A 64943-nucleotide genomic window follows, 5' to 3' on the forward strand; every position below is an offset into this window, starting at 1 on the left:
TCATGAGATTGAACCTTCCTGTGTGGAGTTTGCATGTTTTCCCTGTGCTTGCGCAGGTTTCCTCCGGGCACTCCGGTTTCCTCCCACATTCCAAACACATGCATTTTAGGTTAATTGGCCGGTCCAAATTGTCCCTAGGTGTGACTGAGCAAGTGAGTTGTCTGTCTCTGTGTGGCCTGCGACTGGCTGGCAACCAGTTCAGGGTGTCCCCTGCCCACTGCCTGAAGATAGCTGCAATGGGCTCCAGCACCTCCGCGACCCTACTGAGGATAAGTAGTGCAGATAATGGATAGATGGATAAATTAGTGTGATCTATCTAGTAAGACTGGAAAACGGCAATGGAAATAATTTCAACCATTTTCAAGCACTTAACCCAAAACGCAAGCATTTTCTGACCTTGAGAACACTATTTAAATAGTCATTAGTTGCAGCCCTAGGACCTGTATAATACATCCGCCTGTTGAGAGTCGCGACAGATGGAAAGGGAGCGTGCAGCATAAAGGCTCTCCTCTTTGACTGCTCTGGCAGTTGTCTTCCCAAAATAGCTTGCGTTCCGCAGCCATATATGTGCAAGGCCTCCAGCAGGCGCCCGAGGAGGTATCATGTATCTAGGCCACACAATACAAACCGGCCGGCCTACCGACAAGGCCTCTCCGAGGGTCTGCACACAATATGCATCTCACCACGTTGAACCGCGAGTGCCTCCTGCATCTTTTCTCCTTTTTGGATAAAGACAGCCGCAAGAGTTTGTCCCTTACCTGCACGCGACTGCGAGACGTCTTCTTGGACCCACGTTTGTGGAACGTGCTCTGCTTTAGCTCGCTCTCGCAGTTGAGAAGGGACAATTTTGTGCTAGGGGCCGCATTGCGTCACCTGTCCGTTTGCTGGCACTCCAGCAGGGTGCTGCAGGTGTGCAACGTGGAGGACTGGTTGAAGACTTCCTTCCAGAAAGACATCTGCGGCAAACACGACAGGCTGGTTAGCGACTTCCTAGCTCGTGTTCGCTACATGTAAGTGTTTATGTGTGTCAGACGTTTTATTGATTTAACAGGAAAATGTATTCCGTGAATTCCAGACTACGGAGCGCACTTGCCGAAAAGCAGCGTGCTCAAATTTAGGAACAAACTACAAAAGTGATTGCAAAAACAAGCATATACTGTAGGATCTGGACTACAGCCGCTACACCCTCAGTCGTCTCCTAGCAGCTGGCTTAGAACTGGTGCGGACTGGGCAAATCCGACCATTTAATCAAAACAAAGCACAGCAAGGACCTGTGGCGGGTGATGACGCGACGTAATTTCTGCTTAGTGCTCTGAATGTCAAAGGGAAGAAATTCAGTAAAGCGGGGCTAAACAGCGGGAGTAATTGTGACTCTGTTTTGTAGCCAAGTGCCTCATCGTCTAATTAGTGACGTTCATGTGTCAAGACCAGAACGGAAACAGGACCCACTTGCACGACGTTTACCACACGTTTTATTAAAAGAGAGAGAAAGGGCTGTGCCCACGATCCGGTGTTCACTGGGCACAGGAAGCAAATCGCTCTTGTACTCGGATTGTGATCCGAACACGGAAGTGGATGTTCCGTAGCGAGGGATGGCGATGTCAGGGTCAAAACAGGTCGTAGCCGGAGACAAACGGGAGCAAAATCGGGACAAGCAGGAGTCAGGGGTCGAAAAAAGGCTTGCCTTGAAAAACAGAGGTTCGCAGACGGACTGACAACAGGGGACGGACAGGACTGGGTTCAAATAGTCACATGGAGCCAATCAGAATCTGCGGCGGGTGGCGCCAAATGAGCAGGCACAGCTGAGTCACATCAGTAATCATGACAGCATGAATGGATGAAGGAGATTCCCACTGTCCCTATGGAGTAATATTGCAACCTTGGCAGAATTAGAGAGGAAATGTTTAGTACAGAAAACTCATTGTCTAGCGATTAAGACACTTTTGTCTGCAGGAGTCAATATTCATTAACTGCATGAACATATATACACGATTGCCACAGAAATATTTTCAAAACAAAACTCAATGCACTGCACTGGCTAAAATACAGAAGCCAGATTTTTTAGTGTAGTAGTTACAATACATGGTCTCCTCTCTATAAAGTAGTCATGTTTATTTGTATATCTCTTAATCACAAGGAGTCTCAAAGACTATTGCAAAGTACAGACTATTATAACACCACCCCCTGATCTAAAACCTACATGAGGGCAAGGAAAAACTCAAAAACCTCAACATGAGGAAAATGAAGAAACCTTGAGAAGGGACCGCACGTGAGGTAATCCCCTTCCCCTTGTTACTTATCTATAACACAAGGGAGGGGAAAGTCCAAGATCACGCAACTGATCATGCCACACTACTTTCTACTTGTAATACTTTCGTGGTAATAACAATAATATAGTGATCGTTATATATAATAACATTATTTTTTTAGACGTTCGTATCAAACTGGTATCATTTTGCCTAATCAGTAAAAAAAAAAGAGATCTCCCCTTCAAAAACATAGGTGATCCTAACCCTAACCCGAACCCGAACCCTAACCCTGTTGTAAGATATGCATAATATCTATTAAAAGAGTGCTCTGGAACAATTTTTGTAATTCATCTATTTCTATTTTACTGCACATGGCGTGCCGCCAAAGGCTTTGACGTCTTCTTAAGTGACTCACTGGGAAATCTTGGCCTGTTTTGTCCAACAAAAAGCTATTATCCTTTTTATGAATGCCAGCGGGTGGATAGTATGGATACGTAAGTCGATTGTTCCTTTATTATCGAGAGGAAAATAATTTATCTCCTCTGCTCGTCATTATGCCTCATAATGAACAAATCACCTTTGAACAAATCATTTGAAAATGGAGGATTTTCGTGAACACCCTGGATGATGCAGGCACATGCCCTTGTTAGGAATCAGTTTTTGATAGAAAAACAGGCGGATGCAATGGAATGTTTCTTTTCCAGAAAGGTGTAATTAACACTCGCTGAATGGTGACAAAATAATTAGTGGCAGCTCATGCACAGGGCTCAGATATCAAAGAAAAGCTAACATGTGATTCAGTGAAGATGACGGTGCTATGTCATTACCTTTTCATTATCTATCTATCTTTAGTCAAGGTACCAAATTGTTAATGTTTTGATTGGGCCGGGCCGCGAAAACATTTTGAGATCTTAAACCGGTCAGTGTTACAGTCGACTCAGTCATTATGAAGCGCACGAGATTCTGAACTGAATTATTAAGGCATTGTGGGAAGTAATTTGTTCATTCAAAACTGTTTGAAGAGAACGGCATTGTGGGAAGTGATTTGGTCATACTGGCATTTATCAATCAATGCATTGCTATACTTACAATGCAGAGAAAAAGTGAAACATCATTCTCTCTACTCCAACATATCCGGTTCTGTGACTAAAAATCATGTGATAATGAGGTAAAACCTAACGATTTTTCATGTGTTATCTGGATCCCTAGTGGTCTTGTGGATAAGATCCAGCGCATTCCATGCTGCGACCTGAGTTTGAATCCTGCTATACCCAATGTTTTTAAAATGGGATGCAGTTGTATGCAACTGTATGTAATTGTGATCAGTGGAATAGAGAGCACTACCTTGTCGCAGTCTGGGTCCGATTCTTTTGTGAACAACTATCTACTACTAGTACTACTACTACTATACTATGGTTTAGTTAGGATTGGGTGCTCTTACCTTTGCCAATACACCACAGACACTTTAAACAGGATTATACTTGGACCATTTTTGCAGTCACTTTTAACTGTGTTTTATCTTTGTTTTTATCTTATTGCCTTAATTCAGCCATGTCCTTAGTCCGGCCCCGGGGCCAGTTACGGCCCGTGATTATATTTTTACTAACCCGCCGCCACTATCATAAAATTATTGATTCGTCGCCGGCCAGTAAGGTTGACCGGAGTACCAAATACATTTGTACCAAAAAACAAAAAAAATCGCCATTTCACCAGATGATGGCAGTAGCCCTTTGGCCACATTGACCTTGGCTTTCTGTGAGAACCAACGATCCCCTTTCTGACTGTAAATTTTAAAAAAAGGCAAGTTGACTGTGAGGACCACCGCTTCAGGACAAGTGGAAGTTGAAAAACATTGCCAAATTTTCCAAAAGACTGTGGTTGTTTTCATAGAACATAATATCAAGAAGCGCTGCCAGGCAAACGCACGGACTACAAAAAACTAACTGGAAACAAACACTGTAAAAGGTGAAGCAACTAGAAGCTGTTTTAACGCCATAGCAGTGCTTTTTACCGGGACCCTCCGGTTTAAATGAAAATGCTACAAATGCGAGCTACGAGGTCAAAACACTGATTACCAAGCACTGCAAACATTTCACGGAGGGAATTTATTAAAGAATGTTCAAAGAATACCAGGCTGAATAGTTGGCCCTTACACATTTTCAACTTACCGAATCTGGCCCTTTTTCTGAAAAGTTTGGACACCTGAACTCATCTTGAGTTCATCTTGTATTTTCATCTTTTAATATTCGTAATATTCTTTTAGGTACGTATACATGTATATAGTTTCTTAGTTTCTATTTTTAAGCTGGCAACTGTGTGGACAGCAAAGTAATGTGGTTCTTTACTGTGCATATGACAGTTAACACTTTGAATTCAACCAAACTTGGGAGGATGCATTCCACACAAAAAGGCACATCTTGTCATGTGAAGAAGCGCAACTCATTAGCTCTTTGCAGGGACGTCATGATGTGCTAAGGTTGCACTATTTGTGCCCTAGCTGTCATGAACCAGAACAGGATCAGGACCCAAATGCGTGACGTATCTCACACAAGCCTTTTGTTTCACGGGAAATGGGGAGTCATGCACGTTGGGCAGGCTTCTGGCGTGGAAAGACTGACGAGAACAATACCGATTGCCCGAGTTGATATCGGACAGATGGGGTCGATACCAGACAGGATAGGTAATGAAACAGGATATCGAAAATAAACAAGACAAACCAGACAGGAACGAAAACTGGAGAAAATAATAAACAGAACAAAAATAGACAGAAACAAAACTGGAAACCGAAATTATATAGGACAAAAAAAAAAACGGGAACAATACCGAACAGGAAATTCCAACAGGAACAGGACCGTGTTGAAACCCACGTCTTGCAGGGCAGAAGTTTGTTGACGGGCTGACAAAAAGGAACGTGATAGCACTGAGCTTAAATAGCAGGGAAGCCAATCTGTCAACGAGCCGCAGCTGGCACCACTTGGGCGGGCCACTTGGGCGCCATGGCAACCATGACACTAGCCCTTACTTTAGTTTTAATTCTACGCGCCTAATAGTCCAATGACCCTTGAATATGAACATTAAATCACAAAAGATTTTTTGGGGGTGCCTTTAAAACATTTTCATTGCCTCAAATCTGTTTGGCGTCATCAAAAACTAACACAAGGGGTTGTGGGGTGTCAAATATTCAACCATCATGACATTTCCAAGCAAAGAGTATTAGATCGCTATCAGGGTTGGGTAGGGTTACTTTAACTGGATTACTTTCAATTACTTTTGGATTACTCCAATACCAAATATGCTAATAAAAGACAAAAGAAACTAAATAGGCAGCACGGCGGCGCAGTGGTTAGCGCTTGTGCGGCACAGTTCATGTCATGGGAACCTGTCGTGGGTTCAAATCCAGCTCCAGACTTCCTGTGCGGAGTTTGTATGTTCTCCCCGTGCTTGCGTGGGTTTCCTCCGGGCACTCCGGTTTCCTCCCACGTTCCAAAAAAACATGCATTTCAGGTGAATTGGCCGGTCCAAATTGTCCCTAGGTGTGAATGAGCGAATGAGTTGTCTGTCCCTGTGTGCCCTGCGATTGGCTGGCAACCACTTCAGGGTGTCCCCTGCCCACTGCCCGGAGATGGCTGGGATGGGCTCCAGCCCCCCCGCGACCCTAATGAGGATAAGCGGTACGGCTGATGAGATGAGAGATGAGATGAGAAACTAAATATGAATAAAATGATGACTTACAACACGTGGTAAGCTTTCTCTCCTGGCTTTGATCTCTTTGATCTCCGGCAAAACTAACATAAAATGCGACAGAAACAAAATGAAAATAAATCCAAACAGCTTGAGTTGTCTGTCCCTGTGTGCCCTGCGATTGGCTAGCAACCAGTTCAGGGTGTCCCCTGCCCACTGCCCGGAGATGGCTGGGATGGGCTCCAGCCCCCCCGCGACCCTAATAAGGATAAGCGGTACAGCTAATGAGATTAGATGAGATGAGCTCGCCAACATCCTTTTTGCCGTTCCATGTATTCCGTTACTCCCCAAGCCTGCACAAAATTTAGTAATTTTATTCATATTTACTTTCTTTTGTCTTTTATTAGCATATTTGGTATTGGAGTAATCCAAAAGTAATTGAAAGTAATCAAGTTAAAGTTACCCTACCCAACCCTGATCGCTATGGATTGATACTAGCATGCGTTTACTTGGATTGGATCGATAGCAATTTTCCACGTAACGCCCACCCCTTGAGCACGTACCACCATGCACGCCACAGACAAGTGACGCAGCTGCAAGGCAAATGAAGGGTGGGGTTGGGTGGGCGCATGAATGACCCTGTGTTGATATGCTGTTCAGTGACATTGGAGACGAGCTGCAAAACCAGTCCGAACTCGAGCTGTCTACTTAGTCTGTCTGCTGTATTTTTACGCCTCCGAGTCTGATAAAACACTCCCCGAAATTGTTCGCATGACAAAAGAGGAAGGGAAGGTTCGAGATAGGGCCTCAGCCCCACCCATCGTCTGCAAGCAGGTGGAGCTTACAATTGACTCTTTGTTGTTGTCAGAGGGTTGAACATGTGCGTCTCTTAGTGCCCTCCCTCCACAGAGGCTTTTTATGGAACAAGATGAGCTTAATTGCCTTCAGGCACAACACATTTTGATTTATTGGCTGTCACAGCACAAAAATTGTGACAGGACTAAAGTTTTCAAACATAATTGGGTTATAGTTCAGGTTCTCTCAACAATCAATTGGTCAGTCAGTCCATCAATCAATTCAAGGTAAGATCTTGGGCCCGAATACGGCCCGAAATTCAATGTCAATCATTAAGTCAGGCCGGCCAGGCTTCTCTCTCGCCGTTTTTTTTCTCCCCCTTTGTGGAGGATCTGCACAGCATGCACTTACTTTTACTCAAATGATTAATTAGATAAAGACATTTTTTTACCAAACTATCAGTTTGACTCCAAATCACTAAATCCAAAGAAATTTTCATCCTTAGTGTTTGGGTAAAAGATGCGCGACTTCCTCTTTCCACCTCCCTCATGTCAGACGTCATTTCTGCTTTTCACCAATGGCTTACAAGCTTTACAAAATTTGTTTCTGCTTTTCAGCCAAATATTTAACTGTTTGCAGCTTGTAATCTGTAGAATTTGACATTTTTTCTGTGCCATTTTGTTCAATTTCACTTTCGTTTGCTGCACGTCTCAGAGATGCGCACTTCGGCTCCAAACCGTTTATTTAGGTGCTGCAATTGCAGTGCACACTAGATTTGAGGGACCCGGCCCAGAGTAAACCCCAAACTGTGTAGTTCAGTAGGATTGCAGTTTGGCGCTGAAGTGCGCACGGCTGAAATGAAGCTTTGTGTTTACTTTGGCGGAAAATTAAGTTTTGGGTTTATTTCGGGCTCAGTTATCAAATCAAGTGAAACTGTCGGGTTTGGACAGGTTTCGGGTTTATTAGCTATATATACATATCTATCTCATCTCATTAGCTGTACCGCTTATCCTCATTAGGGTTGCGGGGGGACTGGAGCCCATCCCAGCCATCTCCGGGCAGTGGGCAGCGGACACCCTGAACTGGTTGCCAGCCAATCGCAGGGCACACGGGGACAGACAACTCACTCGCTCATTCACACCTAGGGACAATTTGGACCGGCCAATTCACCTGAAATGCATGTTTTTGGAATGTGGGAGGAAACCGGAGTGCCCGGAGGAAACCCACGCAAGCACGGGGAGAACATACAAACTCCGCACAGGAGCTGGATTTGAACCCACGCAGGAGGTTCCCATGACCTGAACTGTGCCACACTAGCGCTAACCACTGCGTTGAGTTTTTCCTTGCCCTCATGTAAGTTTTATATCAGGAGATGGTGTCATGATAGTCTGTAGTTTGCAATAATCTGTGGTCTGCGCAGCCCTTTGAGACTCCTTGTGATTATCACAAATAAACATGACTCATACCTGTCAACCTGTACGGTTTTGCCGTACAAAGTACGTTTTTTATTCATTTTAATACGAGTACGACGTACAAGGATATCTGTACGGAAAAACGCAAATTTGTCAATCGCATGCATCTGCCGCCTGGGGATTTCCTATCATGCATCATTCCGGGAAAAAATATATGTGGTGTACGATTATTTTGTATTTTGTACGGGCACGGAGCCGTGGAGGTTGACAGGTATGATGACTTGACTTGACTTAACTAAAGCTTCTTTAAACTTCTGTAAAGACACGCTATTTTAATTTAATTTTGTATTTTATCTTGTTGCCTTAAATAGCACATCCCGACTTTTATTTTAAGTAAAACAATATCGGTCTGGGTTTCCTTAATGTTCTCTGGATGATTACTACTAGTTAGCAAATACAACTACAGAAGGAGCTATGCGAGCGGTGCCTGGCCTGTGTCGTCATCCATTCAACATATTTAATACTGCAAGGCGATGTTTGACGGGATTCAGCTAATGTTTATCTTGTGCTTTTCTCAGCATGGTGCTAAAACGATAGGACGAGCCACATTTAGCCCACAGAACATTAGTTTGACAAATGTGCTCTAGCGGGTACTTTTGAAGAGCCACCCATAAAGAAAAAAAAAACAAACCTTGTAAACAATTTCCTTTTGAAGCACTTGGGACTATGATTAAAAAAAGCACGAATGCTGAAATTAAAAAAGGACTTGCAACGAGTGGGAGGCTTATATAACTTTACAACTTGGTTGGGTTTCACATTAAGGAGAAAGTGCCGGGAATCTTCAGTGCTCTGCTTTCAAATTTTCTGCGCATTCCGGTCAGGCAAAAGCTGGCACGTTGCTGCACGTGGATGCGGCGCTATCCCACGCGCCGAGGTTACTGGGGCAGCAACCGCCACACTGGCAGTCGGCTGCAATATGTTTGGCTCACATGTGGCAAAGCGCTAAGATTATGTAAGTCTTTATGTAAGCCGCGGTCGGTGAACGTGAACGACACGGCTCGCTCGTCTCTGCCAGTGTCACGGATGAGATTTGCTTTCCCCGTCGCTTTTGAAGCGATGTTTTTTAACAGGTTGGCCGCGGCCCAAAGGTGGGTCGTGGTTTCGGTAGGTGGCAAGGGGGAGGCCTTGGCAAAATAATACTTGGACAGGGGGTCGGCAACCCTCTGCTCGGGAACCACATGCAACTCTTTAGCGCCTCCGAGTGGCCTCCCGAGTACTTTTCTAAAACTTTTCACAAATTGAAAGAGATTGGGGGGGAAATATATTTTCTAGGACAGGGGCGTCAAACTCAACTTAGCTTGGGGGCCACATGGTAGAAAGAAAAACTTTCACAGGGGCCAGACTTGAACATTAGAGAGAGAACGAGAACATTACAGAGAGAGAGAGAGAGAGAGAGAGAGCGAGAGACAGAAAGAAACTAAGAGAGAAACAGAAAATAAGAAAGACAGAGAAGGACAGAAAGAAAATAAGAAAGAGAGAAAGAGAAAGTGAGAAAATGAAAGAACATAAATAGAAGAGAAAAAGAAGAGTGCAAAAGAAAGAGAAAAATGCAGAATAAAAAAGAGACAGAGAAAGAAATAGAGAAACATGAGAGAGTGACAAAGAGAGAGAGAAAAAGATAAAGAGAGAGAGAGTGTAAGAGAGAAAAAAGAAAGACGAGAGATAGTGAGGGAGACTGATAAAGAGAAAGAGAGAAGAGAAAGAGATGGTGAAAGAGAGAAAAAAGAAAGAGAAAGAAGTAACTGAGAGGTAGAGAAAAGGAGTGACAGAAAGAGAGGAGAGAATGAAAAAGTTAAAGAGAGGAAAAAGAAATACAGATAAAGAGAGAGAGAGAGAAGAGAGAGAAAGAGAGAAAGAGAGAAAGACAGAGAAAGAGAGAAAGAGAGAGAAAGAGAGAGAAAGGAGAAAGGAGAAAGAGAGAGAAAGAGAGAGAAAGAGAGAGAAAGAGAGAGAAAGAAAGAGAGAGAAATAGAGAGAGAAAGAGAAAGAGAGAAAGAGAGAGAGAGAGAAAGAGAGAGAAAGAGAAAGAGAAAGAGAGAAAGAGAAAGAGAGAAAGAGAGAAAGAGAGAGAAAGAGAGAGAGAGAGAAAAAGAACCAGAGAGACAGTGAAACAGTGAAACAGAAAGAAAGAAAGTGAAAGGGAGAGATAGAGAAAGAGAAAGACAGTGAAACAGAAAAAAAGAGAAAAGGAGAGACAGCGAGTTAGAGAAAGAGAAACAAAAAGACAAAGGGGAGGAGAAAAAGTGAAAGAGAGAGAGGGAAAGAGAAAGAGAGAAAGTAATACAGCTCCAGTTGCTTTGTGAGTGGCGCCTGGCTTTGCCAACATCAAATGGACATATTTCAAACTGCAGCTGACTTTCCTCTTGTGCTTCCCTGGGTGATGTCACGCAGGCCGAGTTAAAAACACCAGCGGGCCTGAGCTGGCCCGCGGGCCGCAAGTTTGAGTTATTTTGTTCCAGGAGAACAAACACAACACTTCCATTTTCCAATGCTCTAAAAATCTCGCTATGTTTCTTGGTTTGTCTATTCCCGTTCGGCCCCACATTTGTGGCCTTAGCCGTTGCCCCTTTTCGTTGTTTTTTCCTCGGTTAGCATGGCTGCTCATTGAGTGTTTTTCGGTTGGCCAGCCTGAACCCCTCCCACACCCTCGTTAGCGGCTCTCTGTGTGTATTTTTTGCCGGTTATCCCCTTTTTGGCTTGTCACCATTACTACATCCACCTGCGACACATCGCTTCGGCATTCTCCAGTAAAACTACCAAAACTCAACTTAAAACACTTGTAACCTCTTTGACTAATCAACACATGCATGAACATGGCGACTTGTTTGATAGGGTGCTGGTGTTCCTCCGATGACATCACAGAAAATTTGAAATTATACAGATGATTTTATGCCAAAACCTGTACTATTTCCCCACATTTTGCATGTATAAAAAATCGGGATTACTTTTAAACTCACAACCACAAATTGCAAGTCATCAAGCATCCTGTTATCGTTCTGTCCGCTTCAAGAGCACGCCCTTTATTTATGAAACCTACTTTCGATGAAACATTTTGTCCCAAAGGGACGCGGCGTGAAGCAAAAGCAGGCTGCAACCTATCACTGCGCTTTATAACCGAAGAGATCATATTGCAAACCCTCCGATTTTCCTTTTCGGCACGTGTGTGTCGTCTTTGAGCTATAAGCCCTCTATTAGCTTGCTTTTTTTAGTTCAGGAGGCCTGAGGAGCAGTTCTTGGTAAATACATACTCATGCCAAGCAGCATTGTTTATCTAGGACTAGTGGTTGTCAAACAAGACTAATCCCACTTTATTTTAGTGTGTAACAACAGCTTATGACAGGTTATGTGGACTGAAGAAGGGATAAATCCAAAACTATGTTAAACTAAACAGCAATCTACCCAGTGATGTGTAGTCAGAATGTCACCATTGAAATATAACACTTAAAAAATATTGAATGGTTACATTTATTCCGTTTTAAAGGTTCAGCGTGCAATATCTGACCACGAGATATCGCTGTACTGCCTTTTGCGACTGAAACCAAGTTCTTAAAACAAAAGGCAAATTGCAAACTCCAGGGTATTAAAGTGACTAAAATGCATCATTTTTCTCTCATATCTCCCAGTAAAAAGTAAAAATGGAAAAACAGCAAAGAAAAATGAAGGAAAATAGAAAAGAAAAAAGGCCTCAAAAGAAAGAAATTAGAAAGAAAAATCAAATATTTAAAAAAAGCAAGAACACTAGGAGGAAAACAGCGAGAAAAAGAAAAAAGGAGGAAAGAAAGAAGTAAATAATAAAGAAAGTAAAGAATATCTTCTTTTTTCCCTTCAAAACGGGAAAAGAAACCACAAATCACGATCGCACAAAAAACACGTCTGAGTAACAATCTAGCACTATTCTCCACAGTAGGGTTGCCATGGCACTGCCGTATAGAAATATAGGGCGAACATTCTATGAGATGTACCCCTCGTTTGCGTTTTCTCTCGGTGCAGAAGTAAATATGAGCTTGACTTTGTAATCGCCATCTTGAATGGTCACATGATTCAAAAACATATGACCTAGAAAAATTTGAAAACAGTGCAACTGAAAACAGTATAAGTTAGCGGAAGAACGGCGCCATTAGCGATCTGTAAGTCGTCTTTGCATAATTCTACTACACACAGTTGGCAGCAGTTGTGTGTCGGGCTTAAAATTTGAGAAATGGATGTGAATTACCGTATTATCCGGATTATAAGGTGCATCTTAAAAGCCTAAATTGGGCAGAAATTTGAAAGTGGGCCTTACAACCCGTTATATTCCGCAAAATACAGTGGACAAGAATGGAAATGCTGGAAATTCATACAGTATTTATACATATGTGTTACTTAACGAGGTTTTTCAGTATACTAGCATATTTGTGCAATGATCGATCAAAACATTGGTGCAAAATATCAAAACAATGTATGCAACGGGAATCGAACCCGTGTCAGGGTGCTGAGAGCACTGATACTTAAATACCAGACCACCAGTGATACGGTTGACCTACGAAAAAGCATTAGATCTTATCTCATTAGTACACACTTTTTAGTCATGGTGCCAGAAACAAATGTTAGAGAATGGAGAACACAGGAAGCTGCTCTAAAAGATAGAAATGTGTTGGGGTCCGGTGCGCCCCTTTCCACCAGAGGCCGCCAAATGGGCTTGAAATTGGGACACGTGTGTCCACTTAACAAACACCTGTTCCTTATTACCCTAAGGCTTCATGAGGACATTTTAGACAATTTGATTTCCTCGTTTCTCACCAGCCATACTGTCAACACCTTTGCCAATTCAATCTTATTCGTGAGGTTTGTTTTCTGTTTTCTGGTTCAGACAGTTTTATTGTTGTTTGTTACTTTTTTGAGATTTGTGATTAAATACCATCATTTTTGAGCATTTGGCCAAGCTTTCCTGCGTTTGGGTCCACTGCAAATCACAACAAAATAAACGCAGAGTCTGATTCATCATCAGATACATCAAAGACTTGTTTCACTAATCATGTTTTGCGTTAGTCTTTCAGCACATCATTCTATTTTCTCGACTCTCGCTAACATTCGTTCCGGTCACCTTAAAAATAGTGTGATGACGAGATAAAATGTCTTTTCATATGTCATCTGTGTCACTGGTAGTCTGGTATTTAGGTTTTGGCACTCTTACCGCTGCGATTCGGGTTCGATTATTTGCTGCTCACATTATTTTTCGACTAACATATGACGTAAAATGCAACTGTTACACACACAACAAATACGGGAGTTTTTATTCCATGCACCTTTTAGTTTGGTGCGCCTTTGTATAAGAGAAATGTCTGACAAAGACATGGGGATGCAGGAAATATAGTAGTTCATTTTTATGGCTGTTTTAGCCCATACAAAGACAAAATCAATGCATAGATGCTAAGTACTTAGCTTGGCTTTTAACGGCATTTAGGTCCTTAGCTATGCTGTAGCAAAGCTTTGATGCTAGGTCCTTAACCTGGCCTGATGGCCTTTTGATTTTTGCATTCCGGAGATGGAATAAGAGCTTGCTCTGTCCACTCCACGCATCGGCCCGGTATTGCAGTACCTCCGGGATCGGTGCATTCGCAATGATCGCAACAAGGCTTTAGGGCTAGGACCTTAGCTTAGCCTTTTGGCTGAGAGTAAGTGTCCCGGCTCATAGGCTTTGTAGCGTATAATGAACTGACCGATAACGGATAATGGATAATGAATAACGAAGATAGATCAATAACCCTTAAAAACCCCAAAACCCCGTACAAAGACAAAATTGAGTGTAGTTTTTCAACTTGAGGATGCTGGTTCTAATCAGGTGCACTCTGTAGTCCAAAATCTACAATACCTAAAATGAAAAAACACTACAGGGTAACTGATGAATCATCTGACATGTGCTCTAGGTGCCCTAACCTGCTATCCCTAAAGCTATCCGGCTGCGGACACCTCACGGACGAAGACGTCATCGCCTTGCTCAAGAGCTGCAGGAAGCTGCGTCGCCTGAACCTAGAGAACTGCGTCCGCATCACGGACCGGGTTTTGCACGGGATGGCGGCTCACGGCGCCAGCCTGGGGGAGGTCAAGGTGGACTTCTGCAGGAACATCACGCAAGAAGGGCTCAGAGTCATCCGAGAGAAGAGGCCGGAATTGAAGCTGAGCGCCGAGAGAAGCGCTGGCATGATTCCGGACAGTAAACCCGAGAAGGCGCCGCAAAGGAGAAGCTTGCAGAAACTCTTGGAAATGTCTTGATTGCGTTGCTCGTTTCCCTGTGATTTTTACTATTTATTCAGAGTGTGATTTTTTTACAGGCATTTGTCTTTGTTTTCTACTTCAAAATTAAAAGATTGTATTGTATTTCTATCCTTTTTTTTATCCGACCATTCTGCAAAAATAAAATTAAGAGAAAAGACCTCGGCAACCTGCAAAAAAAAAAAACTTTAATTGTACCTCCTTGGCAGCATTTACTACTTTCCTATTATTCGGGTAGTGGTTCTCTACCTTGGGTACATGTACCTCTAGTGATTCGTAAAGGTACTCCTTGGGGTCTGTGAGATTTTTTAAATACATTATATAAGAACCATCCATATTCGATAATACATGCAAGATATTTGTTTACTCTAGTACCCACAAGAATTTGAAGGACAAAGTATCTTGCAATTTTCAATTGGATGCTAGTAATGATGGCTGACATTTGAGCTAATACTAGCTTGCATTAACACAGAGCGAGCGGCACGGTGGGCGAGTGGTTAGCACGTCCGTGGCACAGTTCTGAGGTCATGAGATCAAATCCAGCTACCAGGCTTCCTGTGCAGTTTGCATGTTCTCCCCGTGCCTGCGTGGGTTTCCTCAGGGCACTCCGGTTTACTCATGTCAAGTCAAGTCATGTGTATTTGTATAGCTCTTAATTACAAAGAGCTTAAGCTTAGATTTAAACATTTCCACTGAGGTTGTAAAAACTTTTAACAATATAGAAAATTCAAATACTTCCACGACAGCAACTTTTTTAGGACAAAAGTCAAGTGAATCAAACAAAGAATGCAGCCATGTAACAAAAATACAAATATTGCATTGTATACATTTGATAAAATGCTTCTGCATACAATAATCATCGAATAATGAATCAATTAATTTTATCTGTAAAACCAAAATCCCTAATATTAATGTTCTATGAAATACGTACTTTCAAAACAGAGTGTTTCTTTATGGTGTGCGCGCCTTAAAGTCTAGAAAACACATCCCATTTTAGTGCACAATGTTTTGAAAATGAAGTGTAAAACAGAACAAATAAAGTGTAACCACAGTTGGATACAATTTGAAAGTTATAATGTAGGTATAGTCCCACGACACAATGACTGTAGTGTCATCTATGTGTCAACGAGCTAAACCACCAAAGAGGGACCGTGACCACACTGGACATGTAACTGAAGCTTTAATTCCTTCTCCAAATGGTGAACACTGCAAAACTACATTGGAATGCATTGAGATCATGTGCCGATAAATTCACAAAAAGCCTTCTCTACTGTTGACGGTCCCTGGCCTGTTCTTGGGTCGTGCCAACTTTGCCACCAGTCTTTTCCTTAATGTTGTCGGCCTAGCCCTTTTTCGGTCTTCGTCTCCTCCTACCCCCTTGGACTGAGCCCTGGAGGATTATCTTTGCCAGTCCTGATGATCTTGTGACGTGACCCTACCATTGAAGTTTCCATCTGCGCACAGTTGACGACAGTTCTTCATAGGGTCCAATGTACCCTCTGATGGTGTTGCACACCGTTTTGTATGTCACATGGGCTAAATAGATGATGCCCTGAAGTTTCCTGAAGCATCTTATCTCCATGGCCTGGATTTTCCTTTCCAGTTTTGCTGTGAGAGTCCATGTCTCACAAGTGTAAAGGAAGATGATGGTAACCAGCGCTTGCATTAGTCTTGTCGTTGATTTCACTGCTATGTTCTTGTTTCTCCAGATGGGTTTAAGTCTGGCAAGTGCGGCTGTGGTATGAGCTATCCTGCTCATTATTTCTGGTTCTGACCCCTCTTCTGAGATGTGTGGGACTACTAATGATAAAAGAACAGGAAGTGACACGGTAAACCCTGGAAGTCGTATTATTTCTCTCTGATTTTCAAACTCATTCTGAATAAACACAAAACATCAATGTAGAATACTTTCTTAATGAACTTATATCTGTATTTGTCCTTCTATTACATTTAAACCCAGAAACCTATTTATCAAAGAAAAACAGTTGCCATAATGACAACACAGTGACAATTTTGTTATAGTTAAAGTTAAAATAGAAAGACAGTATAGATCCAAAGACAATGGCATCGATCCGATCCAAGTACTCCCTCAGTATCGACAATATCGATATTTGAAATGATCGGCCCACCCTTACTGGAAAGACGTTTTGAGCTAATCTCCATTTTAAAGACTCGATCGCCATAAAACGTTATTGTCACCTTAGCTCACCCCCGCAGACACGTCAGACCGTGTTTCTGCTCACTTACACGGCACCTTCTGTCTGGCTAATATGTATGCAATGCTAGCCCCCACGCTAACAGAGCCCCCAAAGACAGAAAGCGAGGCTGTTGCTGTGAAAAGGGCCAATTTGCTGGAATATCATTTCATTAACGATTGGAACAAAGCCACACTGTGAATATAACAAGTGTTTTTTGTGCCGTGAACAAAAGACCAAGTGTCACACATAACGCGGTGTCCGGTTTCGATGACGTCCTCACTGATAGGCGGTGGGTAATACGAGAGGCTAATTAAGAGTGACACGACTATGGTTAAGAATGCTGAGGAAATCCTACAACCGTGCTACCTTCATAATAAATGTTATACTATCTTGTGGGATTTTAGACTGGGCAAGAACGATCTAACGTAATCCTGCAAGAATGGTGTGGAAATCTGAATGAAATAGGCCGTATCGCAGAGTTTATTGTTGCAAGACACAGTGAGTACCACATCTCATTTTGTGTGTTTTGTTGCCATTTTTGCCAATTATAATGCGTCCCAGGAAAGTGAACGATAAGGAAACATGGAAAACAGTGACAACAACGTTCAAGTCAAAACATTAAAATAATGTGTAATAATAGTCTGTAGTCTGTACTAGTCATTGGTCTGCGCAGCCCTTTGAGACTTCTTGAGATTAAGGGCTACTTGACTTGACTTGACTAAGGCACATCAAAGCGAGTTTCGGTGAAGTTGCAGACACGAAGTTTAGTAAAAAGTGATTTAAAGCTCCAAACATCTGCAAAATCTCTTTGAAGACATCACCCGCAGACAAAACCTCTGAAATAAATCTTTTCATGTCTCTTATGAGAAAAACAGTCTTTATAAACCTCTCTTGCAAGAACACTCTCCTTTAAGCCCTGGAGCCTCTTTACACCAACAGGCTGACTTATGAGTATTAAAACATTTTTAATTAGAGTGGAAACGGACGTTTAAGTCCCATTTTCAACCAACTTGCTTATATTACAAAAATAATTTGCAGCTTTGGAGCTGGTTTGGTAAACACTAAATATTTTACAAGTTTTGAACTGCCCATGAAATGAGAAGCCCCTAAAGTGTGCAGCAGATTTGGAATACAAAACTATTTTCCACATACAACATTTATTGTGATTCCAATGCGTGAATGTAGATTCCAACACAACTAACCACTCCTCCACCATGCCACCCCCTTATCTATTTATCCTGAAAGTCTTACTGTATTTGTCTTTATTAAATGTTTACCCTGGAGTGCCATGTCTAATGACATTGCATACAATATTTCACCACATTGTTATCCATGAAAATAAAGACAATTCAATTTAAATAGCTATGACACTTCTTTTTTTTCCCGATTTCAGATTTGGAATAAGAATATCAGGTAATGGGCTAGCATTCATACACAAAGAAAAATGATCTAAAACACTCTGGAAATGTGAAAACAAAGCTAAGGTGTTGACGTGTTGGGGCATCTCTAGAAGGTTTCAAACAATGTCAAGTAATTTTGAGACCTCCTCTATAGTAAATGATTATATTTACCGTATTTTCCAGACAATTACGGTTCACGGATCCCTTGACCACTTGGGTCGTAGGGTCCCAACTTCCTTTACACCCTGGCGGTGCCCATTTCGGAAACCGGAGTGCCCGGAGGAAACCCACGCAGGGACGGGGAGAACATGCAAACTCCACACGGGGAGGTTGCGGTAGCTAGACTTGAACCCCGAACATTTGCATCGTCGAGTTGAGCGCTAACCACCCATCCGCCGTGCCGCCTTCAATTATAATGGTAATGATAATAATAAAAATAATAATAACCATACAACAGTATAATAGCCATGATAATGGTTATGATAATACTAAATAATTAATACAATGTTGTCATGGTTGCAATGGCGCCCAATTAGTCCCCGCCATGTGGCGCCAGGTTCTGTCACGGTTGCCACGGCGCCCACTTGGCCCCGCCCACTGACACCAGCTGAAACGTGTTGACAGATTGCTGCCGTACTACTCAAACGCGGTCTTGTGAGTTGCCTGGTGTCAGAGCGTCTGCGAAACTCCTGCTAGACTCTGTGTGATATGCCAAGTCCTGTGAATCTCCGTTTTTGCCTGTGTTTTGATTCAGTTTTATTTTTGGCCCCTTTTGTTTGATTTCAATCTACTTCCGTGACCATCGATCCCCGGATCGAGTGTGCGTGCATTCATCTTCTCCCCAATAAATTGTGAGTACCGTATTTTCCGCACTATAAGGCGCACCTAAAAGTCTTAATTTTTTTCAAAAGCCGACCATGCGCCTTATAATACAGTGCGTCTTATTTCTGGATCAACATTAAATCACAAGGTCTCGCAACTTACGCAACAGCCGCCGTCTCGATTTTCCCCCGAACGTAGTCCGCGGTGAATGCTGGGATTTATATACCGGCGTTTCATTGGCTAACCAATGTGTCAATCATCATTTGAATCGATCACTATTGGCTAAAGTTATTCGGAGCCTCGGATAGGCTAGAGGGCCGAAACAAACCCTGCAATTGGCCGAAAAAGATGTGTCAATCATCCGTTAAATCGATCACTATTGGCTGAAGTTATTCAGAGCCTCGGATTGGCTAGAGCGCCAAAACAAACCCTGCAATTGGCCGAAAAAGATGTATCAATCATCCGTTGAATCGATCGCTATTGGCTGAAGTTATTCAGAGCCTCGGATTGGCTAGAGGGCCAAAACAAACCCTGCAATTGGCCGAAAAAGATGTGTCAATCATCCGTTAAATCGATCGCTATTGGCTGAAGTTATTCGGAGCCTCGGATTGGCTAGATGGCCAAAACAAACCCTGCAATTGGCCGAGTTTAGCAATGGCGTAGCAAGCTTAGCAAGCTTGCTAAAGTACACCATAAAGAAACATGTTTTATTAGTCTGTATTTGCAAATAATTTACTCTCCTGGACTTACTTCACTCACGGTTGTAAGAAGACCATGATTGCGTATCATTATTGAACGTGAGAACTTAGGTGAGCTATGCGGCTTTATATTTTCCCGGGATCTTGTTTTAGAACGATCTTGATGTTGCTGTGATGAGTTGAGTGAATTAAACTCAATTCCAAGTGTTTATTGTCATATGCACAGTAAAGTTGCGAGCGAAAAAGAAAATAGAAACTAAGGAATGGTTGACATTTCTTGAATCCCAAGACTTTAACCTTCCGAATGATTTTTGAAATGATGCATTTGAGTGACGTCGTACGGACACCGCATCCGCACGTGTCTACGACACGTATTTGCTTCTTTACAAGCTTTGGGAATGTTAAGGGGGTAATCAGTTGGACTGAAACATCTGACTGTTTTGTCGACGTTCCCATTGTAGCGCCTTATAATCCAGTGCGCCTTATCTATGGAAGATATAGGACCAAAAACTATTTTTTGGGGGTGCCCTATAACCCGGTGCGCCCTATAGTGCGGAAAATACGGTAACGTTACGCGACTGGGTCCTCATTCGTGTTTCCTGTCCTGGTTCATGACAGATGTAGCTTCAATTATTTGTAAATCTGACTGTGCCTCAAAAAACACAAACTTCACAACACTGCTGTTCTATTTCCTACACTCATTTGTATTTACGCCTTAGCAGAGGTCTCTTATCTTAGCTTTAACCACGACTGAGCTTAATAAAACATTAAGCCCTGATTCACTTTTGTATTTAGTGACACTGGGCCCGAAACACGAGTTTATTCCCTCAATTCCTCATCCAAACAATTGACAGGTTCAGTGGAAAAGCCAGAGTGGGAGACTGTGGTTTATTATTCAAAATTATTAAAAAGGAAGAGAAACTCTCAAATGGACCGAGGCCGCCATGGTGAGTACTTCATTTGAATGAAGCGCACGCTTCAAATCAGGGCAGTTGCACTAAAAGGCTAATTCTAAGGGAGTTGATTGAATCAGTTCCTCACGCTGTATCAGACTAACTAATTTCATTAAAAATCAACCGACAGATAAGGCAAACCCCCGCTAATCATTTTAATTTGCTGCTTTGCCTCCGCTTCACAGTATCGGATGAGGATGCTAACGATCGAGAAAGTGATGTCGTTGCTAAGAAACAATATTTGAGTAAGAAACACTTTTAGGTACATACTTGTTAGAGTACATTTTCAAGTATAAGTTGTGAGTTCTTTCCCCCCAAAAGCTTTTTAATACGACCAACCTGGGAAAAATTAGTCGACAAGACCCCAAGGTTGTTTTTGGCGATGTATTGGAAAACATTTAAAACGGACTTTGTATTTTGGGTGGAGACTAGATTTGGACCACATGAAATGGTTGTTTTTCACTAAATCTGGTCTTTGTTTTATTTTTTCACCATTCTTTTTCTTTCCAACGACGATGTTAATGAATAGACTATCACTATATTAACACACCAACACCTTAATACTACAGACGGTGCCGTCTGAATTTGTTCGTAAGTTGCTTCAGTACTATATTTTGTATGTTTAAGGTTTATGTGAGTATGTTTAAGGCTTGTATAGGTAATCTGTATTGTTTTTTACTAAAAAATAAATATTTCATAAAATAATATGCTCCATAAAGATAAATAAAGTGAAGTTCAACTTGCTTTTGGAAGATGCGCTTCAAGAGGTCCTCTTCTGTGATAAATGCGTTCTGACCATTTTCTCAACCGCATCAAGCATTCTTATTCCACTTTCATTTAAAAAGAAGAGGCTCGACTCTTCTTTACACTTTACACTCACCATATTGAATGGATGCACGAGATAGTAAACAATAAAAATGTCTTAGCGTGCTGGAGATGGAGTATAGAATGTTTACACATGAACTCGGAAGAGGAAGCGGATATCTTCTTGGGGTGGATGCTGGGTGATCTCTACAGCGCTGTAGTGGTGGAAAGAAGCACCACAGTACTGCCCTGTACTCGGAAAAAGGTGCACACAATACAAAATCTAACTGAAAAATCACTTTGAATAAACAATATTAATAATAATATTATTGATAATATTATTTATAATAATATTGTTCCTGACAAGTTTAATTCTGGATTTATATTGTATTTTTCCTATTTCACCTAAAAAAAAACTAAAATATAGTAAAATGTGAAAAATATGTTAATTCTGACGACAGAAGAGTTGTCTTTCGCAGAATAGAAATTAAATTATATCAATTATCTCTTGTAAGTTCTAATGATAGAACTTACTAAATTTAAGGCAAATTTAGAAAAAAACAAAAAACTGGATACAGCATTCAATTTATTGAGTCATTAGGCTACCTATAATTCCTGAAACCATGACATTGTTTAATAGTTAGTTAAAAATCATTTTAATATGAATCCTCCTTTAAGTTTATTTAAAAGGAATCGATTCAATCAGCAAGGACATATATTATATTTCAGGGTGAGCAAACATGTTAGAATACTACCGTATTTTTCTGACTATAAATTGCTCTGTATTATATATAGTTACACTGGTTAATAGTTTCACACATAAGTTGTACCAGAATATAAAATTATGGTAAAACGCCGATTTATAGTCCGGAAAATACAGCTAAGTAAGTATTACTAACGCTCCTGTTTTATTCATGGCTGGGTCCAATGTGCGCCTCAAAACTGACGGGTTAGCTAGGCTAGTAGACACAATCTCCAGACAAAAAAACAACATGGCCCCAAGTTGGTAAAGCAGGTTTTCGCAAGTGGAAAAACAATGTTTGAAAGGTCTGAAATTTCTGCCCTAACCTGTAACAGTTGCCCCCACCCAAAAACCAAAATTCCTAAACGTTTAGGTCAGGGGTGTCAAACTCATTTTAGCTCAGGGCCACGTTGTAGAAAGAACTCTCACAAGGGCTGGTCTAGTTGATTAAAGCAAAAGACAAAAAGGAAAGAGAAAGAGAGAGAGAGCGAGAGAAATAATCAACAATAAATAGAGAGAGGCAGAATGAACGAAATAAAAAGGAGAGAAAAAGAAATAGAAAGATGTCGAGAAATTAAGGGACAAAAAGAGGGAGTGAAAGAAAGTAAAGGGATGGAACAAAGAGTGAGAAAGAGACACAGAGAGTGTAAGAGTGAGAGGAATAGAAGAAGAAAGGAAGCGAGTAATAGAGAGAAAGGGAGATGGAGACGAAAAAACAAAGAGAGAGTAAGAAAGACAGAGAAAAAGCAAGACAGAACAAGAGAAAGAGAAAAAAAGAGAGGAAGGGGGAGTAATAGAAAGAAGAGAGGCACAGAGAGAGAAAAGAGAAAGAAAATGAGAAAGAGACAGAGAATGACAAAAGTGAAAGAGAAGGGAAAGTGAGAGACAGAGAGAGAGAGAGAGAGAGAGAGATCAAGACAGAAAAAAGAGAGAGTAAGAGAGACAGAGAGAAAGCAAGATAGAAAAAGAGAAAACACAGAGAGAGAGAAAGAGAGAGAGAGAGAGAGAGAGAGAAAGGCAAAAAAGAGAGAGTGGTAGAAAAAGGGAAGGAAAGAGAGAGAAAAGAGAAAGAAAGAGGAAAAAAGAGAAAGAGAGAAAGAAAATGAGAAGACACAGAGAGAGAATGACAAAAGTAAGAGATCGAGGAAGAGAGAAAGAGATAAAATAGAGAGAACTATATAAAAAAGAAACAGAGATAAAGAGAGAGAAAGAGAGAAAAAGAGGGAAAGAAAGAGAAATAAAGAAAAACAGCTCCAGTGTGTTAGAGAGTGTTGCCTGGCTTTGCCAACATCAAGTGGACATTATTAAAAAAAATGACTCGTTTTCACCTTGCGCCTCTCTCAGCGTCGTCTCACAGGCCACATTCGATCTATTGGCGGGCCTGATTCAGCCCGCGGGCCGCATTTTTGGCACATGCGGTTTAAGTCTTTGAAAGCGTTTCATCGCATCACAAATCCCTCATTTGCAAAGCTAGTATTTCAAAGAAAAATCCCATTTCACATTAGTGACCTAAAAAATGGTTTTCCATTTTGTTTAGACTGTTAGGCGTTTACGTGGTTAGCACGTAGGGCAATTTTAACTAGGGAGAAAAGGCACACCCTTTTCAAAAAACGAGAATGCCTGCTGTCATGAGCCGTCATGATTTACACACGCTGGACTAAAACATTGAGGAGGTGAAGTCAAAGCCAATTGCATGCTGATGATTCACAAGGTCTGACGGCTCGGTGACGCCAATGGCACAAGGCCTGCACTGTGAAACGTGAGCTGATAAACAGACAGGATGCAGTCAGTGATAGTGGGGAGTCAGATGGGAAGGGAGGGGGCATGCAGTAATTGTCGAGAAAAGCAGAAGGGCGAAGGGTTGCGGTTGCAGCCCAGAAGCCTAAAATCAGCAGCTTCCTGACGTCCTTATACGGTCAGCAATGGGAGTTTTTTCCAGTATCTCTGATTACTCTCACTTTGTGGAAAGGAGTAGGAGGCACATGTTGGGGGAAAGGTCAATGTTAGGGCGGGAGGACAATAATAAGGGGGGATTCGTATGAATCGTTTTAATTTTGGTTTTAAACGACAGTGTGTAGTCTCTCAATCAGGGCCAAATCAAGCACTTTTTAAGGACTTTCGAAGCTAATTTCCCAATTTCTCCACTACCATTCAAAGAAGAAATCCAATGGGAAACAATCCATAGTCCTGTTGTTTGAGGTCACTGAGTGCTGCTTGTAGGAAAAAGAACGCCAAAATTTGATACACAGATCCCTCGGTTTCAGGGTTAATGGGGACCAGAGTGTAAATCCGCCAAGTAGCGTCGAACCTTCATAAAAGCCCTAAAAGGGTTAAACTCATCAAAAATAACAATCATAGATCTGCAAATAATAACACACAGCACATAATTGCAGTTAAATAAATGATTTTATTGACAATATACTAAAATAAAATAAAACTGGAACTCCTTTCAGTGTAACCAAGCAATTTAGAGAGCGGCTGCGCGATAGCATCATGTATCCTCGAATAGAGACAGATCTCCATGATGATTAAAATGAAGCCGTCCGGATCGTAGCGGTTTTCTACGAGTTGTTGCAAGTCATCTGTTTTATGTCTAACGGACCTGTCGCTGGCAAGATACAGGGTCTGAAAGGGTGGCTTCAAAAAGCGGTTAGCCTAGCCGTTAGCGGTAGGCCGGACAGGCACCTTGCCTTCTCCCAATTCGCTTCTGAAACCGGATACTAATCCCACAATTGATCACAATTTTGTTGCTCTTCGGACTTTCCTGAGAATTCGATGTCGTTAAAAAATTTAATTAGCAATGTAATGATCTGCTAAAAGTTAGCACCTGCTATGCTTCCCAGTTTGTTTACGGAGGCAGCGTTCGCCCGCGGTTTGACTGACAGCTTACACCAGTCTGTCAGAGTCCCACTTGTAAACCCAGAGAGTCACACTCACCCAACACAGTGCGGACCTCCCTTATCTGTCCCTGCAGTGTTCCGCCTGACAGAATACAATGCACAATACAATGATATAAATGACAATGAAGACAAAGTCAATCCTATTGAAAACCTGTGAAGGAGGGAACCAGGGATAACCGAAGCTCAAAGTAGCTAGGGCTCCCCGTAAATACTAAACCAGTAAGTATCATTCACTGAATCTGGCATAGGAAATTAAGATAGGGCAAGGTTCGCACAGCAGGGAAATCTGATATTTTTTGCATGCGACCTGTATCCGATCTGTTAAAGTCCCTATGAACAGCACATCAGACCTAAATCCGATATATCTGACCTTTTGGTGAACGGCCGAGACGCATTCACGTCATCGATAGGCCACAGACGTCACTATTCTGAGAAAGTAATTAACGGAATGCGAGGTTTTGGATTTACTTAATATTTGGCGTCTGTTCAGCCTCCGGTAGCACATTAACTTTCACATTTCTAGATAGGCTCCGCCGTTAACATCCATGAGTACTTCCGCAAACACTGAGCGCATTGTGTGTGACATCACGTGCCCTCTTGTGGCATTCACCCAGGAGATCAAGTCCTATACAAGTCACATTCGGTCCCACAAAAACGTCAGATTTCACCCGAAAAAATCTGATTTGAGCATCAAGATCTGCAGTGTGAAGTCTCTGAGCCCCGTCTCGCTGCCGTCTCTTTCTGGTCTATACTGTATCAAAACTTACTTTTCTTTCTGACATTATTTTACTTCATTTGATGCTTTGTCCATCGAATCAAACTGCTGAGAAACATGGCAGATATTTCAAGTATTTACACACATTTCACCCAAATTCAAATACTTTTTAAACCTTGAAAAGACAATATTAAAATTCAAGCATTTTCAAGGTTTTCAAGCATCAATGTATTGTATAGTGTAAAGGGTGTCAAACTTGTTTTCACCGAGGGCCGCATAAGCTTAATGGCTGTAAGTTATAAATGTAACCAAATCCAACTGAATATTATGTAAAATAAATTTAACTATTGTTTCATGTAAGATACCTCTGATTTGATTAATTAGTCATAAAGTCATAAACATCATGGTTGCGATCAAACGATGTTGCTACACACTCGTATGTACGTTTAAACTAGATATAACAAAATATTTTTTTAATATTTTGGAGACATTTGACATCTCATTCAATTGATATGGGAAACCCTGCTGTGTGGGGTCGCTAAGCAGTCGCTTTATGGGTATCTTAATTGACGGGCATTGTGGGAAATGTAGTTTTTTTGGGTCAAAGCACTCTTTCAACCCATTTATTTTTAGACGCTCAACATTTTAAGCTCTCGCTGGGTGCATAGAAATGATGTGTCCCCCGGGCCATTAGTTTGACACCTGTCCTCGTGTCCTATAAAGCGCAAGGAAAAATACAAATTACGGAGACTCACAGTGCCAAAAACGCACCATTTTGCTTCCCTTTTTTTTTCTTAGCTTCTTTAAGTACCTGAAAATGATGTCAGCTCCCATTAGGCTCGTATTGTGGAATATAAATGCTAATTCCACAATTTAGGTATTTTAAAAAAGCACATTTGTCTGACGTAATCGATTTTGCTTATTGTTTTTGTTTCTTTTTATCACTTACCTTTTTTACCAATAGGAGGCGCTAAATTATTCATATTGTTCCCTTAAGAGCGCCTAGTTTATCTGTTAGGAAGGTTTTCAGGGGCCTGAATACCACCATTTACCACGTCAAAATAATAACAATCATAACAATCATAAAAATTCAATATCATAAAATGCCTGGAGAGCATGCTATACTACAAGCATCTGGAAGTTTAAAATCCTTACAAAGTAGATAAATGGTAAACGGTAAATGCTCTGCATTTATATAGCGCTTTTCAAGTCAATGAAGAGTTCCCAAAGCGCTTTACAGTGTGCTTCACACTTACTCATTCACACACACACTCACACACAAATAGTGGCTGTGCAGTCATGCAAGGCGCCTACCTGCATATTGGGGGCATTAGGGATTCAGTGTCTTGCCCAAGGACCCTTCGACATACAACACGGGGGAGCCGGGAATCGAACCTGCGACCTCTTGATCCCAAGACAAGTTTCACAGTGATTCATATCTAATATGTTGCTAATATAAATCTAGTTTATTGTGGCAAAAAAGCAACACAATTTCACTCAAGCTAAAAAACCGTTCTGGTTTAACCTTCCAACACTTGGACTTATTGACCTCTAGGTAGTTAAGCGCAGAAACCACATCAAAAGTAAGTAAAACCAGATACAGAACAATTTTTGTTTTGCAGGCAATAACTTGCCAATTTTTTACCAGCCTTTGTGTCATCCAAATTTGTGGTTGGCCACGATTGGAAACATTCAACCATCCGACTCTAAAAAGTCAAGAGGGGAAAATAATGTTTTACTTATGCAGGTTGAATGGTGTAAACTTGCAGGAAGTAGATGGTTTGTAAGTATTTAGGTTTGTGTGTGGCAGCAGGGTGTTTCGGAGGAGGATCTGAAGAAGAGGGTGGGTGAAGGGTGCAAGGCAATGGGTGTGCTGAACGGATTGTTCGAATGTAGAGATCTGCGAATGAATGCAAATCGAGGATTGAATGTGTTGTGGTACCAACAGTGACGAATGGCTCAGAGGCACGGGGTTTGAGTGTAAATGAGCGTAATAGGTTAAATGTCTTTGAAATGAGATTTTTGCGAAATATGTGTGAAGTGACACGACTGGATAGGTTAAGGAATGAGGAAAGAAGGCAAACTGGTGTGGTGAGTGAGCTTGTTGAGAGGGTTGATGAAAATTTTCGGAGACACTTTTCACATATGGAAAGAATGGATGAAAGCCGTTTGACTAAAAGTATTTAGTGCAGATGTGGTGGGAAATAGAATGAGAGGAAGGTACTAATACTGTTGGATGGATAGGGTAAACCGTGCTCTGGATGTTAGGTCGGTTAATTTACTTGATTCAATAGTGTGTGGAATGAATAGATATGAATGGCGAAGAATAGTTAAGAATGACTGATATTGACGCATATGATGCGGAGGGGGTAAACCAGTGTATACTATCGGGCCTCTCTGCTGATGGAGGGTTGCATGGCACAGGCACTCACATCTTGTTGTGCTTCGGGCTTAATGTTCAGTCAGGTTGGGAAAAGGGAAAGGTGCCATTAAATGTTGGCTTCTTTTGCGAGTATATAGGGTAATAGTCTTTTTCTTTATCAAAATTAACAAGAATAATATCGCATCAGATTTGCGAACAACTTTACTGAAGTACTCAGTAGTACTCAAACTTTTAATTAAGCCACTTCAAAAATGCGGAACATCCAAAGAAGCAATGGTAAAGGCTAAAGTATAAAAGAATAGATGAATTGCTAGCATGTTTTTGTTAGGATCCTACCTTGCCAAACGATTTTGAAGTGAATCTCGGACTTTTTTTTATAAAAATTATCAGGCAGGCAGCTTTATAAGCAGAAAGTAGATGGGTGAAAATAAACTTACACCACGCAGAAACACGCCAATATATACCTTACTGGATGATTTTTACGGACAACACACTTCTATCCTATAGCTTTTAAATGACCTATATTTCATGTAGACAAAATCTGTATATTATTTGTTATTGCAACATCTGTTGCAGCCTGTTCATCCTGGAAGGGGGATTACCTCATGTGTGGGCCCTTCTCAAGGTTTTTTAATTTTGCTGAGGTTTCTGAATTTTTCCTTGCCCTCTTGTAGGTTTTAGATCAGGGGATGGTGTCATAATAGTCTGTGGTTTGCAATAATCTGCAGTCTCTGCAGCCCTTTGAGACTCCTTGGGATTAAGAGCTATACAAATAAACATGACTTGAATTGCCTGTTGATTGAAGCTGTGTCGGTGAGTCCTGGAGGCACAGAGTCTACCGATGGAGAGACCACTTTAATCATGTTGTGAGGCTTTGAAGCCCTTTCTTGTGTCTCAGGATTTTCCCATTCTGCTAGAGTTACTCAAAGGCTCCTTGCCCCGAGGCCTCCGTCTTCGGGAAGGCACTGAAACGCCCTTGAGACCGGAGCCAGGATTGCAAGCTATGAAATATTTAGAGGTTTTGGGTGCAATAAGGCTGAATCCAACCTGCATGTGTGCATAGAAATTGAAGTCAAATGGAAATAAATAACACCGTTCGCCCTTTTTGTATGATCATTTAGACCGCCACAGAGATTGATGACCGAGCAACAAGAGTGATAAAGAGGGCCGAGTCAAGGACAGAAAGAGTCATGAGAAGAAACTGTGTCTGCAAAGCCAAGATAGATCAAATATATCTAAATGGAGGATAAAAAAGCTAAAGTCACAGGAGTCACTCCACAGATGGATGTTTGACTCAATCGTTGGCGGTATCACCACCCACCATCGTGCGCTCCAAAACCAAGTGAAGATTCTCTCCCGGTTCTTAACGGAGACATGCTGACATGAACGCGTTTCCAGGTGTGAAGCATTGAAGGTTAAAGTGAAATGAGGAAAACATTTTCTACTTTATCCTGCTGACAAAGTTTAAAATGTTGAACCAATTTGCTTACGTCAAAAAATCAATTTCAGTTCACCATTGTCCGTACAGTGTATTTAAATTTATTTCCGTTCAAAACGTTACTCTGTAATGATTGACTACCAGTTGTTGCCGTACTGTGTGGTGAAACCAGAAACGAGCGCTACAAAGCACAAGGAAGAATACAAACTACGGAGACTCAAAGGGAACAAACTGCACCATTTTTCTTCCCATTTTTTGGGGGGGACAGTCTTTCTTTGTTTGTTTGTTTTTGTTGGGAGGTACCCTGAGGAGAAAGATGGTGGACAATCCCTATAGGTGAGCCCTCATGTGTCATGATGAATGATTATTTTAACTGTGCCCGCTCGTTTGGCGCCAGCCCCTGCTGGCTACCTGATTGGTTCCCCGTCCTACTTAAGCTCAGTCCTTTAACTCGCCTGTTGTCAGTCAGTCAACAAACCTCTGTTCCTAAAAGTCAAGCATTTTGACTCTGACTCCTGTCGGTCACGCTTTTTTCACCCGTCCGTTCCTGATTTCCCCATTTGTCTGCGGCTACAACCTGTTATTTGACCCCGACCACGTTTTGATCTCCCGTCCCGGCTTACGACCTGTTTTTCCGTCCACGACCCTGCGATCTCCGGAAGATCCACTTCCGCATTCGGAGCACGTTCCGATTCTATGAGCGGCTTGCTTCCCACATCCAGCGAGCACCAGATTGCGAGCGCTGCCTTTCCTGTCAATCTCAATAAACTTGTGGTTAGCGTCCTGATTGCGTTCTGGTCGTGACATCATGTTTTGTTTCTTGACCCACAAGTATTTAAAAATATTGCATGTTAAGGTGATCGTTCAGATATTTTTGCTTATTGTACAAATAAATTTTGATTTTTTTAATGAATGATGTTTTTTACCACTAGGAGGCATGAAATCATACACCATGTCCCTTTAACCATAATATACTTCAAATGTAATACTCTTTCAATCGACAGCCTTAAAGACTTTTTAAACCGGGCTGGCAGAGAATGAGGTAAAGTACGTACAATCAATAGGGATGCACCAAGTTTTCAGCACTTGTAAAATTTCGGTCCAAAATAACCAAAACGTGTGCTTTCTGTTTTGGGCCAATAACAGTATGTTCTGATGAAGTAAAACCAATGCATTATTTCGTCCAAATTTGAAAGTACAGACGATCGTTCGTAAGTTGCTTCAGTGCTATATTTTGTATGGAATGTATGTTTAAGGTTTATATTAGTATGTTTAATGCTTGCATAAGTAAACTGTATTGTTTCGTACTAAAATATAAACATTTCATGAAAAAATATGCTCTACATGGATAAATAAAGTTAAATTTAACTTATGTTTAGAATATGCGCTTCAGGAGGTCCTCCTCCATGGTAAAAAGTGTCCAGAAAAAAGTTTTACGACCATTTTCTCAACCGCATTAAGAACAAAAAAATCGGATTCCACTGGACCACTGATGCCTCGTTCTTTCAAACCATACCCGTTTCCTATAAAAACACCAGTCGTGTATTTTGTCAATGTTTTCTGTGAAGGACAGACATCTTTTTGTTTTGTGTTGTATTGTAATAAAAACCTTAATGTAAAAAAAAGCTTCCCCACATTCAAGGTCCACTCTGTCATTAATGATTTTGCCATTGAAAGATATTCATTTTGTGCGTGTTTTGTCAATAATACAAAACGCTCGTCCCAAATCTTTGACTACAAAACGCTAACTTGACATCTTTAAGCTTTAGCTTGAAAGGAACAAAGAGCATACAGCCACAGGCACCTCACAATTCATCTTTTCGCTTCAGTCTGCACTCACGTCATCAATATCCGCCAGTAGGCCTGTTCCATTAGCAGCCACAAAAGACCAACTGCCTCCCTTATGTTTGACAAACGGTGCGGTGTGCTCCGGATCACGAGATGTCCCTTCTACTTCTATTCTCTTACCGTCATCCTGTCACAAGCCGGCACAATCCGTCCAAAGGACCCCGCCTCGTCTATTAAACACACAGAAACAATCTGTCTGCGTCTTGCCTGACAAAGGACAAAGCGTCATAAATCAACCTATTTCCCTAACAATATGTATTTATGCGGTCATAAATCTCCTCCTCTCAGGATCATTTCATGATGATCTAATAATTCCAAATTTGATTTCCCCGTGGTTCTCGGCTAACTTGTTTTGGCCCAAGGCACACACCAAATCGGAGGCACATAAGTGGGGCTCGTGCTCCCCTGTGAGCCCGAGGACGGGTCTATTTGTGGAGCTATCGCTGCCGCCGTCTGGCGAGGCATCCACAAAGGCTGCCCAGCTATGGCCGGAGCACGTGCGAGGGACTAAATGGAGCACTGAAGGGGAAGTGATTTGCAATCGCATCAAAATGAGACGATTCCTTTGGGCAGACGACCATATTTTCTAGACTATAAAGTGCACTCAAAACTCCCTAATTGGTCAGGATTTCAAACATGCGCCTTATAATCCGGTGCACCTTATACGGGGACAAAATGTGTTACCATCCATATTTGTGCAGTTATTTATCAGTTGATACATTGTATTGCTGGTCACGACAGCATAACAATAGTGACAAAGGGGACCAAACCGGAGAGCAGTGAATCCTAAACACCAGGTCACTGGGGACATGGGTCGTGGTTCACAATTGCATGACATATAATTCAAGGGAAATTGAACCCGGCTATCCTATCCAACTGTCCACTGGGGATACCGACAACACAAGAAATAGCATTTGGTCTTATCCCGTTGTCACACTATTTTTAGAGTAATGAGAAAAGGGACCGCGATCAAATATCGGTGTAACATTTTGTTATACTTTTTCTCAGCTCAACTAAGCATTGTGAAAAAACGTTTTGAATACATGCAGCCATACATTAATTAGATCTTACAGGACAACAGAATTACTTCCCACAATGCTTTTCTTTCCATTCAGTTCATAACCGTGTGAGCTTCATAAAGACTCTGTGAGTTGGCAATACAATACAGTATTTCTGTGGTCCCCAACCTTTCCTGTACCACGCACTGTTTAATGTCTGACAATATTCTCATAGCTTGGTCCAATAATAATAGCAACAATCTGGTGCCATGAATAAAAAAAGCGTGATGACAAGATACAACTTAACAAGGGTAATTTTTATCCCTTGTGGTCTAGTAGATAGGATCCGCGGTCCTGAAATTATGTACTATGTAGTTAAGAGTGTAGTTACAGTGTATTTGCACTTTGACAGCATTTTTGCAATCCGGAGATGGAATAAGAGCTTGCTCTGTCCACTCCACGCATCGGCCCGGTATTGCAGTACCTCGGGGAACGGTGCATTCGCAATGATCGCAGCAAGGCTTTAAGGCTAGGACCTTAGCTTGGCCTTTTGGCTGAGAGTAAGAGTCCCGGCTCCTAGGCTTTGTAGCGTATTATGAACTGACCGATAACGGATAATGGATAATGAATAACGAAGATAGATCAATAACCCTTAAAAATCCCCCCCCTGCCGCGTTCTGCGTTCGAATACTGTTGCATGCAATGGTATGCAATTCCGAACACTGGTAAATTCCATCAATGCACAAATATGCTACTTTTTTATTTATTGTGTATGCGTAGCCCTTACTATAGTTTTAATCATATGTGCCTTATAGTCTGATGCGCCTTGTATGTGAAAACAAATATTGCAAAAGACCAATCCTGCAGGATAAGCCTTATATTGCGGAAAATATGGTAGTTCTACGTTTTCAGCGTTTTCACGCAACAAAATGTGTCCTCAGAATGATGCAGCAAAAACAATCAGTAGTTCTCCTTCATAAAAAAATCAAAACTTTATAAGTTATACACAGAATTCACTCGATGTCAGGACCAGAACAGAAGGAGGACCCAGATGCGTAACGTTACTCACAAGTTTATTGAATTATAGAGGAAAGTCAGTGCCAGCGATCTGGTGCTTGCTGGACGCGGGAAGCAAGCCGCTCATGGGATCGGAGCATGCTCTGAATGCGGAAGTGGATCTTCCAGAGCAGGAGATCGTAGCGTAGTTAGAGGGAAAAACAGGTCGTTAGCCGGGACGGGAGATCAGAACGGGATCGGGGTCAAAAAACGAGTCATTAGCTGGGACAGTAGATCAAAACGTGGTCGGGGTAAAAAAAAAAAAAACGGGTCGTTGTTAAAGTTAAAACTTGTATTAACTCTATGTTGGCAGAATTAAACAAATAAAAACAAGCATTAAGGTAAATAAAATTTATTAGCATTGGTGATGGCCCAAAGGCCACTCGCCCTGGCTGGGCTACAGGCCACACACGCTGCGCGCCCCCGCGTGTCTAGTTAACTTTTGTCACACAGGAAACAGATATACACCGGAAATGCAACTTCAAAATAAAAGAGTACATAACTGATAAACGTACAAGAAAAACATTAGACTGAACGTTGAAACGTTACTTCATGTGTGTGTGTGTATATGAGAAACATTGTTTTTATATTTAGTAATATAAAAACAAGCATATTACCTTGGGAAGAAATTCAAGAGATTTACATTGAAAACCTGACAGTCGTAGCAGGAGACAAATGGGGAAATCAGGAACAAGCGAGTGGAAAACGGGTGACAAAACGGGACCGACGGGAATCAGAGTAAAAAATGTGAAAACAGAGGTTCGCTGACGGACAGACAACAGGCGAGTGAAAGGACTGAGCTTAAATAGGACGGGGAACTAATCAGGTAACCAGCAGCAGCTGGCGCCAAATGGTCGGGCACAGGTGAGTGTAATGAGTAATCATGAAACACGGTGCTTTTACTGGAGGTTAACCTAGTGTTGCAACTGTGCTCTGTGTTCTTTGGACCATTTCGAGTGCCTGGAAAGCACAAACAAAAATAAAGAAGACTTTTGAAAGTAGTCTTTCAATAGTCTTATGTTCCACAAGCAAATCCATTCAATGTATTCGAGGTATTTCTTTTAGGTTTGGCTCGAGGGGAAAACAACTATGAGCATGTGCTGTTTTCTTAAGATTTATTGTGACAAATCTGATTATCGTTTTGACATTGAACAAATGCATTGGACGAGAAAATGAATTATCGGGCAACAACAAGTTTACCTTGTATTGAAATTTTTGTTTAACTTTATTTTTTTGTCGCTTGATAGGATTCAATACAAAATATTTTCACTTTCTGTCCATGTCTAATAAAGAGCATTATTTCAAATCAACAAACCAGTAAACAATTGTAAATGGCTCATAATTTATAATGTGCCAAAAAATATACAAAACGTACTTATTATATTTCAAAGTAAAATCACATCAGAACTATAGCTGTTAAATTCCATTTTGTTTCAGTTTGAGTACTATTCAATGCAAGGTACTAGACACCGAATCGAATAGTGTAAAATATTTTAAACTATCTTTAAAAAAATCCTCAAGTGGCATTTGTTCTTATCTGTCATTATATTATTAAAAAAGGCTGTTCGATGCCACATTTTTTGCCGGTATAAACATGGAAACAATCTCAAGCATTTACAAGCACTTCACCCAAAATGCAAGCACTTTGAAACCTTGAAAACACAACATTGAAATCCAAGCATTTTCAAAGATTTTAATGACCCGCACAAACCCTGCCACTCCTTTTGACTGTTTTCTTGGGAAAGGGTTTCTCCCCTAAATAAAACAGATGGTTAACCTGTTTTTCATGGTTACCAGTAGTAGGAGGAGCCTCCTGATCTATCTCAGCACCTTCATCATCTGTTCACTGTTGTTTATCGGTGTTAAGCGCCATACCGCTCTTAGGAGAAGAGCTGGACCTCTGCATTGACTAGGAGCGGCGTATGATAATACTTATAACTAAATCCTAAATCACTGGGTAAAACATGTTTTGTACGGAAATTTTGACCCAAATAGATTGAATATTCAAATATCAATATTGAATTTTCAAACTTGAGTTGGATAAAATTGTGGATTTTTGAAAAACTATTGATTGTATCAAATTATCACCTGTAAGATTTAGTTCCAAGGTAAGCAAAATGTATGATTTTGATTTAGAAAAAAAGGTATTCGATTATTGGTAAGTTTATAGAATTGGGAGAGAAAATATCAATGGATTTTGAACTTGCAAGGAGAACGGAAGACCCAACCGTCCACTAAGAAATTACAACCGTGTCACGAACCAGGACAGGAAACAGGAATGAGAACCCAATCGCGTAACGTTACTCACAATTTATTGGGGAGAAGAGGAATGAGCGCACACTCGATCCGGGGATCGATGGTCGCGGAAGTAGATTGAAATCAAACAGATCGGGCCAAAAATAAAACTGGATCAAAACACAGGCAAAAATGGAGATTCACAGGACTAGGCATATCACACGGAGTCTAGCAGAGGTTTCGCAGACGCTCTGACACCAGGCAAGTCGCAAGACCGCGTTTAAGTAGTCCGGCAGCAATCTGTCAACGCGTTTCAGCTGGTGTCAGTGGGCGGGGCCAATTGGGCGCCGTGGCAACCGTGACAAACCTGTTTTTAAAGGTCATTCCTGAGCGCTTATTTTTTGTTTAATCTCTTACGAAAAGCAGATCTGTCCTAAAAGGTGTGGCAATTAAAAAACAGCAACATTATCGGTCATTAGTACGATCACGTAAACATTGCATTATAGTCAAAACAACAAACTGGCATCCTATACAATCTCCATATCAGGTGTCCAATACTAAAAACTGTCAGTACCAGAACGGAGATAGGACCCACTTGCGTTCCGTTTCTCTCAGTTTTATTGGAAGAAAGAAAAGGGTTGCACCCAAGATCCGGTGATCGCTGGACGTGTTAAGCAGGTCGTTCTGAACGGGGTAGTGGGACTTCAGTGGCGAGCGATGGCGGTGTCGGGAACGGAAAAAAACGGGTCAGTAGAGCAAAAAACATGGTTGAGATCGGAAACAAGTCGAAAGCTAGGAGAGGAGAATAGACATGGTCAGGATAAAAAAAAAAAAAAAAACGGGTCGAAGCCGGGAAACAGACGGGAGCAAAAACAGGTGGGAGTCAGGGTCGAAAAAGCTTGCCTTGAGTACACTGAGGTTCACAAACGGACTGACAACCGGTTACAGATAGACGTGGGTTTATCTAGTGACAGGGAGCCAATCAGAGTCCGAGGCAGTTGGCGCTAAAGGAGCGAGCACAGGTGCATCACGTCGGTAATCATGACAAAAACAGAATAATCTTATCAATCATATAGTACAATAGAAATTGGTGAAGATTCATTGTCGAGTTACACTTTTTTACAATTTATAAGAGACTCAAAATTGAAAAAGATTTCTGCGCATGTCGGTTAGTTAAGATGTTTGAGTACAACATAGATAGCAAAATCATTGACGCACAGGCAGAAACAGACAAAAAAAAGGGGCGGCGCGACGGAAAACCATAAAACAACTAGGGATTACTGTATTCCATTTACAAAATTGATTTCCAATGAATTTGAAAAATATTAGTCTTAAATCATTTAATTAGTTGTTGTGCCTCTAATGACATACAATGGACAATTTAAGATTAACAGAAAATTGACAGACATTTCAAGAAGATGCTGCACATCTCACTATCTCTTGCCTGTAAGAGGACGAGGCTGCCTGGTATGACGTAAACACATTTTATATGCTGGGAAGAGGGCTGCAGAAGATGAGGCAGCAGAAGTGGGCGGCTCACAGCGTGAGCATAACAACAAGTTCTTTCTGTACTTCTAATAGCAACCTTTCAACTTGAGCTCCCAATAAATTTCTTCTTCCATCGCCAGCCAACAAATTATCCTGAGGCGGCGCCCAGAGAAAGAAGGAAAGCTTTAATCGTTTTCTCACCTTGGTGAACAAGCACAAATCGTGAGCAACGGGTGCACAAAAGTCATTACCCACTCAAGTTCACATGCTGTGATTTCTACTAACAGTCTAATGGGAGCCCTTGTGCAGTCCATTCTAAGACATAGGTCAATTCTCTGCACAAGTTTCAGTCCTTCTATAGCTATTTTCGATGATATCGTGGCAGTTTGTCTTTTGTGTACTGTAAATTAGACCTCTATTTCCTGTTGACGATATCTGTGTATTAATTGTTATTACAACATCCATTGCAGCCTGATCATGTCCGGTCCTTTCTCAAGGTTTCATAATTTCCTCATTCTGAGGTTTTGAGTTTTTCCTTGCCCTCATGTAGGTTAAAGATCAGGGGCTGTTGTAATAATAGTCTATGGTTGGCAATAGTCTGTGGTCTGTGCATCCCTTTGAGACTCATTGTGATTAAGGGTGTCACAAATAAACATGACTTGACTTGAATAGTCAAACAATCGATTTTCCATAACAACAAACAACAACAAATGTTGAACGAATGACTAATTAATTCATAGCTTTTGAAACAGAAGAAAGACAAATTAAGTCAAGATCTTTACATGACCTGCTTTTTTAAATATAATTTTTTTAGTTAACTGATTTTATTGAATTGCTTTTTGAAATATCGTAATATTAATCTAAATCATTACGAGTCCCCCAATATGATTTTTACACTTATGATACAATACAGATACCGCAGCCTGGAATGCTGTCTAATCCTGACATTTGATCTGATATCTACATAAATGTTTTTTTCAATCCTAACTGTCCATAAAGTAGTTAGAATTTTGAGAATTAAGGTAAACAATAATAACCCTAATTTTAGTCCTGCTTCTCAGGTTTTGTTGGATTACCCATTGCCAATGCAAAAAGACAATTCTTTCAGACACACAATTGTTATAAATAAGAGATATTTTCTATATAGATCTTGATCCTGCACAAAAACAGGGCAGGAGAAAAACTGGGATGGACTGCTTTTATTGTGGCTTGCAAAACTATTTGCCCCCCTTGAAATTTGTGACCTTTTGCCACATTTCAGACTTAAAACATAAATATATAAAACGGTAATTTCTTGTGAGACATCAACAATAAGTGGGACACAATCATGAAGTGGAACACACTTTGTTGGATATACGTTTTTAACAAATAACAAAAAAGCTTCAAGTCACTTGGGGTATGTCTCTATCAGTTTTGCCCATTGAGAAGCTGATATTTTTTGCCCATTCCTCCTTGCAAAACAGCTCGAGCTCAGTGAAGTTGGATGGAAAGCGTTTGTGAACAGCAGTTTTCAGTTCTTTCCACAGATTCTCAATTGGATTGAGGTCTGGACTTTGACTTGGCCACTCTAACACCTTGATATGTTTTTTGGTGAACCATTCCATTGTAGCTTTTACTTTTTTACTTTACAAAAAGTTCCATTTTGGTCTCATCTGACCAGAGCATCTTCCTCAGCCTGTTTGGTGTGTCTCCCAGGTGGCTTGTGGCAAACTTTAAACGGCGCTTTTTATAGATATCTTCAAGAAATGGCTTCTTCCTTGCCACTTTTCCATAAAGGCCAGATTTGTGCAGTATATGACTGATTGTTGTCAAGTCAAATCATTTTTATTTGTGTAGCCCTTAATCACAAAGAGTCTCAAAGGGCGTATGAGCAGATTCTCCCACCTCAGCTGTAGACCTCTGCAGTTCATCCAGAGTGATCATGGGCCGCTTGGCTGCATCTCTGATCCGTTTTCTCCTTGTATGAGCTGAAAGTTTAGGGGGACGGCCCCATCTTGGTAGATTTGCCGTTGTCTGATATTCCTTCCATTTCAATATTATTGCTTGCACAGTGCTCCTTGGAATGTTTAAAGCTTGGGAAATCTTTATGTATGCAAATCCAGCTCTAAACTTCTCCACAACAGTATCTCAAACCTGCCTGGTGTGTTCCTCGTTCTTCTGACCTCTGAGACTATCACAGTGCAGGTGCATTCATACAGAGACCTGATTACACACAGGTGGATTCCATTTATCATCGTTAGTCTTTAGATCAGCATTGATCCTCACTGAACCTCTGGACAGAGTTTGCTTCACTGAAAGTAAAGGGGCTGAATAATTTTGCTCACCCACTTTTTTTTTTTTGTTAAAAAAGTTTAGAATATCCAATAAAGTGCATTCCACTTCATGAGTGTGTCCCACTTATTGTTGATGCTTCACAATAAATTACAGTTTTATATCTTGATGTTTGAAGTCTGAAATGTGGAAAAAGGTCACAAAGTTCAAAGGGGCCAAACAGTTTTGCAAGCCACTGTATATAATAATAATAATAATAATTTCCTTTGTATTGTCATTCTTTGTAAGAACGAAATGTCGATACACCTGACCCGCTGTAGCGAGCCGATGCAGCAGCAGCCTACAGAGGGCGCCGCCATTTTACCAATGTTATAAGTCTTAGGTATGACTCGGCCGAGGCGCGAACCAGCGACCTCCCAGTCTCAAAGCGGGCGCCTTACCATCTAGGCTACTGAGCTGGTTATGAGAGTCAATATTAGAGAATTTTGATTAAATTTGATTAAATCCAAAACATTTTTGGCAAAATAAGTGTCTTGATTGCAACACAATGTTCCAGAACTCTGTATAACGTGTAGTGTACATTTTTAATGTTTTGTACACACCTGGCAATTCTTTACTGTCATAAATTTGCATAATACAATATATTGAAGTACAATGCATTAGTTAGTATTGAAAAAGATAGTATTGGCCAATTGATTGATTGATAAACTCAAGCTGTAGACTTCAAAACTACTTTTTGGAGAGATGTTTTCTAAAGCTGTATTGTATTGAAAATATAGTAGGCAGTTAATAAGATCTCCAAATGCAGGATTTTATTGGGTATCGTATCAGTAGGAATAATAACAGTTATCGTGATTCGTGCATCCCTTACTGACGTTAATAGTTGCATACTATCCTTAGTTATTCAGTGTCAAATAAAACTGGCTAACATTTAGGAACAGTTTAGAATTAAAAATGATGCATGACCTTCGAGGAATATAATCATTTTGTATCGTATAAGAAAATCTCCCTATTAATGTTTGAATGTCTTCACCATTCCGGATTTTTTAAAAAATCTATAAAGCATTTGAACAAATATACAAATATAATTCCATTGGCTATAAAAAAGAGCACAAATCACCATTCATTCAAACATGTGCCGTGTTCTTTTTGATATCTGTTCCGCACTGAAAGAGCCATTAAACTCAATAGTCTGTGATTGCTCAAGTAATTGCTTGATTAAAATGTAGAAAAGTATGTTTGGAATGAAAAGGTCTATTGAAAGGGAACAAAATAAGCAGCTCTTAAAAGCCCAAAAGACGTCACTTCAGAGCAAGCTCCGCACTAAAATGTAAAGAAAGGCACCCCTCCCCTGTTACAAGAAGTAGCAGTCTTTGTACTCGGGTGCTCAGCCATCTGTGACACTCTGAACCTGCTGACCTTGTGGAAAAGACCTGTAAATTAGCCTCAGCCACTTTACTGAAACCTGGGAATGACTTGTCAGCGCCATAGTGAGACCACCAACACGTTTATGTAAGTGTAAAGAAGTCCATCAATTGGCTTGGAAGGTTAAATCTAAACAGTCACTCGTCATGTGTCATGCACCCTGCCTTTTGACGTTATCATCTAATTGTGGAGAACCTGATTCAATGTTATTGTAAGTCAAAAATAACTCTCCCAAAATAGCTCCGCTCGAAAAACACAAGCATCTAACAAAAGGTTCATTCTTATAAAGCTCAAACTACAGTCACAGTTTAATAGTCAGAAGGGTGAAAACAGAACATGTACTGAAATTGATTTCATACGGAGCAGCAATGAATGACAAATTGATGTCATGGTATTGCTAGAAAAGCGAAGCAAATTGTGTTCTAATTATACAACTGACAGATTACAAGGTACCATGGAATAAATGCCTTAAGATGTACTGATTTCTACATTATTTGGAATTGGACAATACAAATTGAACAAACACATGCGATAAATCAGTTCAGCAAGCATCAAAAGATTGACGCGTGTGAACATCACAACGGATGGTGCTTGACCTTCTACTGTATCAGGGGAATGCCTTGATCCGCTTGTAATTTGTTGAAAAGCGTCCCTAGTTCCATTTGTACTTTGACATTTCAGCTGAGTGACGGCATTCTCAATATGAGATCCACTGATTCTATCTTGCTATAAAAATGGGAGCTCTGGTTTAAGGCCACCAAGATTCCCAAATGCAAAGATTTTATCAGATTTTGCCTGTTTTTTGTTTCCATGCAAAGCCTAATGTTGTCCACATGCTGTCGGGCAATAATCTAAATCAGTGTTGGCTGATTTTTTTTTTTCTTCAAATCAACAAGTTAAAATTTAAAAGTTTTAGTTTTGCTCTTAAACCTGCGAGTGAACATCTAATAAACAAACTAATACCGTTGAGATGAGTAAACATACCCTTGCTATGATTTGCGATAGATCACCCAAAAACTACATTCGTCCTGATATTGAAATCTGACATTATTTTGATGTCGGACTCAAAAACAGTATTACATTTTACTGCATTATATCCAAAATCTCTGATATTTGCAGCCATATCTACAAGCAGTCACTTTCAGTTTCTGCTAATGCTCATAGATCCAACACCTCCTGGAAGTAGCATGTAGTGACCGTAAGTTTGAAAGAATTATAAGTAACATCAGACTTACGACCTGCTCAACTGACGTTCACCGGTTCTCACGACCAAAGCCAGCAGATGCTCATTTTTTCCAGCAGATGATCATATTTTTAATTTCAGTGTCTGGCACTGCAGCATGTAGCAGCCCGGTAACCCGTATGACAATATTGACAGCCAGCCAGCACAGAATTCTACCACTACACTCGGTCCAGTAACTTTTGGCAGTGGATGGTGCCATTGTAATGGATTTATAAGCGATCGGTTGGATTTTTACTGTTAATTACATATATTGAGCTCCACCCCCGAAAAAATCTCATCCATTTGTTTTGGGGGTTTTTTTCAGCCAGATGGCATTTTCGCATCTAACTCTGACACATCATTCTCCCACTAAACACAGTAACTAGATACTGCCCCGGCAGTTTATAGCTCCAATGACAATAGATTTTGACTTGTGTCCAATCTGATTCATTGGTGGTTGGCCGTAACCGATCCTGGTTGGAAGTCAGATGTTACTTGTAGTTTGTTGTGTTTGCCAAGGATAACCTGAGTTGGATAGAAAGTGGGACGGCACGGCGGATGAGTGGTTAACGCGGTCATGGGATCACATCCAGCTACCAGCCTTCTTGTGCGGAGTTTGCATGTTCACCCCGTGCTTGCGTGGGTTTCCTCTGGGCACACCGGTTTCCTCCCACATTCCAAAAAACATCCATGTCTGGTAAATTGGCTGGTCCGAATTGTCCCTAGGTGTGAATGCGCAAGTGAGTTATCCGTCCCTGTGTGCCCTGCGACTGGCTGGTACCCAGTTCAGGGTGTGCCCTGCCCACTGCCCGAGGATAGCTGGGATGGGCTCCAGCACCCCCGCGGCCCTACTGAAGATAAGCGAAGCAGATAATGGATGGATGGATAGAAAGTGGTATAAAATTTAGTTGACAATACCAACTTTAAATGACTTAAGGAACCAGAACAAGATTTAAATTTAAACTTTGTTGTTCCCAATTCAAATAACAAAATACACTCCACAAAATTTCTTCTGATGTTAGATCAAATAATTTCAATGATAGATATCATTAATTGATTAAAAATTTAAAGTTGTGTCAGGATACCCTACCAAAAACTCTTTTGTTGGCCTAGATAAGCTAACGGCTAAAAGCTAATAGAGTGGCAAATCACACGATACATGTAAACAGACAATGTGATTCACAATGAGTAAGAGTGACTCTGATGCTTCAAAGAAGAATCTTTGGAAGGGTTGGTTTTAAGCAATTCATTCTAATGACTCTAATGACTAATGAGCTGAAACAAATGCCATGGTTATCACAACCCAGCATATCTTCCCAAAAAAACATTTTTTTTTCTGTCGAGTGAACTTTTTGTGTTTGCAATTGTCTCACTGAAAATGTGAATAGACAAGAAAGTCTGGTTTTTGCTCCACTTCAGAATGTAAAATTTATTCACCATTACCATGCTTTAAGTGTCCAAGGTTCACCTGCAAACATATCTCCTTAAAACAGTAAAGTTGCTTGTCAAATGAAGTCATTGTTAAGCTATGTCAGCCCTTAGAAACTCTTAAAAATCCATATGTGACAGGAAGAATCTTCAATCCAGATCCCTAAAAATATCTTTTATGAACGGAATAAAGAATTTGAAGACATCACCCTGAATCTCACTACCATCTGCGTCATTGGGACTGCACCGCAGAGAAGACTGAGACTCGGCGTGCAGCGTTCCAACCGAAGCAGCATGGAATCGCGTGTACGGTCACATGTAAAAACATTCAGACTTGGCAATTTACGGGAACAGAAAACATATCATTTTGAAAAGTCCTGGAACCTGCAGCGAACAGAGATTCAGTGCCGGATAAAAAGCTGAGTGTCCTTGACTGGACGGCTTAGTTTGTGCTGAAACATAATTAGCTCTGTGACCATTAAACCGTTAAACCAGGTCCCTACAGGCTAGTGGATTTAGACCTCCGTGGCAAGTTAATGGGCCATCGGGGACCCTTGAGCCACAATTAGGTGACACTTTTTTTTACCATTGGTTGAAGATTTGGGCTCAAAGGCCACTTAATACTCCACACCATGTCAGAGCCACTCATTAGGTTATGAGCTGAATTGTTTACGCTTGGCCTAGTTAATGTCTTTGCAGAGGTAGAACAGTTTATACACACATTATGCACTCGCACAAAATCAAGATTTTTTAATTTGTCTACAAAATCATATGTTGGTGAGATTTTGGATTTTAATTCACACAAGTGTTGCATGATAATAACGGAGTAAATGAGAAAATGATCTTTGCTAAAGCTTTAATTTGTTGATGTAATGATGCGAGGTGAAAGCATAAAATCAAGAAGTTGAGGTAAATCCAGGCTAAACTAAACTTGGGTCAGCTAAAATAAAGAAATTGACTTTGTCGCTATTTTCATTTCTGTAGTCTGTTACCTGACTCCCTTCAAGAAGGACAATATCTATGAAACACAATAATGCTTGTCACTAAAAATAATTTAATAGATATTGTCATGATTACCGATGTGAATCACCTGTGCCCGCTCATTTGGCGCCAACCGCCGCAGGTTTTGATTGGCTCCTTGTATCTACTTGAACCCAGTCCTGTCAATCCCCTGTTGTCAGTTCGTCTGCGAACCTCTGTGTATAAAAGGCAAGCCTTTTTCGACCCTTATTTTTTGACAGAGCAGGCCCAAAACCCAGACCATTCAGTTGAAGTACCTAAGTCTACATGTGATAAAAAATTTATATTAGAAAAGAGATAAACCATGAGTCTTGTTTACTTTTATAAAACATAACTAAAACACTTGTAAACAAATAATTAATGTAATTATATTGCATCTATTTATTTGTATTACATTCACAAGTGAAACAAAATCTCTCTGTGACCACCGTGTATCTTCTTTACCACACAGTGAATTATTTCTTCTTCTTTTTCCTCGCCTTATCCCTGATTTATCAGGGCTCGGCTCCCATACACACACACGCGCGACTGTGCACAGTAAATGACATGACGACACAATACAGTACTTCAACAGGTATAAATAAACGATGATTATCCAGAAAATAATTAAAAAGGAGAAATAGTCCACCAAGCAGGGGTGAAGAACAAGCCATCTGTCCATGCTGCAGAAATCAATGCAATACAGAAGGTGCCTTATTTTCATTACTATTTAATATATCTCTGGGAAGAGGAAGGTGCACAATCGAATGCATTTCAGACAAGACCGAAACGAAAGAAAGTGGACTAAAGATATCTACCTGATCAAAGTAGGACTTATTGGAGGAACTGTTTGAAATGAAAACATTGGCGAGGAAGCGTGAAGTGGATTAGTGCAGAGCAATGTACTGTTTGCAGAGCAGTGGAAGGTATGTAAGGGAAAGGGGTGGTTGGTTGGGAGAGTTGGAGGATGCCAAAATAAGCAAACTGTTGCAACAGTGTGATCTGTGGACACAACACAGCAGTGACAGGAAGTCAGAACCACAGCCAGTCAGACTTGCTTGTGATTTCTACAGCCACCTGCCAGTCAACCTCTGTCTAAAAAGTCCTACCAACTGTCACCTAATTTAACCCGACAAGCGTTTGGTCTAGCTCCATTTTATTCCAAGAGAAAACACACACAGAAAAAGAAAAAAATAACATGCTGGTGCAATTATTCAATCGTATTTCCACTTGGCTACTGAATGGATTTCCCAGGAAGTCAACAGATGGAACGAGTTCATCTCGGTCCGCATGGTTCATTCATATGTTAGGCCATGTGCCTGAAAATTATTGAAAACCTCTGAAGTTAAAATTTGACACAGATGTGCCTCATGTCATTGGCAACGTTCTTAATTGACACATACGATGTCAGCCACTGTAATCTGTAAAAAAATACAATTGGACGCTTTCACAACTACTTGGAGAAGACGAAATGATGCTAACGTATTAGCATGGACTTGATCCTCTCTTCCAAAGATTTGCTGGGCCTTTCTTTTCAAATAAGGCAGTGATCTTTGATGCTTATGCCAAGTCAAGTCATGTTTATTTGTATAACCCTTAATCACAAGAAGTCTCACAGGGCTGCACAGACCACAGAATATTGCAAACCACAGACTATGATCACACCATGCCGTGATCTAAAAGATCAAACCTTTACTAGACCTGTTTTTTTACCCCGACCACGTTATGATCTCCCTTCCCGGCTAGCGACCTGTTTTTCCGTCTAACTACGCTATGATATCCCGCTCCGGAAGATCCACTTCTGCATTCAGAACACGCTCCGATCCCGTGAGCGGCTTGCTTCCCGCGTCCAGTGAGCACCGGATCGCTAGCGCTGCCTTTCCTCTATATATCACCACTTTTGAGTAACGTTACACATCTGGGTCCTCCTTCTGTTCTGGTCGTGACGCCTTCCTTCCTGTTTTTGAACCCAATGTGGTGCGCAAATCAAATGGTTTGCACGCCCCTGCTCTGCACTTGCTGGGAGAATGCCAAGTGCATTTCTTAAACGTTTGGATACGATCCAAACAAAAGAGCTGTATGAATGCCGCCTTCAAACGTTATGCAAGTGTTTGAAAAGAACAGTGTAACAGTGTAACAGTGAAAAGAACAGAACAAGAACAACCCCCCCAAAAAACACCCAAAAACAAAAATACTACAAGGTTGCTATTGGTTGGGAGACAGATTGCCTCCATCTAGGGCAGTGCTTAAGTCACGTGTTTGTGAGAAAATATAATCCTACTACAAGGTCTGTATTTTATAAGATTTCTGTGCTCAAACTTCCTCAAATGCTATTATGAAACAAAGTGATTGTGACGTCCATGTTGATCGGGCAAAAACTGATACGGCCACTCAACCTGGTATTAAAACGACAAGTAATAAAAAGTTACCGGTATGTCAAAAAAAAAAAAAAAAGAAAATCCCAGGCGCAGAACACCACTGTGACCTTGTGTAAGTTTAAAGCGTTATGCAACTTGAGCAATCAGTGGTCTGTCTCATCCCTGTTCGTGCTTTTTATATAATACATTTGAAGTCACACGAGTGGAAACATACTTTTCCATGGCTTGTGGATTTAGGCTAAGTAACATCTTAAAAAATGAAGACATTTAGCTCCTTCCTATTATCTTGGCTGCAATTCGACCTAATGAGGCCAAGGTTATAAATATTAACTCACAGTCAACATTTATAGTTGAAACATGAATACATAACAGTGTTATGAACTGAATTCTGATCTCCACTATTTAAACTCGCCTCAATTAAAAACTCCAAATCTCTCATCGCTATGATTCCGTCACCCAAACACGTGCCTTTCCAAACACGTGTTTGGGTAGTAGTAAAGATCACACCCCCCACATAAAAATGTGTTGATACTTTATAACCTGTTTTAAACGACATTTATTCAAATAGACCGTATTCATGAGGTCGACAGCTGGAAGGTATGATGACAATACGGCAACTGGTGGGCATACAGTACAAACATTTACTGAATCATTTTTGTGTAGTGACAAAAACAGTCCTCCTTCTGAACAGTGACTTTAGAGTTCTCCAAAACCATTGACACAAGTAAGAACATAATGCCAATGTGATTTAGGAATAGCGATGATTCCAAATCAACTGTTATATTGACTCAAAAAATATTGTTGTTTTAATGTGAAACCACTGACTGAAACTCATATCTTGCCCAGCACCACTAAAAGAAATGAGATGAAAAATTGTAGGAATTGCTGACAAGCTAGCAATTGATTAAAACGCCGACCTTAGCGGTTTAAATCATTTCGTTTTGTGTCTTGTTCAAAAAAAATTGTGCTGATAAAGACTCTGGATAATTTGATGAGGTTGAGAAAGAACAGCGGATACGTTGCAAAAATTAGGAAAAAATGGGGTGGGATGCCAAATTTTCTTTGACCACCAGCGAATAGTTTCACTCATTAAAACAAAAATCCCATTTTTTAAATTCAATTAATAATAGGTTTTAGTTGGAATGGGCAAAGATCAATACCAGGTATCAGTGTGCCTTGGAACTTAATACTGGGAATGGTGTCTAACTCCAGTACAGATGCTCCCCTACTTGTGAACATTCGAGTTACCAACAATGCTAAATTCAAACTTTTTTTCAGGATGTCGAAAAATACCCGGACATTGCTGTAAGGTAATTTTGTATTGTGTGCACCTGTTGGACAGTGCTGTAGTGCTTCTTTCTGCAGCGTGGCGCTGTAAGAGGTCATCAAGCATCCGAAAAAGAAATCTGTCTTTTACCTCCTGGTTTGTGTGTATACACACTGCACTGTATCTCTAGCATGCTAAGAACTTTGAGGATTTTTTTTTTTGTTTAATATCTCATGCATCCATTCAATATGGTCGGTGTAAAGCTCAAAGAAGAGGCGAGCCGTTTCCTTTGAAATGAAAGTGGAATAAGAAAGCTTGATGCGGTTGAGAAAATGGTTGGATCGCTCTTTTTTCATCCACTTTTTGCCATGGAGGAGGAAGTCGTCCAACTCTTCCAAAAGTAAGTTAAACTTATATGTATTTATCTTTATCTTTATAGTCAAGTCATGTTTATTTGTATAGCCCTTAATCACAAGGAGTCTCAAGGGGCTTCATAGACCACAGAATGTCAACGCCTCATTTGTACATTTGTTTTTCAGTACTATGCTTTGTCATTGAGCCTGCTTTGTAACGTTATAGATCACATTATTTTATTAAACATTTATTTTTCAGTTTCAAAACAATACAGGTTACTTATACAAGCCTTAAACAGACTTGTACAAACCTTAAACATACAAAATATAGCACTGGAGCAACTTACAAACAAATTCAACTTACGAACGATTGTCCAGAACTTATCTTGTTCGTAAGTCTGTACCAGCTGCCTCTTCCTGGCAGTTTTAAAATCAGGAAATAGAAATCAGATGAATATTATATTTCATATTTCATCCGGTTTTAGGGAATAATATGTTAGGATTCCTCTGCATTCCTTGAAAAGTAGTATCATGCATGGTTTTTGTATCTGCTTGGTGGTCTTGGTGCCCTGAGACTGGGAGATGGATGTGTCAAGCCTCGGGCGAGTCACACCTTTCAACATCGGTACCCATTGCCTTCCTGCTTGGCATCAGGGGGTTGGAATTGGGGGGTTTTGTCACCTAATGACTCCCAACGTCAGGTGTTTCAACACATTAGTTGGGTAGAACTATCGTCGCACCACTTACTGTGCACAGTCTTGCAAATGCGTATGGAAGCTGACCCCTGGTTAATCAGGGATAAGGTGAAGATAAAAGAAAAAGATGCATAATATTTGTATGGTTTTAACAAGGTAACGTGAAATAATTGTGCTTTATATTTTTATTTTTTTGTGTAATTTATTTAGGTGTTGCTGTTTCTGCATTTCGGTCATACATTTCATATTTTCAGTTTTCGGTTTTTGGTTTTAAGCCCAAATTTGCCTTCAGGTGCAACCCTTTTATGCTTTATATACCTACAAGTATACACTTGTATCTCAGCTAACCAATAATTCTATTGACAAAATATCCAGATGGCAAAAGTCCTCTTTTGAGAAATCTTACATCCATATTCGAAATACATTTTAGGTTTCGAAGGCGAGCAAATTCAAATGAATGCATGCTCTCTTCAAATGGGCCTTGGAAATGGTCAAACATTTATCGGGTAATATGTGTTTCTCCTTGAGAAATTTACCATTTACAAAATGGCTTTCAGAACCAATTAGTTTCTTAAAAATAGGTACAAATGCACTTTTGGTTTATCTTGGAATTATCTGGATACATTCAAAGAAAAGCAAGCAAAACTTTAGTATACATGTAAAGGGTTTTTAATGTTAGTATTTAAAATGCATCCTCATATTGCCATTGTTTTAGTATACAAATAGTTCACTTGTATAAAGTACATATTGCTAAGGGCAGTTTAAAAAGCTGATAAGGAAAAATAAAAAGACCAATCGTCTTAATAGTCTTACCCTTCACAACAACTCGAATTTCTTAGGACTATTATTAGACACACAAACAGACGTAAATGAAATTAATTGCTATGAAGAAGCCTTGATCACTGTCACATCGCTTCAAGAGAAAATGTAACACTTACACGCCTACTCGGCGATCCCATGAAAGCGCAAGCAGAGGGAGCGTGGGCAGTTTTACAGGGAGGGACATCAATTTGGTCATCAGCCATCTTATCCATGTCCCCCAAGGAGCCGCAACTGCAGTCAATCTCAAACATCGGTGAGCCACATCCAATTTAAAGCAATCTATCAGATTAGACTATAGACGATTCCTAATCCAGTGAGCTACTTCCGGGCAACCCGAGTGGTGGCGACCATGTTGGATGGATTTGTGTATGTTTACATCGTTGTTTTGTTAGACAAACTTTCTAGGCTACATTACGACGATAAATGTTTAGGAATGTTTATGTTCTGCAGTTTTTGTACTTTCATGTTTTTCTTTGTCTTTCTTTGGAATTATGCTTATCAATACCTGAAACATATGATTTCACAAAGAGTATGAGGCAGAGGGTTTGCCTGTTAAATAAAAGTTCAGCAAAAAGCTAAAAACGAATTCAATGGGAGCCGTTTAGAGGTTTTGGAAAGCATCTCGTTGATTAGAAATACAAATAAACCACGTATGGCTACTTTTTGAAGAAAGACAACGTCAGCACCCGTTTATTGTAAACAACACTCAAACTCAACTCACTCTCTCACACAAACTATTGCGACACTCGGCACCCCGCTTACGTTATTATGTCACAACTCATATTCTGCACCAACATAACTACAATATTTCTGTGTTTGAAAGATGTGGAGGGAAACGAAGAACAGTTTAGAAAGTCGGTAGCTAGCCTCAGGAAGAGACAAAATGTTGTTAATGTTATAGCTGGCACCTGGCAGGAAAAAGAAATAGCTGGCCTGACAAGTTACGTTAAATTACCTGATGCTCAGTTCATCGCCTCCTCAACGACAATTTTTTATATATCTCAACCCTGAAAGGAAACTATAGTAGGAAAACGAAAAAAAAACACACCTTACGCCTTCTGAAACGAAATGAAATGATCTGCATTTATATAGCGCTTTTCAAGTCAATGACTTCCCAAAGCGCTTTACATTGTGCTTCACATTTCCCAACAGCGGCCGTGATCTGTGCAGCCATGTAAGGCGCTAACCTGCTTATTGGGGGTATTGGGGGGTTCAGTGTCTTACCCAAGGACACTTCGACATGTAACACGGACAAGCCGGGATTCTAACTGGGATCCCTTAATCCTAAAATAATCGATCTACCTCCTGAGCTACTGCCGCCCCTTCCATTTTAATTTGAACAGCCAATAACAGTGTAGACCAGGCATGTCAAACATACTGCCCTGTGGCCATATCCGGTCCGTTGGATGATTTAATCCAGCCCGCCGTACATTTTTAAGTCTGTCAAAAAAAAACTTTGGGGCTCATTTCAATCAAAAGTTATGTTTTTCTTTTAAATGAATACAAACCAAATGCTCTTTCCCGTCGCTACAGAGCAGTAAGGAGGTAAAGGAGCTGACATCCAGTCTGGTTTCATGTTCAAGACAATATTGTGCAGAAATGTCTCAGCCCAGCCTAGTATTTTGATCTCATGTTATTGCCCTTTCACTGCTAAAACTGAGACAAGCATATTTTTATTCATAGTCCCACTTGCGTTTGTTTGTGTTTGTAATGTTTGAGGTGAGTTGGCTCAGATGTAAAGTTGATGATTCTTCAATATTTTGGAAATGAATATGTTGTGTTTGGAAAATATCCCTTATTGTCCTTGATTGTAATGTGTAGGGTAGGCTACACATTTCAGCTGAATGATAAAGCACAGTACTAAATAACAAAGATAAATATTTGGCGTTGACATTTTTTCACCGATACGGCACACCTGAGAACATAAAAAAGAAAGTGTCCTTAAAAGCCTGGGTGAAAAGAGTGTGTGGACAGCAGAGATAAGCTCCAGGATGGCCCAGGCATGCTAAAACGTCTTGCCGGTGATAGTGCGCCATTTGTCATCTGAATCAAGTCCCAGACAACATTTTTTTACCCTAAACCCCACACCACATGCTTTTCTGTAGCGCACATGGATCTTGTTTGTACATAAGTGAACATTTGTTGTCGTAACTTAGCACGGAACGTTTAAGGACAACCAAACTAGAGCCATTATTTCTATATTTACGATGTCAATTACAATAATAATACTGAGGTAAACCCATCCGGTATGGCCGCCTTGCTCGGATGTAGATTACGTGATAGGAACTATCAATTGGCTCTTCCGCCACAAGACCACAAAAACAAAGATAGCTTTCGTTAAGTTATTTTTGCAAAGAAAGCTGTTGCAAATCCAGTTACATAAGCGCTGTTGCTTTAAATATGTCTCACTCGCTCTTACATTATTGAAGATAGTGAATAAAATTTGAGAGGGTTCTAATGACAGAACGTCAAATTTGTCGAATTTGCAGCCCGAGTTCGAGGATTATTCAATGTGCTGGCGGTGAGCTCGCAGCCTCCCTGCATCAAGCGTCGTCCTCCTCAACTGTGCGTGGAGGGAGTGCAGGCCGGGGCCCTTACATAACCCAGTTAAAATATACTCGAGTCACATGTAATGATCAGCCCTGCGGATAGATATCCCACTGTTGCCTGAGCGCCCCTGGCACCCGTACAGACGTTTCGGGGAGCGTGTGCACAAGGCCATAAAATATTTGACGGGGATTCGCTCCTAAACGTCTGGGAAATAAAACGAGCCTGGGAGTTTTCCTTCTCGGGCGAGGCACATGTGACTGAGCTGGGTCGGGAGGAAAGCCACGAGAGAAAGAGAGAGAGAAGGGCAGGCAGAGGGCGGGAGTAACACGATAGCATGCCATAAGTCCAACCCTTTTGAAAAAAAAAAATACTACCTCATGTTGCTTCTCTTCTGACTACATAACCTCTTAAATGAGAATGCCGATTGGTCGAGCTGTACATGCTAGCCGTCTGGAACACGGGTGGCGCATCTTTTGCTAAGCGATGCGAGTGACATACGGTGCCAAGGGTTTATGCTCGGCTGACGCAAAGACAGGCGTGCGTATGAGAGGCTATTGGAGAAGTAAATCATTCTTGCTCTCACATTTACATCGTATTCTCATACATGCACAGCTATAGAATCATACAGACAGAGTCATACCCATGTACAGACGCTAATGTACTCTTATACCATATTCTCACATACATACTTGTACACTTTCATACACACACACTACTGTACGATGTGTGGGAATGCATAGTGTGTGTCTGAGAGTAGAGTAGTATGTGTGAGAGAATAGTAGCGCATACACACACTATTATACTATGTGTGTGAACGAGTATACCTGTAGAAGTGTGTGTATGAGAGTATAAAAGTATGTGTGTGAGAGTGTAGTAGTGTGTTTGAGAGTATAGTAGTATTTTGTTGTTGTTGTTGTTGTTGTTATTTATTCTGAATGTGCATTACAATTACTGCAAGGCTTCCTTATTATTGTCAAACAATTTCTCAAAAAAAAAAAAAAAAAAACATATTCAGAAAGGAGTGAGCAGAACTGTAGTGGAAGAGTATACTAGTATATGTGAGAGTGAGTATAGTTGTGTGTATAGAAGTATAAAAGTATGAGTGAGAGAGTATATTATTGTGTATGAGAGTATATCAGTAATAGTAATAGAGTAGAGTAGCGCGTCTGGGAATATATTAGTATTTATGAAAGAGTAGTGGAGTGAATGAGAGTATAGTAGTGTTTTTAATGGGTATGACTGCCTCTGTATACGAGTATAGCTATGCATGTGCGAGAGTATGATGTTAAATGTGAGAGCAAGTATGATTTACTTCTCAAACAGCTCAATACTATGTATTTGAAATAGTATAATAGTGTGTGTATGAGAATATAGTAAACACACTGCTATGCTGTCACACACGTGCTACTATACTCTATCACATTAAGAGAGTAAAGTAGTGCATGTGTGGAGGTAAAGTATTGTGTTTACTATACTGCCATAACTACATAATACTACAAAATACTTTTCTACACATACTTCTATAATATCATACACATTAATATACGCTCGCACCCATACTTTTATACTCTCATACACACAATACTAAAACTCTTTTACACACTTAGAATGGTAGTGGGTGTATAAAATTACTATATTCTCAAACATATACTGTACTACTATGCGTTTCCAAACATAATACTATAGTTTCATATACACACTTCTAAGCTTTCACACACATCATATGGTGGTGTGTGTATGATAGTACAGTAGTATGCATGAGAGAGTATAGCAATATGCACTATTGTTTAAAAGTTAGGGGTCACCCAGACAAAAGTGTGTTTTCCATGAAAGGTTACACTTTTTTTTCTATTAAACAAATGAGTTGCAAAATATATAGGAAGTATAGTCAAGACATTCAGAAGATTACAAATAATGATTTAAAAACATATATAATTATTCAGCAATAATAATAATAATCATCATAATTTTTTTATTCTTTAAACTTTACTTTTGTCAAAGAATTAATATTTTTAAGCGACCCCAAACTTTTAAAAGGTAGTATATGTGAGTATTTCAATGTGTGTATGAAAATAATGAAAAAAGTGTGGTCAAGAGAGAGTATAGTAGTGTTTATGCATAGGTATGACTATGACTGTATGAGAGTACACTGTAGTGGTGCATGTGTGAGAGTGTGATGTTATATGTGAGAGCATGTATGAGTTCCTTCTCTAAGGGCCTTTCATTCATGTATGTTACTTGTAAAGGACAGTAACGTGGCCTAAAGCAGATGGTGCAGGCTCTTTGCTCCGTGGCAATCTTAATAGTGAATCTATTATGTAATCCCGCTACAATGGAACTGACAGCTTGCTTGGGCTCATGGACCGGCTACATGTGTCAGGGGCTCGCGTCTAATTTGACGTCGCTCACATGTTTTTACTGACCTTTTAGCTTCCTGTACTTGTTTAGTGCTTTGATCTTTTTGTTTTTTACTTACGAATTGCGTTTTAAGATATGTAAAAAGAAGAACATAGTCGGTAAATTACTTTATATTACAATAAACTAAATGAAGATTGATGATACAGAGTTGACTACTAATAAGTAATTGTTAATAGGACACTTTGTGTCACGGTCGCTTTGGTGACCAGTCTGCCCCGCCCCCTGGGCAACAGCTGAAAGCAGTTCCACTAATGGTGGGTCTGTACTTAAGGCTGCATGGTGGGCTCTGCGGTGGCGGGTTCATTACTACTCATTATTCACAATCCCGGTCCGTTATGCCTTGTCCTGTTTTAGTCTGTTATGCCTTGTCATGTTTTAGTCTGTTATGCCTTGTCCTGTTGAGTTCGTGCCGGAGGAACTCTGTATTGTTCTGTTTTGCCTCGGAGTATTGGGCGACTTTTATTTTATTAAATAAAACCTATGGATCGTCAACGCATTTGAGTTCTCCCTTCATGCCTCCTGCCTCCGTTCTGGTCCGGTCACCTTCCACGCCACCACGTCTCGTGACACTTTGTTATATTTGACCACGAGATGTTGCTGTATTTATTGTGTGTTTAGTGCACAGGTCGGGAATTTATGGCTCTTTTCATGAGTACATATGGTTCGGAGATAAAATACTGATTTCACAAAACTTCCCTATAGTGGTTCAAATTCTGGAGCATGCAAAGCCAATGCAACGCTGACAGCAACTTTGGTTTGGTCCAGTATATAAAGGGCACAGTGGCAACGAGTTTAAAGTCACGGTGTCAAACCAACATTCAGTTTTGGCAGTATGTCGCTAAGGAATCTTTTATACCGAAGCTCATCAAATAATGTATTGAGACACTTTATGACAAAAACCCACACCAGGAAAGCACACAGAACAATTTGATTGAGTGAGTGGTAGGGGAAGGCGGATCTCCTCACACATAGCACACTCTCTTAACTCCCCCTACTACACTAAAGGAAAAAAATCTGAAAACGTTTCATTGGCAGTTTTTGGGACATTTTTACAAAAGAGCTCTTCTTGCACCTTGTTTTTAAATCATTATTTACAAAGAAAATGAAGTTCGAAATGAGGCTTAATGATCTTAAGTAACAGGGAGGGTGACAATTTTAAAGTGGTATCTTTGTTTATATGGGACACAGGCTCTGGAATTCTTATTATAGTATTTCATTGTTTTTATCAAATTATCTAATTTCACACAGAGAAATGAAATGCGCTGAAAAGTAGCTTTTGTCTGGAAAGTTGGTTTGGCGGTTTTGCTGAATTTTGTCTTAAAAAATATGGTATGGATTCCTTAAAAATACGGTCAAAATATTTTGCTATTATGGCTCCTGGAGTCAAAAAGATTCCCGACTCTTGAGGTAGTGCAACCGAAATTGAGTGCTACAACTCATAAACAGTAATACAAACTTCGGAAACTCAAAGTGACCCTTAGAAGCAAGATTAAATCTCCCTCCAGTCTCATTTTACTTAAAATAGATGTTCTTGACCTTTGAGTATCTAAAAATTGCACATTTATACGAAGGTTCATGTATTTCTTTGCCGATTTTTAAAATAATGGAGTGTTTTTTAAATTTTTTTACTACAACAGCCGTTAAATAATACATAATGTCCCCTTAAGAATAAGTAAAGGTAAGTGTACCTAAATTGTTATGAAAACCTTCAAAGTTCAAGTGGTCACTTTTCATTTGTACTTGCGACTGCTTAATGCAAAAATAATCGTGGTCTTAATCATTTTTCATTAACACTACGTAAAATAACATTGCACAAATTTTGCTAATTGAAAGGATTAACTCTCTTACCATAATCTTGTTAATCTTAATGTTTTTTATCAACTGAGTAAGAAAAATAATCCTTAAAATGAGCCAAACTTTATGCTTAGGTTCATTATATATTTGCACAGTGTACTTGATTGGTTTACTGCCAATAAGAGTGAACTAAAAACAAAGTTATTCACCGACAAAAGCGGCTGTAGACGTCAATGGCAGTGAATGAGTTAATAGATGCAATATTAATTTTATGAATCACAATAAGAAAAAATAAGATATGATCATAAAAATGATATAAAATGTGCACAACATTATGCTTAATAGATTTCATTTTTATTTATTACTGAAATAAGAACAATTGTCATGATTACTCATGTGACTCACCTGTGCCCGCTCATTTGGCGCCACCCGCCGCGGGTTTTGATTGGCTCCCTGTCACTATTTGAACTCGGTCCTGTCAATCCCTTGTTGTCAGTCCGTCTGTGAACCTCAGTGTATACTAGGCAACCCTTTTTCGATCCTGACTCCCACCTGTCCTGCTTTTGGTCTCGTCTGTCTCCGGCTACGACCCGTTTTGATCCTGACCACGTCTGCTCTCCCGTCCCGGCTTACGATCTCTTTTTGTCCCCGACTACGTCTACTGTCCCGTTCTGGCCTACGACTCGTTTCTGACCCCGACCACGCCTTGCTCTCCCAGTCCAGCTATACTGACCCATTTTTCCGTCCCTGACACCGCCATCGCTCGCTACGGAAGATCCACTTCCGTGTTTCACAATCAAAATCCGAGTACAAGAGCGACTTGCTTCCCACGCCCAGCAAACACCGGATCGTGGGTGCAGCCCTTTCTCTTCCCTTCAATAAAACTTGTGAGAAACGTAACACAATTGGGTCCTGTTTCCGTTCTGGTCCTGACAAAAATAATGATTCAACAGAGCTAAATTTAATGCCAAACGTTAAAGAATTATCTTGCTTTTCATGTAAATTTAAAATAAAAAACTAAAAATGTATTCGTATTACAATAGCGGTATATATGACTGAGGTCTTATTTTGCTGACTGAATTCTTATTTTACTACTTTGTAAAAACTTATTTCAGAGAAAAAGTATTATTTAAAATTACCAAGTTTTGTTATGTAAAAAAATAGCATTGGCCTGGTATTTTCTAGTATTCAAATGAATGTTTTTTTACGAAATTAAAGTTTTTGTACCATTATGCCGCCAATAAGCAGGTAGGCGCCTTGCATGGCTGACTCCCTATTGGTGTGTAAGTGTGTGTGTGTGTGTGTGTGTGTGTGTGTGTGTGTGTGTGTGTGTGTGTGTGTGTGTGTGTGTGTGTGTGTGTGTGTGTGTGAATGGGTAAGTGTGAAACACATTGTAAAGCGCTTTGGGAGGTCTTCATTGACTTGAAAAGCGCTATATAAATGCAGACCATTTACCATTAGGGGGCATTAAGTATTACACATGATCCCTTAAAAATCCATTTACCATCTTGCAGTATCATTTTTCTTATTTCAGTTTTTAAAAAAAGAATCCGCCGATTATTAAAAAAATATAATTTTGTTTGTAAAAATATTCTACATTAAATTATTGTAACATTTTAATCAAACTTAAATAAAATTAAACACAAAAAATAAGTTAAATATAAGGTAAAAATTGACAAATTATGATTCCTCAAAATAATGTACATTTTTACAAAAAAATTGGGTTAAAATTGGCAACATTTCAAAAAATAAAGAAAGAGTGTAAATGAACATTTTTTGGGGCAAATGACTGAACAATTTCAATTTGCACACAATTTGCACAAGACTGGCAGCGAGCAGCTGAGCGGTAAGCAGATCTGTCATACAGGTCTAAAGTCAGTTCTTGTCAGTCTCTGTGTGCCCTGCAACTGGTTGGCAACCAGTCCAGGGTGTCCTCTGTCCACCGCCCAATGTGAGCTGGGATGGGCTCCAGCACCCCCGCCACCCTATTCAGGATAAGCGGTGCAGATGGATGGATTGAAACATGCGGACTGCATTTCTTATGCAATTAATCTGAACACGTGAGAATTAAAACGCTCTTACTACATAATAAAAGAACATAAAAATGCTAACCATGTGCAAGAAATTATTTGCATTCAAATTGCATTTTACTGCATTTCATGGTTGACTTTAATCTCACGTATTCCACATAAATTCAAGAGCCCAATGCTAGAGATTGTCCATCATTTTGAGGCTATACCTGAATTTTGATTGACTCCTGAGGCCAAGTTAGGATTATGATCTTAAAACAGAATACATAAAGCTGAGTCACAGATCATCGTGTGGACAGCTGCCGGTAACAGCACGCAAACACAAACTCACACAAACACACGAACACAACAATATTCCTCATGGCAGCAACACCCAAACACTTTCACTCATGTGCCTGTATCCTCTTGCAGTAAACTGGCAAGTGGCGACAAGTTACGAAACCAAGGGTGTGTGGTAGGGCAGTGGAAAGTTGAACTTGAGTGAAGTTGCCTGCAACATTTTGCATAAGAAAACAGGGTTTGGAGTTTCGTATATTTATATATCGTACTTTCCAGACGATAAGTGCAACTAACAAACCCAAATTGGCCAGAAATTCAAAGGTGCGCTTTATAACCCAGTGCACCTTATATGCTGCAAAATACAGTGGATAAGATCGGAAATGCATACAGTAATTATAGTTGTGTGTTACTACATGAGATTTTACAGTAGCTGTGCAATAATTAATCAATCAATAAACAACGCTAATCAAATCACTTAACAGCGTACACAACGGACCCATGTAGTGATGGTAAAAGGGCTGACCTTTCACCACTAGACCACCAATGATTCAGATGAAATCTAGAAAAGGATTCTGACTTATCTCATCATCACGCTCGTTTTACGGAGAGAGAAGCACCGATTTGCATGGTGCATTTTGTTATGCATTCTTATAGGTTAGATATCTTCACCAACAAACCGTAGAAAAGGAGAAAACAAAATACTATACAAGCTCTTTTACCGACATTTGCATATTGAACTGCAACGTTATTGACGCCTTGGTAAACAATTGGATAGACTGTTTATCCTATGCAAAAGAAAAGGCAAATCACAGTTTCCATAAATAAAAATAGTGTGATAATGATAAGAAATCGTATCCCTTTTCAAGTGTCATCTCTAATAATAGTGGTCAAGAGATTAAGTGTCAGCCCGGTCACCAACGGAGATAGGACCCACTTGCGTTCCGTTTCTCTCAGTTTTATTGGAAGAAAGAAAAGGGTTGCACCCAAGATCCGGTGATTGCTGGACGTGTTAAGCAGGTCGCTCTGAACGGGGTAGTGGGACTTCAGTGGCGAGCGATGGCGGTGTCGGGAACGGAAAAAACGGGTCAGTAGCCGGGACAGGAAAGCAATAAACGTGATCGGAAGCAAGTTGTAAGCCAGGAAAGGAGAATAGACGTGGTTGGGGAAAAAAAGGGGTCGAAGCCGGGGGACAGACAGGAGCAAAAAATCAGAGTCAGAGTCGAAAAAAGGCGTGCCTAGTGTTACCTGAGGTTCACAGACGGACTGACAAATGGGGACAGATAGGAGTGGGTTTAAATAGGGACATGTAGCCAATCAGAGTCCGAGGCAGTTGGCGCCAAAGGGACGGGCAGAGGTGATGCACATCGGTAATCATGACAGAACACGAGGAATGTTTCTCATCTGTTATCTTATAAAACTGTCCCGAGGGTCCGATTATGCATTTCATTCCTTTAAATAAATAAATAAATAAATGCATTAACATATATTTATCCATAAATGCAAAACAGCAGCCGACTCTGAGCACGAATTCAACAAGTCATCTTCTGTGACAAAAAGACAAGGAAGCGACACGAGCTCGCATGGCATGACTCATCCTGGATCTTCACAGCAATAGACGTCAATAAAAAATAAATTTACAACCTCTGGAGAGGGGGGTGAAGTGACACATAGCTGCAAACTGGGGCCAAGTTGTCAACAAACGGTTTTGGAACTGCTAGGAAACTCAGGTCTCAGCCTTTTATTTGTCTGCTGGCTTTATTGGATATCTACAGACTTCAATTGAGCTCAAAATGTCTATAATTAAAGCATTAGGACCCCAGCTAATCAGAGGGAATGAGTTAAGTTAATATTTAAATTTTATCACTGTGGTAAATACGATTTTGAAACATAACAACCCCAAAACATATAATAAATGTTGCTATTCAATTCATTGGGATGCTCCATCTAGTGAGCCCACCTTGACCCACGGTTAAGGCATCTGTCTTTCTGTCGTTGACAAATAACCATGGTTTTGACAAAAATATTATTAAAAGAATGGAAAAAAACAAGATGTATACACAAATACCGATATCTCATGCATGCCATTTTTAAGGTTTAGGTAGACGCAAAGCTAGCAGATACCTGAAATGGGTACTTCTAGTCGTCATTTGCCAATCAGGAACCTGAAATTTAAGGAAAGGTAAATGACCGTTGAATACATGTAACATTATACTGGAATCTAAAGGTAGTTCTGTAGTCATTTTTGCAGAGTGAGGGACATTTCGTAATCTTATTGTATCAGTAATGGTATTAATGACTACACACAATTTTCTCCCCAGCAAAAATACATAGACTGAGCACAGACTAAATAATCCTGTTGTCTAATGTGTAATTTTAAGTGTACAAAACACCAAATCAAATGTATCCATATAGCACTTTCATACAGAAAATGCACTTCAAAGTGCTATACAGACGCTCCCCTATTTACGAACATTCGAAGATGTCGAAAAATACTTGGCAGTTGATGTAAGTTAGATTTTGTATTTTGCACCTTTTTCCGAGTACAGGACAGTACTGTAGTGCTTCGTTTCGCCGCTACCGGCATGTGGTGGCGCTGTGAAGGGTCACCCAGCATCCAGCCCTAAGAAAAAAATCCAACTTCCTCTTCCTAGTCTATGTGTAAACATACTGTACTGTATCTCCAGCCTGTTAAGAACTTTGACATTTTTATTGTTTAATATCTCGTGCGTCCATTCAATATGGTTGGCGTAAAGTGTAAAGAAGAGGCGAGCCCTTTCTTTTGAAACGAAAGTGAAATAAGAAAGCTTGATGAGGTTGAGAAAATGATCGGATGGCTTTTTTTCGGCCACTTTCTACCACGGAGGAGGAAGTCGCCTAATTCTTGAAGCTCATCTTTCAAAAGTAAGTTAAACTTATCTTTATTTATCTTTATAGAGCATATTATTTCATGAAATGTTTATTTTTTTAGTACAAAACAATACAGGTTACTTATACAAGCCTTAAACATACTTATATAAACCCTAGACATATAAAATATAGCACTTAAGCAACTTATGAACAAATTCAACTTACGAACGATTGTCCGTAAGTAGCGCAGCGTCTGTATAAGTCATCAAAACAAAAACTCACCCAGCCAAAACCCCAGACCGTCTTTTACATAAACACACAAACAATATGAGGGGTAACTTGGCAAGTCACAGATTTTTTAGTTTGAACAATTTTTATTGACACTTTTAACAGCAAATAAACAATGTGAGGTTCGAACAATTTTTATTGACACTTTTAACAGCAAATAAACAATGTGAGGTTTGAACATTTTTAATCGACACTTTTGACAGCAATTAAATATATTCACAATTTCATTATATCATTTTCTAACAATATGAGGTTTGAACAATTTTTGTCGACATTTTTAACAGCAATTAAACACATTCACAATTTCATTACATCATATTCTAACAATATGAGGATTTATTGACACTTTTACCAGCAATTAAATACATTCACAATTTCATTATATCATAATCTAACAATATGAGGTTTGAACCATTTTTATCGACACTTTTAACAGCAGTTAACCAATATATAAAGGGCAATACTATTGTGCAGGGGCACAGCTCTGTCTTCTCAAGTGGGATTTCTTCCCACCCTCCCAAACAGCATCCTCCAGTCCTCTGCCCGGGATGCTCAGATGGGTCCTCTCCCTTTTTGTTTCTACTTTCCACAACCACCCGAATAGCCAGGCCGTTGCTGCTGGGACCCCCACAGTGAGCTCCGGTTCCCTCCACCAAGTGGGTGCAGACGACTCTTCTTTATGGCTGCGTCACAGATAAACCATGCAAGCAAGATCCACAGATCTACACAGATAGAAAAAACGCTGTGATCAATACTACACCTGCATGCTTTTGGTGCTCTCTGTTCGTTAGCAATAGCATTAAACTAATCATATTTTCCCAAAGCCAAGCTCTGTTTGTTGAGAATGGGGACCATGAATGAAAGATCTTTCTAATGTTTACTTTCTTTTAAATGAGGAATGTCAATATAGTACTTGAGAGAAGCCTCTTATTAGAATCATTGTTTACTAATTGCGCAATTGCTACTTATGATGGCTTTAGTTAAATTAACTTTGCATTGCCAACAGACAGAAATCATCCCAAGTTAGTGCACTTCAGACAATACAAAAAGAAAATCCGAATCATTGCTTATATTTTAAAGGACACATCTTGATGAGGGGGCGGCACGGCGGATGGGTGGTTAGCAGGGTTGGGTAGGGTTACTTTTACTTGATTACTTTTAATTACTTTTGGATTACTCCAATACCAAATATGCTAATAAAAGACAAAATAAACTGAATATGAATAAAATTACCAAATTTTGTGCAGGCTTGGGGAGTAACGGAATACATGGAACAGCAAAAATGATGTTGGCAAGCTGTTTGGATTTATTTTCATTTTGTTTCTGTCGCATATTATGTTAGTTTTGCCGGAGATCAAAGCCAGGAGAGAAAGCTTACCACGTGTTGTGAGTCATAATTTTATTCATATTTAGTTTCTTTTGTCTTTTATTAGCATATTTGGTATTGGAGTAATCCAAAAGTAATTGAAAGTAATCAAGTTAAAGTAACCCTACACAACCCTGGTGGTGAGCACGGAGTCCCACGGTTCAGGGTTCAAGTCCAGCTACTGCAGCCTTCCCGTGTGGGGTTTGCATGTTCTCCCTGTGCCTGGGTGGGTTTCCTCTGGTTTCCTCCCACATTTCTAAAGACATACATGTCAGGTTAATTGGCCGGTCCAATTTGTCCTAAGTGTGAATGAGCAACTGAGTTGTCTGTCCCTGCGACTGGCTGGCATCTAGTTCAGGGTGTCCCCTAACCCACTGCTCAAAGATGACTCGGATGGGCTCCAGCACCCCCGCGACCCTACTGAAGTTAAGCGGTGCAGATAATGGATGGATGGATGGTCATCACGAGGACCCAGTGTGCTGTTTAATGAAGTGATTGAAGTCTTACACCAACAAAATTTTAATTTCCAAATACAACGCTAGAGTTATTCAATAACAACCCAATTCAAACATTCGAAGCATCCAAGCCGACACTCATGTGTAAATCAAGGAAAATAAAGATTCTGTCATTGTCGTGGCAACGCCCCGAGGCCATCAGTTTCTAACATCTATGTGTGGGAAAAGGTGCAAATGTGCATGTGTTATTCTGGTTCTGTAAAACGAGACGTACAGTTATGATGAATCACAACTGCAGTCGGGTGCATTACTTTACTTGCGCATTTCAACTTATGCCAAAAGATATGACGGGGCTAACCCACAAAATTTGGTGACTCATCACAGTTTTTCTTGAAAAAAAAAACAACCCACAAAATCTTATTGTATTGTGAGTACAGTATCCCCCACCTTACGACGTTTTCACTTTATGGTGTTTGATAAGATGTTTCCCCACCATACAACATTTATTTGGAGTGACCAAACAATTTTACAATTAAATTTCTACATTGTTTTTTTGTGTATGTCAAATTACATTTCTGTCATTTAGGCTGTTGGCTACCCCAAAATGCTGGTCTGCTATTGGTTTGCGCCATGCCATCATGAAAATACAGATATGCTATTGGTAAAACTACCTGCCAAATGTCTTTCCCATTCTACATTCTGTTCAGAATCTTGTATGTTCTGTACAGACTTTGCAAGTCGACGATACAATCCTGTATTTTTCATACTTTTTATTCGCTATGGGTCCAAGGCTTGCAGTGATGCTAAAGGGAGAAGCAAAAACATGATAAGCATGGAAACATAGTTTGCGATTATACCTGTACATAAAGAGGAAGAGGGCACACTGATAACTTTCCATGCTAAGTTGCATTGCCAAAACAATCGACAAT

The 64943-nt window shown here is 40.3% G+C and overlaps 1 protein-coding gene and 2 pseudogenes across 2 annotated transcripts; all 3 read left to right on the forward strand.

Annotated features, from left to right (window-relative positions):
• The first annotated feature begins 565 nt into the window (after positions 1 to 565).
• fbxl22 (F-box and leucine-rich repeat protein 22) lies at positions 566 to 14641 on the forward strand. 2 transcript variants are annotated; one of them, XM_088339314.1, is made up of 3 exons: positions 566 to 597; positions 648 to 1010; positions 14104 to 14641. In XM_088339314.1, the coding sequence occupies exons 1-3, from the start codon at positions 566 to 568 to the stop codon at positions 14447 to 14449; spliced, it is 741 nt and encodes a 246-aa protein (XP_088195440.1). In that variant the 3' UTR covers positions 14450 to 14641. The 2 variants fall into 2 exon arrangements, with proteins under 2 accessions (XP_088195440.1, XP_088195441.1); XM_088339315.1 differs by lacking the exon at positions 566 to 597 and having other exon boundaries at positions 647 to 1010.
• On the forward strand, positions 13641 to 13797 carry LOC148362692 (U2 spliceosomal RNA; annotated as a pseudogene).
• Positions 14642 to 32703: 18062 nt separating the features above from the next.
• Positions 32704 to 32854, forward strand: LOC148362693 (U2 spliceosomal RNA; annotated as a pseudogene).
• Positions 32855 to 64943: the final 32089 nt, after the last annotated feature.

This window comes from Urocampus carinirostris, chromosome 7 (assembly GCF_059441175.1).
Source record: "Urocampus carinirostris isolate Australia breed hairy pipefish chromosome 7, RoL_Ucar_1.0, whole genome shotgun sequence".
Taxonomy (NCBI): domain Eukaryota; kingdom Metazoa; phylum Chordata; class Actinopteri; order Syngnathiformes; family Syngnathidae; genus Urocampus; species Urocampus carinirostris.

Excerpts from the sequence above, each read along its gene's own strand:
- fbxl22 (XM_088339314.1), top strand. The coding sequence starts at position 566 with ATGTGCAAGGCCTCCAGCAGGCGCCCGAGGAG. Across the intron at positions 598-647 it reads TCCAGCAGGCGCCCGAGGAG|GCCTCTCCGAGGGTCTGCAC; the intron begins GTATCATGTATC and ends CCTACCGACAAG. Across the intron at positions 1,011-14,103 it reads CTAGCTCGTGTTCGCTACAT|GTGCCCTAACCTGCTATCCC; the intron begins GTAAGTGTTTAT and ends CATGTGCTCTAG.